The 72,089-nt window shown below is 35.5% G+C and overlaps 2 protein-coding genes and 1 pseudogene across 2 annotated transcripts; 2 read left to right on the plus strand and 1 right to left on the minus strand.

The window, feature by feature from the left end:
* LOC148205134 (uncharacterized) overlaps nucleotides 1-3,439 on the plus strand; it is a 3,639-nt pseudogene extending 200 nt beyond the window's left edge.
* Nucleotides 3,440-24,829: 21,390 nt separating this feature from the next.
* On the plus strand, nucleotides 24,830-25,792 carry LOC148205135 (uncharacterized). The gene is made up of 2 exons (XM_088103264.1): nucleotides 24,830-24,843; nucleotides 24,919-25,792. The coding sequence occupies exons 1-2, from the start codon at nucleotides 24,830-24,832 to the stop codon at nucleotides 25,790-25,792; spliced, it is 888 nt and encodes a 295-aa protein (XP_087959390.1).
* Nucleotides 25,793-33,254: 7,462 nt separating this feature from the next.
* On the minus strand, nucleotides 33,255-55,177 carry LOC124844237 (O-fucosyltransferase family protein). Its single transcript, XM_047321131.2, has 12 exons — nucleotides 54,719-55,177; nucleotides 54,211-54,285; nucleotides 50,424-50,523; nucleotides 36,619-36,686; nucleotides 36,319-36,407; nucleotides 36,042-36,222; nucleotides 35,814-35,942; nucleotides 35,569-35,702; nucleotides 35,265-35,478; nucleotides 34,459-34,643; nucleotides 34,238-34,333; nucleotides 33,255-33,831 (listed from the first exon to the last, which is right to left on the minus strand). Exons 1-12 carry the CDS (start codon nucleotides 54,866-54,868, stop codon nucleotides 33,675-33,677), a joined length of 1,578 nt encoding a protein of 525 aa, XP_047177087.1. The 5' UTR covers nucleotides 54,869-55,177; the 3' UTR covers nucleotides 33,255-33,674.
* Between the last annotated feature and the right edge of the window lie 16,912 nt (nucleotides 55,178-72,089).

The raw sequence follows: 72,089 nt of genomic DNA on the forward strand, positions 1-72,089 counted from the left end.
TGGTCCTGTCAAGAAGCATCAAGAAGCTAGAACCGTGGACCAATACCTTCCCTTGCCAAAGTTGAACTTGTCGCCCTTCAAAGGAGAAGAAGATCCTTCAATTTTTTTAGATTGGATACCTAAAGTAGAGCAAGTTTTTGATTTGTATAGTGTAGATGATTTGTTGCGTGTGAAATTAGCTACATTAGCTTTATAGGGATACGCCATGCAATGGCTAACTAGGATGAACCTTACCACAATGGGCTCACACGCGAGCTCTTGGGAACATTTGAGGAACATTTTGTTCCAACGTTTCATACCTCCACATTACCATAGGGACCTCTTGGTTAAGCTCCAACGACCTACTCAAGGTAGATGAAGTGTTAAGGAGTATGCTCGTGAGCTTGAAGTGCTCCTCTATCGTACTAACACAATTGAGTGCGATCACACAAAGATAGCTAGATTTATAAGTGGTCTTAATAGAAACATCCAAGATGTTGTAGAACTCCATGATAATGAGATTTTAGATGTTGTGGTACATAAGGCTATGAAAATAGAAAAACAAATTTTAACAAAAGAGTCCTACCGCAACAAGTTTTCAAGCTCTTCAAAAGAAACTTTTTACAAAAGCTCGTCATCAAGGGAGAAACCTAAAGATGTTTCTAGGGAGACCACTCATAAATCTCGCCCTTCTTCTACTAACCTCGCGCCTTCTTCTAAGCCTAAGTCACCTACTGATAAGCTGTCGTTGAAGCTATCAAATTAATACTACTTTTCAAGGCAACTTCAGTATTGCCAAGTAGTATTCAAGAAAGTAGATAGGGTTAAAGTAACCCTGAATCGTCTCCCGACGAATACGGAATTGCCTTTTAATATTTGAATCTTATGAATGCAATGCAATGTTCAATAATAAAAATGATGTTTGGAGAAGGTTTAAAGAACAAATAAGAAAATTAAAAACGATTATAATGAAGTAGGCTAATTCCACTGCTTTTCCAAGATAGATTCATCATCGGTTATTCACAGATAATTGTTCAATTGATTATTATTTAAGTTTCAAATTAATTAAAGTACATTCTTAATTAATTTGAGGGCGATCATGCACTTAACCAAATTAAATTCTCAATCAAATGCAAAACCTTTCTAGATTATTCACAATGAATTCAACCAAAGTACATTCTCAATCAAATCCTATTGTGTTTAATCATGTCTATTCTTAAATCGCCTAACAAAATTAAAAACTAATCAATCAAAGTAAATTCTCAATTGATTATAGTTGACATTATTACTACCAATCAAAGTACATTCTCAATTGATAGTAAAAACCATTTAATCATATGAAAGTTCCTAAATTAAATCAAAGTAGATTCTCAATTAAACCTAGAAACCGTAGAATTCATATAATCAATATGCATGTAGATTCAAACACATTATGATGCAAAAATATTCGCTTTTAATTTGATAGAGATGAAAGACGTAGAAAGAGAACAACTTAAATCAATAATCAAAATAAACAATTGCATTAACTAAATCTAACCTCAGAATCCATAATGAAATTACATAAGAATAGCCCTAGATGCTTAGCTCTCCATGAATGGAGTTGAATACAAGATTAAATAAGAGAGAGAAGTGGTGAATGAACGAATGAAGTCAAGTCCCCTTTTCTGCCTCCCCTGTGTCTCTTTATATAGGGCTTGATTGGGCTTGGACTCTGAATATTCAGTTGACAGAATCTTTTATCTTATGTCTTCCAAATAACTAAAAGATTTAGATAATTATAACATTATTTGAAAGATATTTTCTGTTGATATTCCCAAATTAAATTAATTCAACAACTGAATTTTATCTTTTAACTTTTTTAACTTTCCAAAATTGCACAAATACCCTGAAATTTTCTCTATTTGCACTTTAGCCCCTTCAGAATTCTCCAAAATTGCACCAGAAGTCGTTGTTTTACCAGACTTTGACCAGAGGAGGCTTGTTGACCAGTTTTTACTCATATGGTCGTGGCCAATGGGAGCTCATGGTACTGCGGTGTGGTTGTTTGTTGCAGGTTGTGTCCTCTACGTTGGTGGTCTAGCGACATGGTGGTTTTGCTGTTGGCGACCAGACTGGTTGCTGTGCGACAGCGGCACTTGTTTGCGCGTGGCGAAAAGGTTGAAGATGGCGCTGGCATCAGGTGGCTAACGGCGAGAATCTGTAGTCGCCTGTAGTGGCGCGGCGACAAGGTGGTTGCTGGTGGCGTCGCATGGTTGCGGCAAGGTGGTGACCGACGGCGGTTGTGCGTGACGGCGTGACGGCTCAATGGCGCGGTGGAAAGGATTTGGATTGGGAATTAGGGTTTCAGTGGGTGGAAGATGATGATGTGGTAGAGGGGGTGATGTGTTAGCATGTGATTGGATAACAGTTAGGATTTTAGATTGCCACATGGCATGATCTGGTGGAGTCTAGTTTAGGAGGGGTAGGAGTAGGAAACTTAGGGAGGTTTAAGGGTAAAGTCTGTTTGTTTTGGCCCTTTTGTATATTATTTTCCAAACAAAATCTGATTTTGGGCCTTAAATTGCCATTTGGACCAGTAAAACTTATATTCTCAGGTGAACAAATAAACGTGAGAATTTCCAAGAATAATTTATGCAACTAAAAATCACTTTTTAAGTCCCTTTTTATTCCCAAACCCAACAATTCCAATCATCACAAATTCACTTAAAATCAACCATTTAAACACAATTATCCCTTCAAAATTTGAATTTTTAAAGCATAAATGTGGGCATAAATATGCACTCATCACCTACGCGATCTTGTCAAATTAAATGGATTTAGTCAAATTAAATGCTTTAGGTTCTTAGGTCATGGTCATATTGCATCTGCATGCCCAAACAAGAGGGCAATGTGTATTCGAGGAGAAGATGTTGTCACCGATGACTCACCTCCTTCTTCACCTTCACACACTTATCACTCTTCTTCTTCCTCTAGTGAAGATGAATACAAGGTTCCATTTGATGGAGACCTACTAGTTATAAGACGTCTATTGGGACAAGTACACAAGGACTTTGATTAAACTCAAAGAGAAAACATTTTTCACACTAGATGTCTTATAGCTAGCAAGGTTTGCTCAATGATTATAGATGTGGGAAGTTGCACCAATGTGGCTAGCACACGTGTAGTAGACAAACTCAAGTTTCCTACTATCACGCATGCCAAGCCCTACAAGCTTCAATTGTTAAGTGAGGAGGGTGAAATCTTGGTCAATAAGCAAGTCCACATTTCCTTTTCTATAGGAAAGTACCAAGATGAGGTTCTTTGTGATGTTGTACCCATGGAAGCAACTCATATCCTATTAGGTAGACCTTGGTAATTTGATAGAAATGTTCAACATGATGGTCTTACCAATAGGATGTCCTTTACTTTCCAAGGGTGTAAGGTTATATTGAAACCTCTAACTCATACTGAAGTCCAATAGAGGTGAAGAAAAGGAGAAGGTTAAGCATAACTGCCTCATTTCTCATAAAGATATAGAAAGAAGGAGAGAGACTAGGAAGAGAAGAAAGAAAGAGAGGAGAGAGCAAAAGAAGAATATAAGAGAAAAACAAGAGAGGGGAGAGCAAAGAGAGAAAAATAAGAACTTGTGAGAGGAAAGGAGAAGACACAAGTTTTAGACAAAGTGCTACTGAAGGCACCTTCCCCTCCATCATTCAAATGGATCCAAGCCATGACAAGGGAGTTTTTCAATCCATCTACTTTTCTCCTTTTACTAAGTTTTCTTTCTCTGTTCCAAAAATATTTTGTACATATCTTTCACCTCCCTCTTTCCTTATTTCCAACTCGTCAATAAACATTTTTGAACCACATCTTGAGTTAGTGTTACCGCTTTAGTTACATTCAACTCAAGACAAAAATATTTTTTTTCTTCTAAAAACGGTCTCCTAGTTTTCACCAATAAATACAATAAAAATATAAGGAGACTTTCTTCTACTATTACTTGTTTATATACATTGATTGGACAACATAAAATCATTCACAAAATGTTTGATGATTCTTGCAGGTTGGCATTTGATCCAGGAGGAGTTCCTTTGGATTATAAAAGAAATAAGTCACTAGTCTCTCTTTTTTTTTAGCTTTTTTAAGATTCCACATCGAATCCTCTCCAACCTGGGGGGATGATGTGATCATAGATAGGACAAAGGATTAAGAGTTTTAAGAGTGACAAAAAGCATAAAAAGAGTATAATAGGTTTCTCGGATTGTATTTTGCCTCTTTTGTTTTCTTTCGCTTATTTTGGTTGTAGAGAAGCTTATAAACTCTTCTTTTCTTTAAAGAACAAGCAATGTGGGACTTCACATAGTTTGGACTCAAAACAAAAGAAGAATAAATAAGACTTCTCATTTTGTTTGTCGTAGCATAAGTTACTCATGCATAGTTTGTAGTTTTGATTTCTACACTTGTTAGGAAGCTTATAAACCCTTAAGAAGTGAAAGAATTAAGAGATGTAGGACTTAATCACCGTTGGCATGCTGCTATCCAGACTTGGAAGCTTTCCAAGTCCCACATCCTTTAATTCTCTTCACTTACTTCATCCTTAAGGCCATATAAGACCCCTAATGGTCTCCTTTTGTACACACCTTTGATTGAATGAATATAAGATTTATTTGCATTCGTTTTCTTATCTTCTTTGAGATAGAACTTTGTCTCATAGTCATCTTTTGAGATCTTATCTTGTGTGGAGCAAGTGGCGATCTCCTTGACCTTATCTTGGATCACCTCAAGTGGCGTGTCTTCACTTCCATAAGTTTTCCTATCTTTTCTCTCTTCAGATTTTAATCTTTTCCATTGCTTAATTGTCTTAGTCTTAGACTTATTATTCTCTAAGCATGCTATTCCATATCACTCATATAGAATTTGCATACAATAGAGTAGTCCACAAGACTACTAATCTTTCTTCGTTTGAGGTTGTCTATGGTTTTAACCCTATCACACCACTTGATCTACTACCTCTTCCAGAATCATCTTCTTTTCTTCACAAAGAAGGTTTTTCTAAAGCGGAGTTTATTGCGAAACTGCATGAAAAGGTTAAAATCCATATTGAAAAACAAACTCAAAAATATACTGAGTACAACAACAAAGGGAGAAGAAAAGTAATTCTTAAAGAAGGTGACCTAGTTTGGCTTCATTTGAGAAATGATAGATTTCCCTCTTAACGAAAGTGCAAACTTAGTCCAAGAGGTGATGGTCATTTCAAGGTGGTCAAGAAAATAAATGACAATGCATACATCTTAGACCTTCCTGAAAGTTATGGTGTCAGTGTTAGGGGTCGCACCCATACAAATTTGATGTGCAATTAAAATGTAGTATAGACTAGGAAGTGCCTCCTATGTCGTCTCTAAAGGACCAAATGTGACTGGAGAATTAGGTCAAACACGTAGTTGGGGAGAGGTTTGAAAGTGTTTGGTAAATGCAGAAAGAGTAAACGTGCATAATTCAAAACGCAATGCAGCGGAAACGAAATTTGCAGAAACAAAATGTTGGAACATTGCAGAAAACGTAACAATAGTGAAATTGAAATGCACCAAATGAACTCAAACATAAAACGCAAACCCAAAATCACAAATGAATACGAAAACAGAAGTTGAAAACTGGATTAATAGTAAAAACGCAGCAGCAAAGTGGAAGGAACAGAAATGAAAATGAAGAGTAGATGCAGCAAAGATTTCAATTCTTAAATTGCACTATAAACAAGATTCAATACATGAAAATGAAAAGGAAACAAAACCTAAACCTCCCCAAAGGGGGAGGAGGAAGAAGAAGCTCCCAAGAACAGAAAATGTAAGTGGCGACTGGGAGATCGAAATAAAATCTTCTTTTAGGGTTTTATACAACCCAAAACACCAAAATGCCTTCCTAATGGGTCTATCCTACAAAATGACCTAAAATGCGACCCAAAGTCCTAAGGTTTAACCCAATGACCTTCTAAAACGAAATTAAACTACACTACCGATGTGGGCACCCTCTTAAAGTCCCAGAATGTGCTTCCAACACTGTTGCATCTGATCACTGCATCTGACCATTCGGTCATTTAGGGCTTAGATCGTTCGGTCAAGACGTTCAGTCAAGACGTTCGGTCAAGACTCTCATGTAATAAGGCTTTGTCGTTCGGTAGAGGCTTCGGTAGACTGTTCGGTTCTGTACCCCTCGACCATTCGTAGACCGTTTGGTTAAATCAATGTTCGGCAGGTTCGCTCTCTATGACCGCTCGGTACACGAATTATCACAGATTGTTCGGTTCAGTAGAGCTCAGCTTCCACAGACCGTTCGATTTGCACTGCTCGGCCATTCAGTTCAGTCGTGCTCGGCCAAAGTCCTTTGTTGTTCGGTTGAACAAGTACTCATGCAGGTCAGGAATTAGTGATCGGTGCAGACTTCAACAGATCGTTCGATCATCAGACAATAGTTGATTTTCATTCGGTCAAGCACTTTATCAAACCGTTCGGTAAAGACATTCTCGCACCGTTCGACATTGGCGTTCTACAGACCGTGCGATGCTCAACCATTCAGTGCAGCTTTCACCATTCAGTATGGGCTTTCACAGATCGTTCGATCAATCCTTCATAGACTGTTCGACAAGCTTTCACAAATTGTTCGGTCAAGCTTCGTTGACCGTTCGGTCAAGCCACAAACAGTTCGGTCAAGCCACAAACAGTTCGGTTCTGTGCCATAAGTTCTCTACTTTCAAACAGTGATTGTCCTGCAAAATAATAATTGAAAGAATTAAGACCAAATAATTCAAATTAATTAAAATACGAATTAGTCTTGAAATTAAGCCCAAAAAATGAAGCACAATTCGCTAACAAAATATGGTGCGGAAAGCTAAGTGTATAATGAAAAATGGTGATGATGGAATCCTACTTGACTTAGTCTTCCTTTTGTATTTTTATCTTTTATAGTTTAGCTCTTAAGGAGCATGGGTTACTATAAATACCCAGCTCCTCTATTGTATTGGGACTTTTGAGATTAATGAGAATTAAGTTTTCTGAAATAGAAACAATTCTCTCTTGAAAGTCAGGTTAGAGAGTCCAAAGACTTCCTCTAGCCACCTTCCAAGCACCTTCTTCATTCTCTCATTTTTTCCACCTTAACCATTGTGCTTCTCACTCCTCCACGCTGCATCCTTCACTGCCACCTCTCCTCCAATCCGCGTCAGTGGCGTCAGCACACGCGTCCTCTTGTCCCTCGCGCCTCAGACACGCACACCACAGTCTCTTTCTCGTTCCTTCACTCTCGCATCCACATTTCTCTCATTTTCCATTTCGAAGAAACCTCATCTGCTAGGGTTTCTCCCTCTCAAACGCATCATCATCACAGATCCACGTCTCTTCCTCCGTAAGTTTCATTCCTCTTCATGAATATACATCTCCTTCCATATTTGCACCTCATCTTCACCATTTCTTTTGATTTCCACCGATTAAAACCTTGTTTCACATTCGATCCAGACTTTTCACCGATTGTTTTCCTCCAATCTTATGTTTGAACCGATTAATCGGTTCATTTTGAGTTTTCCCTCTTTTCTAGGGTTCGTTCATGATTTTAGGGTTTTCTATTCGAGTTTAACCTTCTGTTTTTGTTCTTCTTCGAGTTTTTGTCCATTTCCGCTGCGTCTTCACTCGTCGGAGAAGCTTCGAGGAGTCCGAATCGAGCTCGCACAGCTTCGGTCGTCAGCTTCTCGGGCGTTTGTCCATCAAGTGGTATTCAGAGCTCAGGTTCGAGCACGCTTCAGAGGTAAGTTGTCTCGCGTTCTCTGTTTTCCCGTTGTTTTCTCTTGATTCCAAGTTTAGTTGTTTTCTTGATTCAGTCTTGTCCGAGTCATGTTTCGTTCATTTGATTCTGAGTCGTGTTTAATTTTGTTCATTCTCTGCGTTGTTTTATGATTCCTTTAATGTCTTGTGTTGTTTCGCTATTATGAGTTTCCTTCACTTATGCGTTGTTCATTACATCTCTCTATTGTCTTGTCTTGTTTGTGTTTCGTGTTTTGAATCTCTTCATATCTGTTTCGGTTTCCAAGTTGCATTTCCTGTGCCTTGAGTCAATGTTTTTATCATTTTATTCGGTGAATCCAATTTGTTTGAGTCCTTTATTTTCTAAATCCATTTCTGTCATGTTTTAGTCTTGTGCTTTGCTTATTTTGTCATTTTAAATCTGTGTTTAATTGGTTTAGTATTCAATTTCGTGAGTACCTGAAGTTAACCTTGGTGTAATTTCTGTCAAGCCTCAAAAGCTATGACTCATTCGAATGAATAAGCTGGCTGACAGATTTCCATTGGCAATTTTGAATGATTGCATTGTCATATCTGATTTGAGTTTGGCTGTTACTCACAAATGCACACCATATGAGCTATGAAAAGTTTAACTAAGAGCTCGGGTGTTTGTACTTGGCAGTAGCTAAAATTGACTTTTGATTTGCAAGTTTCCTTTGAATTCATTGTTATCTGTGAACTAAGTTTGGTTCTATAAGTTGAACTGCTTGCCAGTAACAAGTACACATCTCATAAGCAATGAAATACATGGCATAGCTTGGTGGTACTTTGTGAAAACACAGCATTCTCTTGTTTCAATTACACCGAGATTGAATCTGTCTTAGTGTCTTGTGTGTGTGGTTGTATTCTATACTTAGTATTAGATCATTACTAAGTTCTAACATCAGTACATCCTAGAGTCATTGTGTTTGAGTGCTTTAATTTCTTTTCTGCAGAATTAAATTTGATTTGACTTGTGTTACTGCACATTTGTGTCAAAGTTGTTCTGGCTTAAAATTTGTAAGTGGTTGATGATTAAGTCCACAAAAATCTGCATCACATCAGCAGTACTTGTAATCTTGTACAAAACAACCACTAAATCTGTGATTTGAATTTGAACATAGCAGTAACACTTGTAATTGGAGTTGATTCTACTGATTTCATTGTGAAACAGTGCATAAGGCTGAAATTAACAATGTTAGATGCTGCACTAAAATTCTGAAATAAAGTGAATCAGTTTGAACCTTTGTTTACAAAAATTCTGCAATTTGTTCTTGATCTTTTTATTGCTTTTGAAATCTACTCTAGAACTGATCTTAGGATCCTGTTTGAGTGCTTACTTTGATCAAAAGCTTTGTTTCTTGATTGTCATTGTTGAATGTTCTGGTTTTGTCTCAATGCAAGTGTAAATTCTGATCTGCTTTTCATAATTGAGCTTTTGTTGCTTTCATAATCTGATCTTGAGTCAGTTCTCTGTTGTGCTGTTAGTTTCATTATCTGGTGCTTACATTGTTGGTGGCTGTCCTGTTTTGTCCATTACTTTGCCTTAGCATAGCCTTGTCTAAAATTGAGAAGTTTTTACACTTTGGTTTCTAGAGTTTGAAAGAGGTTGGTGTGCTTGGTAGCATCTTAGGTGGTGGTGGTCTAAAAGACTCTCCAGCTGTGTACTGCCAAGGGGGAATCTCCCTTCCAAACCTTTCCATTTTGAGTGCTTTAAGCTTTTAAAAAGAAGCCTGAGTGTTGTGAGTTTTGTAAGGCTGACTTGGCCTAATTCCTTGGCACTTTGAAATAGAGAATTCATTGTTAATCTAACTGTTTTGTGATTGTTCATTGTGCAAGAAAAGAAATTGGATCAAGTAGATTGCAGCAGTTGTGATTTGCTTAAACTGACATTGCATTCATTTTGGCTTATAAACTGTATGCTGAAATCATTGAGATATTATATGTCTGAATGTGATTACTGATTTCATGGTTTGCTTACAATTGTTGAAATCTGTTGAGTTCTTATTAGCACCATCATTCTTTCTTTGTTGAGATCATTTTTCCAAATGCATATAGAAAATATTTTTCTGGTATTAATCACATGCAAATTTCAGTTTTGTTCAGATTGATTGAATTACATCCATTGCATCTGGTTAATGTCCATTCCTATTTGTATTTGCTGGATTGGGATTTGATTTTGTATGCAGAAATGAACCAGTGCAGGGTGTCCAATAGGAGTTGATATTAGTTTAGAATGAGCAACCAGAAGCAGAAGCAATTCACGTGGGAGTGTTGAACTGAAGGGAGTTTCTTTCACCTTAAATTGCTTTTGTTTTGGTTGAAATATTCTTGATATAATGTTGAATCTGGTATGACAGTTTTTGTACACTAGGATTAGCCCATCTGAATTCTGAATTGGAATTGTTCTGCATTGCATTGGATTAATCTGATTTTGATTAGACTGGAACTAATTTGTTGATAGTTTAGCTTGAGCAGGAAATTACTGAGAAAACAGCAACCTAAGCACTTCATGTGAAAGCTATCTGAACTAAAGGGAGTTATCTAGTTTAATTGCTTCTGAATGTTTAAACTGTTTTGGATTTAAATTGCTCATTGTGAATTACATCATCTTGCTGAATTGGGTGTGATTTTCTTGCAGTTTATTCCTAGAGAGCAAAAGACAATTTCTTTGTAACTGCATCAAGGGCACAAGACCGAGAAAAGGGAAGTGCTTACTGCCATACACATCACCTTGTGTAATCTGTTTTGGATAAGCAAATTTTGATTGAAGATTCGTGCATTTACTTTGTAGGAAACTGATCAGGAAAGACCAAGAGAATTGATAGCCGAAGCACAAAGTGAAACAACAAAGTTGAGCATGAAGTGGACCAGTACCAAGACCGTAGCAGCCTAGTATAGTTATTTTCTTTTGTAATTGTTTTCCTTTAATTTGTTTGTAATAGGCTTGTGTTAGCCTACTGTTAGTTTCATTTTTGTTGTGTAAAAGGGCCTTTTATAAAGTCCAAGTTCTTTGGAAGAGTCTTTGGTGCTCTTTCAAACTCTTGGCAACTTTATTTGCTTTTATTTTTAGCATAGCTAGACAGGTGAATGTGTCTTGTTAGCCAAAGCTACAAGCCTCACCATAGGGGTAGACTTTAATATTGATTTGAATTGTGTTTATCGTAGGGGTCATTAGAGTCCGCTGGATTCTTAGTGTTTTGTTTATATTGATTTGTTTTGAGTTTTACGTTTAGGGTTGATTTAGGCTAAAAGGGATTAAACTCTAAGCCTTATCACATTAGAGTCCGAGTGTCTAGTCTTTTGATTGTGCTTAATTGTTTGTGATTGTTTGAGTTGTGTACTTTGTTTCTAAAGGTGATTTTAGTTTAAGGGGTAATTAGTTAGTAGCCTAAGACATTTCTGGCAAGGCAAGACTTGGTACTTAAGCAGCTCTTTAGCTCACCTCTCTTACCTGGGACTTGTCTAAGTGAAAGTTTTGAACCCTTTAGATTAAGAAAACTTTTAAAAACAAAGATGTCTTCTTATGGTTCATATAGGTCTTCTAGGTTAGATAAAGTTGATGAAATGTTTAAACAAGCTAGGAATCTTCCATCATTTGGTAAAGACATAGGTGCATTAACATACCTAGCTTGGGAGAAAGAAATTGATAAAATAAATCCTTGGTTTTATGAAGAGAGTGAATCTTATGTCCTTAGCATATATCTCTCTAAGTTAGAAGAAAATGCAAGTGAGTGGTGGGATGAAAGACAATATCATGTTAGGAAAGGTAGGAAGTCTTCCATACGTGATTGGCATGATTTAAAAGCTTGCATGAGAAGAAAGTTTGTGCCTTCAAGCATTAAAAGAAACCTAGAATTAATTAAGGATTGCATTGATGATGGAAAACTTTTTCTTGAGAGTTTAAAGGATCATGGGTTTCTTCGTAGAGAATTAGAATTTGGGGCAAGACTAAAGGAGATCAAGGATAAGAAAAGAGAAAGAGAGATTGAGAGAAAAGAAAAGGAAGAAAGAAAAAAAGAAGAGAAGAGAGAGAGAGAAGAAATAGAGAAAAGAGAAAAGAGAAAAAGAGAGGAATTAAGAAGAGAACAGAGAAAAGAAGAAGAAAAGAAAGAAAGGCAAGAAAAAGAGAAGAAAGAAAAGGAGAAATTGTTACTGATGACAAATCCTATTCTTTCAAAGAATGTGGAACCTAAAAGGGAAGGTTTCCAAATCTTTACTTCTTTTCCAATAACTGATTACTTTTCAAATTTTGACTTCTCTTTCAAACCAATTGTCATGAAAACATTTTCAGAATATGACAATTCAAATCTTGATTTATTCTTATCTTTAAGAAAACAATTAACTCAAGATAAAATTGAATTTGGACTTCTAAAATTTTCAAAGATTATTAATCAAAGTATTAGAAGTTCTTATTCTCTTGTTTTTAAAGAAAAATTCTTTCTTGGATTGATATTAACAGAAGATATATTTGATGTGTATTGCAGATTCGTGTTTGATCCAGGAGGAAGAAAACTAGATCTAAAAGAATAAGGCCACTCGAAGATGGCCATGCTCCCAAAGATTGTGTGGAGCTTATTCATAAGGCGATTGCCAGATTTGAGGACAAATCTTTTCTTAAGAGGGAGGGCATGATGGAATCCTACTTGACTTAGTCTTCCTTTTGTATTTTTATCTTTTATAGTTTAGCTCTTAAGGAGCATGGGTTACTATAAATACCCAGCTCCTCTATTGTATTGGGACTTTTGAGATTAATGAGAATTAAGTTTTCTGAAATAGAAACAATTCTCTCTTGAAAGTCAGGTTAGAGAGTCCAAAGACTTCCTCTAGCCACCTTCCAAGCACCTTCTTCATTCTCTCATTTTTTCCACCTTAACCATTGTGCTTCTCACTCCTCCACGCTGCATCCTTCACTGCCACCTCTCCTCCAATCCGCGTCAGTGGCGTCAGCACACGCGTCCTCTTGTCCCTCGCGCCTCAGACACGCACACCACAGTCTCTTTCTCGTTCCTTCACTCTCGCATCCACATTTCTCTCATTTTCCATTTCGAAGAAACCTCATCTGCTAGGGTTTCTCCCTCTCAAACGCATCATCATCACAGATCCACGTCTCTTCCTCCGTAAGTTTCATTCCTCTTCATGAATATACATCTCCTTCCATATTTGCACCTCATCTTCACCATTTCTTTTGATTTCCACCGATTAAAACCTTGTTTCACATTCGATCCAGACTTTTCACCGATTGTTTTCCTCCAATCTTATGTTTGAACCGATTAATCGGTTCATTTTGAGTTTTCCCTCTTTTCTAGGGTTCGTTCATGATTTTAGGGTTTTCTATTCGAGTTTAACCTTCTGTTTTTGTTCTTCTTCGAGTTTTTGTCCATTTCCGCTGCGTCTTCACTCGTCGGAGAAGCTTCGAGGAGTCCGAATCGAGCTCGCACAGCTTCGGTCGTCAGCTTCTCGGGCGTTTGTCCATCAGGTGACTCATCAGTCAGCCTTACTTTTAACATCTGCGACTTAATTCCTTTCACAAGAAATACTCAACAGGAACAAGCAGATCTGAGGACAAATCCTTTTCAAGAGGGAAGGACTGATGGCGGACCATCTAAGATGCACATAGGCACAAGAGGCATGTCTAGAATAATTCAAGAAGAAAAAGGATCACTCATCACTTTAATCCTATGGAGAATCACTTATTAATCCTTCTTCTCTTTGCTAAAAACATTTATACTATTTGTAGGCCATAAATAAAGGTTGGAGACCATGCCTAATCAACCTAGGAGGCTTGGCAAGCTAAAGGAAGCAAAGAAATCAAAAGATGGTGAGAAAAACATATTTTCCAGATTGGACCACATAGCTTCCGGATTGGAAAACCAAAGCACATTTCCTTCCGGATACTCGCCAACGCTCATGCAAAACCACCATTGGCGGCAGTGGTTGCGGACCAGATTTGTAAAGCAACACATTTTTAATATGGCTTTGGTAGAAACTTGCGCTCCAAGCTCCTTAGCTTCTCCAACACACTTCATTTTTGGTTTTTAGATGCTTTGCAACTCAGAAATAGAGCCCTCTCTTCATCTATAAAAGAGAGGCTCTCTCCTTTGTAAAATCTAACTTGGAAAATATAGTGAAGTGTTGTTGATATTTCTTCAGACCCTATTCTCTGAGTTCAAACTTCTTGTGCTTATCCATAACCTTCTCGTCTAGCTACCTTCCCTATTAGAAGGCCTTATGAGCTTGAGAGACTTCAAACAATCACCAAACACTCACTGAACCTTCCATCGAACACCTGGTGTACACATCTATTTTGATGCTTCCAATCAACCTGCTACATCATTCTTCGAGTTGGAGTTGTTTGAGCATGGAGCTTGGACTTGCTTCCATCAGGAACCCACTTCGCTGTTTGAAATAGCCCACAAAGAATGCAAATGCGCTTTGAAATCACCAAACGCGCTTTTGCTTAAGAAACCCCCCAATTGTGATTTTTCTTTTTTTCATCAATTCACGAACCCTCTATCTCAAATGCCCTAATTTTATTTCCTTCAAAACAAAACCCCTAATTTTATTTCGTAAAAGAAGAAAACCCCTATTAAGATTATAATTTCCCCAATTCTATAACCTATTTCCATATCACCATATATTTGATTTACACGTCAATACCAATATTCCAAGACTTTTGCCACGTTTTAATTGTCTTCTACGACATCATGAAACACTTAACCCCGTTAGTTTGTATTTAATGGAAGGGATTTCACTGTGATAAACCAAGTTTGGACGTAATTAAAACTTTTTTAAAAAGGTAGACGATTTTGACATACTGCACCGAAACCAGGGGACAAAGAAAGCAATTAAACCTATATATATATATATATATATATATATATATATATATATATATATATATATATATATATATTCAAAGTCTCTTTGGTTTTCATTTACAAAATATTTTCCTTCCACCTTTTAATTAAGCTTGTCCAATGAGACAATTCTGAAAGTATATTTGTGTAACAAATATTTGACTATTCAATGACTAAACCTTTAAGTTCTTACTTTTTTCATATAAGAATTTCATTTAGTGAGGGAATTGACTTGATCAAGGAGTAAGTATTAAAAGCTTTCAACAAAAATAATTTTCATAGTGAAACCCAACTTGTCGAAAAACCCGAGCTCTTTGGATTTTATTAAAGTGAATTTCATTCAAGGAGTAATTTACTCTCTACATGCCAAACACTTGTGAGTCTTTCTTAAAGGCTCGTTTAGCATGTAAAGAAAGCTAAGCTCTTTAGATTTTCATAAATTGAGTTTCGCTCAACAAGTAGGTAGGTCGTCCAAAAAAATTACATAATTCTAGAAAGGCTTAATAGCTTATTTTGTCCACACAGTTTTGTTTAAATTTCTCAATTATTAAGCCTTTCTCAAAATAAGCTATTAAGCCTTCTAGAAATATCATAATTTTAGAAAAACTCATAGATATTCAATGTGTATCATACACCATATCATCAAATTATTTTAATTTAGTATTTCTACTCCTTTCACATGAACTAGTTTGATTAAAATGATATATCTTAATCATCAATGTCTGAAATAAAACATAAAGATATCACAATATCAAACCATTTTTCTATACTCAAAAGCCAACAACTTTAACATCCAAAATTCAACAAGCAACTTAAATCAAGTACATTAATCACAACATTTTATAATCAGATTAACTATCACTAGTGGAAAAACAATGTATAACGTCACGCGTTCAACGTCGTAGCACTAAATATGCAACGTTAAAAATGACCGGTGGCATTTTCGTAAATAAATTGATTCGCTCCACATCATTCACTAAAATAGTGCACCGTCTAAAAAGTATTAACGTCAAACAAGGAAGATATCGACGTAATCTAAAATGTATTAACATCAAATAAGGCCAACATCGACGTAAAACAATGACGTTAGAATCACACAACATCAACTTAAGAAACATCTGACCTTCAATTTAAAATAAAAAAATAACGAAATAGTGGTTTGCTTCCAGCAATATTACTCCTACCCACATTTGACGTCAACCATGACAAATATTTGACGTTTTATATGGCAACATGAAGCCAAAGGGTAAATCTTTTTTTATTCTTTATTTCTTTTCTCTTATAAACCAAAGATAACATCCCAAACTTTATGGGGTTGACGTTTAAAACAATATAGAACGTAGAACAAGTTGGGTTGGACGTGATTGTCGTAATCACATAACGTCAGTAAGGAAGCAGTCGACGTCCAATACAAAATAAATAAATACTAAATATTGATTTAATTAATATGAGGTCAACCGTAACAAAAGAAGGACGTTGTATATTTCAGCTAGACGTTATTCTTGTTTTCTATAAATACAGTTTCGGAGCGTTGGATAACCTATAGACATCCATTTATAAATTTTTTGCTATGAACTCCATCTGTTAATTTTTTTTCTTTGTGTTTTCAGTTATCTCCTTCAAGGACACAAAAAAGCTTGAAGGAGTATAGAAAACCAAAGGAAAATGTTGATAGATATGGATTTCGCATCCTTTCAAAATGCTACTCCTCCTTCACTAAACTACAGAAGTTCCGTAAACAAATTCATGTTAACTTTTTTCCGTTGGTTTGCTGTCATTTCCTCTACTAAACGAAGAAATTTCATTGTTAACGATGAAGGCATGGTAACAAACCATCGGAAAATGTTAACACTTATGAATTTAAAACAGACTTTATTCAAAAAAATCCTTCTACATTTTAACAAAGAAAAAGGGTGAAAGATTTTGATTTTGCACCCTTTCAAAACGCTACAACCTCCATTCACAAAAAATCCTTCTACATTTTTGTGCGGATATTTTCGTGGTTTGATTTTCATTTTTTTCGTATGTTTAGTGCTATTATGTTTTTCCTTTGTTTTGTTTCCATTTATAACCTTCGTAATAATGGATTTCTTTTAGAAATCCTTCAAATAATTTTACGTCGAATACTGAAGGACAAATGACATCCCTATGTAATTCCCAAATAACGTGGACGTCCCTTTGGTAACAGCACAAAATTAATGCTCACAATGACTCCAATGCCTTTCACGTCGAACCCCCCTAGAGTTAGACATTCTATAGGAATTTAAAAAGGAAAAAGAATAAAGAATTAAAACAAAAAGACAATTTAGAAGTCTGAAGAAATTGACAACCTCTTCGTTTCTAGCAGCAAACTGCATTTTCCCATATATCATTTACCTAGACTGTCTTTTATTATTGAAGCCCATTTCAGGCCCATTTCAGGCCCATATCAGGCCTTTCCCAAAAGTAATTATTTATGTAGACATCCATTTATAAAATTTCTTTTAACAACTCCAAGGTTTCTTTGTGTTAACTTGTAAAACCTCCAAGGCCTTTCAAAACGCTACAACATTCATAAAATTCATAAACTCCTTCAAATCATTTCAAAAACAAACCCCATAGAGGACATCCAATATTTTCAAAATAGACGTGTTTTTGGAGGTTAAAAAGGAAAAATAAAAAAAGATAAAAATAAAAAAAAGGAGCGACCAACATCAGGCATATAACGACGTTTTTTTTGCAATTATGTTTTTAATTTTTTCTTTTAAAACATCCGATAAAATGAATTATTCAAAAACGATAAAAGTGTGAAATTGTATAGAGTTAAGCATTATATTTATAGACTCAATTCAAAACCTCTGGTAACAACACAAAATGAATTCTCACTAACCGAAGACATTTCTTTGTTAACAATGAAGGCATGGTAGAAAACCAGAGGAAAATGTTAACACTTATGAATTTAAAAAACAAACTCTATTGCGATGTCCCACTGAATATTAATGACGAACCACTTCCTATTCAACGTTTTATTATGTGCATAAAGTAACTCAATTACACATCATATTCTTCTGAGGCTACGACGTTTTATTGACCAGTCAGAAGCCAAAAGGTTAATCTCTTTTTTATTATTTTTCCTTTTTTCTAATCAGATTCTAGAACGTCTTTCACATTTCTAGGGTTTGTAACTCTTCAGTTTAGAAAACACTGAGTGCGTTTCACAAAAATTCTCCATTGTTTTTCTGGTTTTTTTTATTTAATTCGTGTGTTTTTTTTAATGTAGTTTCTTGTTCAAGTAAAAGATATAGGACGTCGAACAGAAATCGAATTCGACGACAAACTTCAAGGTTTAAAAATGAATACTTCTGCAGGCAAATAAACCGTCATATAGTTTGATTAAATCTATCACGTATCATTGTCAGAAACAAAATTCTTAAACCCTTCCTGTAAATGTCTAAATCTTGTTCTTTGATGGCATCTTCATCTTCACGGCGTGGAAAGAAGGCTGCACACCTTCTAAGAAATGCTAGTCCAAATGGGTGGATCAGTGATGACGAATAACGATAGATGTTATATAAAACTCTTCAAGGTGGTCCCTCACAAGTTCTTGGATGTGGAATTATTCAGAAAGGAGGGGTTTATCTTTCAAGAATGGCTTGTAGATGTTGGTCTTCTAAAATTTGTAGAAATGACCTGTGAAAGGTGTCAATATTAAAATTGGTGATGAGATATGGCTATCTTTTACTGGTCTCAAAGCAGAATGCTTCATGTCTCATGAAAGAAATTATGAACTCAACCAATGGACCAACAAGAAGAAAATTTATAAGGAATATCTGAGAATTCCAACAAGGCTAAAGGTATACAAGCCATATCTACTTGATGGTTTGAAAATGGAAGAAAAAATGTGTGCTTTTGTACTTACTTGGGTAATACTACCTGAAAGATGTTTACGTGATCGTCTAACTACTGCAGATTTATTTGTGGTTCATGCCATAAAAACCCGGATACCAACCAACTTGGTTGTTGTCATGAGTGAGCACATGATTGAAATTGCAAGTAGTCATGGATATATTTTGCCATATGGTGTTTTTATCAACCGTGTATTGAAGCATCATCAAGTTGATCTTATTGGTGAAAATAAAATTTGGTGCACTGAATCAAATGAAATAGGAAAAGCGGCATTGAGACATAATGGTCTAAAGGAAACAAAAGATGGCTGGGTGTTCAAGGATGTTGACGAAACTCCTTCTACCTTCACTCCACAGACTGAATTTGAAAGATTTGTTGTGGATCAATTTCGAATGCTTTCAACAAGAATTTCAAAAGTTGAAAAATCTCTGATCATGATTCACAAGAAATCAGATGAAGACAATGCTCTCATAACTCCCTCAGCAAGTGAATCTGATGATGAAGACGACACAATAGAAGATGAGTCTATGGAGACATCTGACTCAGATTAGGAAGATGAGTCCATTTTAGTTAATTTTTTCTAAAATTAATGTAATATTTTAATATATTTTAGTATATTTTTGTATGTTTGAATTGTTTGAAATTTTAATATATATTTTTCGTGGATATATTTTCATATTTTTCCTTTGTTTAATAATAGGAAAAAATGAATGTTACGTCGCATATTGTAAAAGTCGACGTCAAAGATCAAGTCCATTTTTTTAAATACACTTACGCATCCTTGATCTAGTCCTCCACTTATAAAATTTAGTCGTAACTTGTCACTCTGATATCATATTTTTTATGTTTCCTCATAGCTCTTCTTAAGTCATCACAAAAGTTAAGGTGACGCAGGGAAGAGCTATAAAAAACATAAGAAATAAGTTAACAATTTGGATTTCGTTTGAAGTAGTACAATTTCATTCATATTCATAGTGATTACAATCATATTAGAAGCAAAATAGACACAGAACATAAACACAAAACCGACTCCATACTAAAATTCTAAGCCTCTATTCTAATTCAGAATATTTCCATTGAATCCTCCTCACTAGACTCTTCACTTGAATCTTCAGTTGGAGAATCATTTTTATTCTTTTTCTCATGCAGAGCCTCTATCTTATGTTCGAGTCTCCTGGGATTTTCAACAACAAATCTTTCAAAATTGGTTTCAGGGACAGAGTTTGTGCAGTCTTCATTTAGTGCAGATATGCTTCTAGAACTTTGAACCATCCCTTTGTGGTCTTCACAAGGCCAATGGAAGTCAAGGTGTTTCGATTTATAACATTTGAGCAGTTACAAGAGCATTTCTTTTCACCACTAACATCCACACCTTGAAGGGTCAGGATTTTGCTGATAAACACAACATATGGTAGATGTCGTGCATGTTTGGTTCCTACATCAATCATATGATCTTTTATTACTTCCACCCAATTGGTAGGAACATCATTCTTGATGGCATACAACAAAAGAACATCTTCAGTTGTCATTCTATCTTGTACTTGTACAGGTCTAGTAGGTAAAATCACCCAAGCAAGAATGTGTGTTGTTATCTTTTCTTCTTTATTCAGTCCCTCATGCACGTATAATCTTTCAATTGTGTATCTTCCAGGAAACCTTAACCAGTTACTGTACACGTCCTTTTTCTTCAGCCATCTGTTTGTTTCTGAGTACCGTAACTGAGAGAATAACCCTTCGGCTTTTAAACCAGCAAGTTGAAACCAAACATCATTGTCAATGTGAACATTTACTCCTTTTACTCGAGAATGAAGGACACCATCTATGTTTCTCATATTGTTGTAGAAGATCCTTACTAAGTCAGGGTACCTGATGGAAGACCATCAAGGAATCACATTGGACCTCTTACTAGAGCCATGGATACAATAAAAACAAGAGTCATGGTCAACTAATCAAATTTGGGAAAAGCACTTCAAGCAATCAGCACCAGGGCCGCTCCAGCGCCCTCAGCCAGGGGGGGCTCCAACTCAGATGCACCAAATGGACTTCCTGGCTCACGTGCGCTCCATGCCCCTCAGACAGGGGGGACTCCAGCCCAGTGGAGCAGCCTGAAGCACGTTTTGGCAGCACTGTCCATGTGACCCAACTAACTTGGCCTTCAAGCTCGTTTTGTATTTTGAATTTTGGAGGGAATTTAGCTCAGAATTGAGGCCTTTCTTCACCTATAAATAAGAGGGTCTCCCCTTTGTATTTCCTCACTTTTGAGCTTAGTGAAATGCTGCAGAAATTGTTTTCCAGCCCTATTGCTCTTGAGTCACTCCTTCTCTTCACTTTCTCTACCCTTTCCTCTAGCTTCCTTCCGTAGTAGGAAGGCTTTCTGAGCTGAGAGGTCTCTACACACACTCCTTCCATTAAAAACACACCAAAACACCATTCATCTACTTCCATTCCGCTGCGCTTTCATGGCATCCTGTTTGGAGTTGCAACCTGCGAGTTCCAAGCCTGACAAGCTTCCATTAGTACCAATCACCCTTCATCTGAACAAGTGTAGAGAGACCTTGAGTTTCAATCCATTCCTGGAAGTGAAATCCCTCATTTTCAAATAAGTCGAGGTTTAGATATTTGTGAGGAACAATATGTTTAAACTTCGTCCACCTCACAAACTCTAGATGAGTCTCCTCACCACTGATCCACCTAGAGAGATCAACATTTCTTGCAGCCACAACAGCCTTTCCTCTGTCTGTTGAAGGATATGATGAAGAAGCCATTTGAATTTGGATACCAAATAATTTTCCTCAGTATTAGGGTTTACCAATATAGAAACAACTTAGTGTACATAAGATTTTCAAATTCAGTGTATATAAGGGTGCGCAACGTCACGCGTCAAACGTCAAACAAAATAACAGGCAACGTAAACAATAACCTGTGGCATTGTCGTAAATAAATTCAGTAAAAAAGTAAAAAAATCTCTGGTGCTTCTGACGAAAAAAATGTCGAAGATCTACAAAGCTTGGACGTTAAAGTGAGAGTTTAAAAGGAAAAAGAAAAAGTAATAAAAAAAGGAGTGAATTTTGGCTTTTGGATGAAGATTAAAACGTCAAATACCAGTTGAATTTGATGTAACATTCTGTTCACACAATTAATGGTCCCAACCACTCCAATGCCCTTCACGTCGATAAATAAGTAGACCATTTGAAAACCTATCCTACATAACTTCGGTAATCAAATTCATGTTAACTTTTTTCAACTCTTTTAGTTCTTTTCCTTCACTAAACGAAGACATTTCTTTGTTAACCATGAAGGCAAAGGGCTAAAACAGTGGAAAATGTTAACACTTATGAATTTCAAGTAGACCCTTTGAAAACCTATCCTACATAACTTGGTAATCAAATTCATGTTAACTTTTTTCTTGTGTTTTCCTTCTTTTCCTTTACTAAACGAAGACATTTCTTTGTTAACCATGAAGGCATGGGGAAAACACAGAAAAAGTTAACATTTATGAATTTCAATTAGACCCTTTCAAAACCTATCCTACATTACTTCCGTAATCAAATTCATGTTAACTTTTTTCAACTGTTTTAGTTCTTTTCCTTCACTAAACGAAGACATTTCTTTGTTAACCATGAAGGCAAAGGGCTAAAACAGAGGAAAATGTTAACACTTATGAATTTCAAGTAGGCCCTTTGAAAACCTATCCTACATAACTTCGGTAATCAAATTCATGTTAACTTTTTTCTTCTGTTTTCCTTCTTTTCCTTTACTAAACGAAGACATTTCTTTGTTAACCATGAAGGCATGGGGGAAAACACAGAAAAAGTTAACACTTACGATTTTCAAGTACACCATTTCAAAACCTATCCTACATTACTTCCGCAACCAAATTCATGTTAACTTTTTCTTTGGTTTTTTTTTTACTTCCTGGTTTTGGTTATAATGTCTTCCATCATCTTTGGTCTTCGTTTTAGATTAAGTGTTTTGTAAGAGGATATTTCCTTTTGAAATCCTCTAAGAGGATATTTCCTTTTGTAAGAGGATGTCAATGATCCAAAAAAGTAGACGTCAATCACGAGGCCTTTGCGTCAAATGCACCCAATATTCGACGTCAACTTTATAAATTTAACTTGTCTTGAGGTTCTTTCCACCATAGGAAATCAAATAGCTCTGAAATCTAATGGTAGAAGACAACTCCAAGACAATTTAAAAAATGATTCATACATTGTTGAATGATGAAGTTGAACATCTTCTTTATATAATTATTTTAGATCATAAAATTGTTTCAGCATTAAACATATTGTGAACCATTATTCTTTTTCCTAAGAGTTTCCCTTTTAGTAAGATAACTTAATCATTTCTCATCTATAAAAAGCATTTTGTTGACTTGAATTTCAAAGGCCACCTTCATATGAACTGAGACCTGAATGCGGCACTTTGAAATTCAAGTGAGCAGATTGCAATTTGAGGAACATAGTTGCTTCGAAATCTAAGGAAAAGAAAACACAAAGGATATAAAAACCATGAATCCTAATATGTTCAACAGAGAAACAAGATGATAGGGATTACACGAAATTTAAGCTATATTTATAGATGAAATGACGTTGTTCAAACATCATTCAGTGGAAAGTAATACATCTCTTTTTATTCAAATAAGAACTAATTGACCTCCAGGCCCCGACAATAGACGTGAAAAACATCGTTGGAAACATTGTCCCACTACTCCACAGAGTCGGACGTGGTATTGAATGATTAAAAATTAAAAAGAAAAAAATATTAAAAATTAGATGATCCGCTGACGAAAATTAAATCATTACAAAAACTCTACATCGTGTAATTATGATTAAAAACTGCAACATCGTATGAACGTTGAAGCCCCGCACAATTCGACGTTCAAACATCATTCACTGAAAAAGTAAAAAATCTCTTTGGATTCTGATATTGTATGAACGTCGAAGCCCCTCCAAAATTCAACGTTCAAACATCATTCACTGAAAAAGTAAAAAATCTCTTTGGATTCGATATTATCTCCTTACTGACTAATCGAAGACATTCTATGAACAATAATGATATAGGACGTCATTGATCACAAATATTTGACCCAATCTCCAGACCTTTACATCGTTTGCCGTTAATACTCGACGTCAATCCTATAAATTTAATTTATATTTCAGTTGTTTCCACCATAAGAACTAATTGACGTCTAGCCCCCAACAATTGAAGTTAAAAATATCGTTGGAAAATGCACACCATTAATGTCCCACTGCTCCACAGAGTCAGCATTAAACATATTGTGAACCATATTTCTCTTTCCCAAGCACATTCCTTTCAGTAAGATAACTTCATCATTTCTTTACTGTAAAAAGCATTTTGTTCACTTGAATATCAAAGGCCACCTTCATATGAACTGAGACATGAATGAGGCACTTTGACATTCAACCGAGCAAATTGCAATTTAAAGAACATACATGTTTAGATATCTATGGAAAAGAAAATGCAAAGGAAATAAAAAACATGAATCATAATATGTCAAATACGGAAACAGGAGGCAGGGATTATGTGAAATGCAAGCTATATTTATAGATGAACTGATGACGTACATTGTGTAATTATGCTTAGTAACTGCCACACTCCACCTTCTTGTATGAACGTCGAAGCCCCGCCGAATTCGACGTTCAAACATCATTCAGAAAAAAAATCAATAAATTTCGTTTCATTCATTTAAAAACGAAATGACGTCCTGCTCCCTAGAAATTGTCTACTTTTGAATCACCCGCGAAGAAGGTGAGATTTGGAGGGCTTGAAGTTAAAAAGTTTGATGTGCCCCTCTATATTCATATAATTTCACTCTCAATTTTGCTAAGTTAATATAATCGATTCTAAGTAATAAAGAATCGATTCAAAGTGTTATAAATTAAGAAATGCAAATAATGTTATTCATAGTATTTTCCTAATAATGTTATTCATACTATTTTTTTATATCATAATCATTTATACTAAAACTAATTATAATTATTAAATTATTCAAAATAATTTATCTCAATGTGGCAAATAAAAGTTGTTCTGAGAGTTTCGTTTGATATTTGATCGTCGTTGACTTTTTAAATTCGAGTTTTTTTATAAATGCTTATGTGGTAGTCGTGATCACTCTGTTTCAAATGTACAGACCAATAAAATAGTGACATAGTATATTGTCAAAAAAGTTGTTAACATATAGTTGGTTCCTAAAAAAAATTTGTTTTTCCTAGAATTCTGACAAATCTCTTTCATGACCTTGCTCGTTCGTCTCGACTCTTTTAAATTTTACTTATGGTTCATAAGTAAAAAATGAAAATGCCACAGTATAGGTATAAATGTTTTAGGCACCTAATTAAGCAACCCTAGAAGAAATATTTTCCACAAAGATGTTAATCTTTGATAAGAATCAAAGAACCAAGAGGACTTCCAAAGAAAATACATGAGAATAGACGTGAAGGAAAGGGAGTTCGAGGAGTAAGGATTGAAAGTGTTAGTGGAAAAGATGTTAATCAAGCACATTTGTACATTTTAAACAACACAGAGGATGTTATTCCTTACATTTCACAACACATTGATGAAATTAAGTCAGCACATCCACGTATGAGTGAAAAGTGGACACTTAATGAACATAACAAATCCTTTTTAGCTTGGTTTAAGAAAAAGATTTATGCGACTCCGAATGTTTCTAAAAATCTATTGAGACTAGCTCGTGGACCTAACACTGATGTGATCACTTTCGGCGGCTATTACATAAACAATTACTTATTCTATTCAAAGGAGGAAGACGATGAAAGTAGAGTTCAAAATAGTGGAGTTACCCTACAAGGTGAGGTTGTACACTTTTCTAGTTCTAAGGATAAGAATCCAATTGCAGCATCAATCAGTTATTTTGGAATAATACAAGAAATTTGGGAAATTGATTATGTCACTTTTAGAGTTCCAGTTTTCAAGTGTAAATGGGTTGACAGTAATTCTGGTGTGGTGACAGAAGACCTCAGATTCACTTTGGTGGATCTTAACAAAATGAGTTACACGGATGAACCATTTATTATGGCTAGTCAAGCAAGACAAATATTCTATGTCACTGACTCAGTGAATCATAAATGGTCAGTGGTATTGGAAGGCAGAGCCATGCACACAATTGATGATGAAGACTCTCTAGATATACTTGAGACAAGCTCCTTCTCATCAAGAACCATTGAAAATAAGGTCGATGATGTACCCGATGTAATACATGCAACTCGATGTGATCACAACGAAGGCATATGGTATAAATAGGTGTCTTAGCATTGTTTTAATTACTTGTACAATTTATTTATTTTGTTTGTTCTAAATATAATCTACTAACACTTTGTAAACAGGTATGACGAGCTCTGGATCAGGTCCGACGGGAGGAGGGCGTAGATCTGTGACTCGGATGCCTGATGTCACATCCCGTCGGGTTAATGAGAAACCAATGACGGTGGAGTTTGATCCCCGAACATTTGTGCCTATTGGGGCACATGCAGCATCGTTCAAAAGTTACTTGGGCGTGATGGCAAAAGCACATGTCCCTATTGTCGCTACTTGTTGGGATGATGTCCCACAGGTTGACAAAAATCTACTATGGCAGGATATTTTGGTATGTTTAAGATGTTTTACTTCCATCATTGACTTATTTTTGTTGATCATGCTTTAACATTAATTTTGTTTTTAACAAGAAAATTGGAATATCCTTAATGATGAGAGGATAAGGAAGAAGATTTTATCCCACATTGCAGTCCGGTGGAGGGACTTCAAGACGAGAATGACACATCAATATGTCTTTGGCTCTAAATAAAACGACGCTCCTTGTAAAAAATATAAAATAACTGAGGAGGAGTAGGTGCAATTTAAAGAATCTAGTATTACTCCTAAGTGGCAGGTATGTTTTTTAATATTTTGCTCTAGTCACACAAGATGTTAATTTTTGATTTATGCTTAATGATTTTCATTTTTTCATAGGTGAAAAGGATAATCGCCCAGCAGAGGCGGAAGCTTAATGATACACCACACGTACTGTCACGTGGTGGTTATGCGTTATTAGAGAAAAAGATGAGAACACGTCGCACTGAGGAGTTAGGTCTTGAGTCACATGATCTAGCACCTCCACCAGCCAGACATGAATTGTGGAAGGCTGCACGAACAAAGTCCAGTGGCCAGTTTACATCCCAGTTTGCTCAAGAGATATCCCAGAGAATTGTAAGTGGAAACTTTTAACTAATTACCATAGTTCATAAAAAATTATGTAACAAACTTTTTAATGTGTCTAGCTTCATTATGATATGCGGGATGACTTGGTTGACCAACAGAGTCAAGGCACATTTGTGGAACAAGGTAGGGAGGACCTCCTAGTAACAACCATAGGTCGGATAGACTGTCCAGGTCGTGTGCGTGGTGTTGGAGGAGCTGTTGGATTGAGGGACTACTTTGGCCCTAAACCAAGAAGCACAGAAGTCGTGACTCAGGAAATGGTTAGTAGCATCAAGCAACAGGTGCAAGTCGAATTAGAGGAAAGCATGGGTGAACACTTCAGAATGCTCGAAGAAAAACTTGCGATGATCACCCAACAACAGCAACAACAACAACAACAAGAGCAAAACAAACAGTCACAACAGGAGGACGCCCCTACAAATGATCCTACTGCACCTCGTGTGAGCACCAAAGGATCATGCTCTACTGCAGATCGTATTGATTACAATATTCAGTATGAGTTTTTGGTTGATGAGGATCCTCCGCGTGTAGTGGCCGTGGGACGATAGATTGCAGGAGGCCAGACCATTCATGGTGCTCCTTTAATGCCCACTCACGCGCGGGTAATGATTGATGATCCAAGAGACCCCAGGCTCGAGTGTCATTGCCTACATCTGAAATCCAATTCGTGGAGGAGGCCTTAGGCACATTCATAGCTTGGCCTAAGGCTATGATCATGCCATATTTTGGCCCACCAGCGGTATTATATTCTTCTTTTTATTATCTTAAATCTTCAAGTTATAATTAAATGATTCCTAACTTTTGTAAATGTGAGTTGCAGGTTTATCGTCCTGAGAAACAACCAATTGCTCAACTTTTGAACGAGGCTCGTGAGGAAGCAGAAGACCATGATGCTATATCCATATTGACCTTCAGATTAAATAAGTTGAGGAAAGGACCGGTAGAGATGCTATGGGAGTTAAGAACATTTGGCCTCGAGTGCCATGTTCCATTGTATATTAATTTCGATGATGCTTATGAGATCATTGGTGGAGAAAAAATGCTCAACATTTCATGCATACAACTATGGTGCATGTAAGTTTTTTATTTGTTATTTTCCAATTTGTATATTAGTATTATTACTTTTTAATAAATATATTTAACTTTATTCTTACAGGTACATGGACACCATCGTAGTTGAATCAGGTCGGGCATCAGTTTATGGCTTTCTTGAACCTCAGACCATTCAACCATCTAGAAACACATTAGATTCCAGAAAATCATATATTGAAACATGGATGACTGAGTCTAACAAAGAGAGATATATCGCGCCATACATTGATGCGTATGTCTTTCCCAATATTGTCAACTTTTATCAAACTTTAATCAATAAACTAACTCACTAGTTGTTGGTACATGACAGGGGCCATTGGCAACTCATGGTGATCATTCCAAAAAAATAACAAGTTGTATGGTTTTGCTCTCTTCATAGGAAGATTAAAGCGGAGTTGAAATGCTTGATACAAACGTAAGTATTACATTCATTCTTATCAATTCATTATGATATTAATATATTAACTTATGTTTCTAATGTTTAAAATTTATTTAGAGTTGTGACTACGACTAGAGGACAACAACTTGAAATTATATATCCTAAGGTTGGAATTCGTTTATCTTTAACCTTTAATTTTCGTAGTCAAATTTAAACCATTACATTTGACTAAGTTCTTTCACATGTTTAGTGTAATAAGCTTAATAATTCTTGGGCATGTGGCTACTACATCATGTCATGGATGAAGGCAATCATCCGAGTAGAAATCAGAGGGGAATGGACTGAGGTAAAAATTTACATTTGAAAATCTTACAAATATCAATAAACTTTTGACATTAAAATGAATATAATAGTAAAGTTTCCTTGATTATGCAACGGTTCAACACTACCTCTCCATTGTCCACTTCAGTAATAACGACGATAAGAGAGGAATGGGCAGGATATTTGAATAAACATTTTAAATAGCTATAGCTTTAGTTTTTTCCTTTCATGATAGTAGCATTTCCTTACTTATGCAGCTTTTAAACTGTTAATAGATTATTGTGAATAGATGAATACTGTGAATAGATGAATGGAAAACTAGGTTCTTTAAAGTTTTGATGATAGCATTAGCATCTTTTAGTTTTACTATTTAATTGGAATTGATGAATTGATGATAGCATGGTTTAAATTAATTAATTTTGTTAATATATATGAATTGGAAAACTGGTTTCTGTATTTCAGGTTTGGTTGAATGAGCTAAACCGAATCAAATCGAAAAAAAAAACACTGAAGGTAACGTCGAAGTACACATCATTTGACGTTCAAACATCGACAGTAACGTCCCATATAGAAAGTTTCGACGTTAACCTTATGTCATTACCTTATACTTGACGTCAAATATTCCTTTAAATATAAATATTTATTCAAATATTACTCAAAAATTGACGTCAACTTTGAACTTCGACGTGAACATTACGTCCCATATCCTCCACATCGACGTTAAGTTTACGTCCCTTCCCTCGTACATAAGATGACAAATTTTACTATAAATATAAATATTAATTCAAATATTGAATGTCAATCTCTTTACTAACTGACGTAACATCACGTCGTTGCACAATGTCGATGTTAGGTTTACGTCAGATATAGATACAATCAACGTGAAATTATACTATTAACGTCACCTCGTGATATCCGACGTAAAAGTTACGTCACCCGCTATGACGTCGGTCTCTTATTCGTCATTAAAAGCCAAAAATAAACGATGTAATATGTTGTTTTTGCACTAGTGTATCATATAAAACTTAGAATTTAAACTAGTTTCTCTTACTTGAACCAAGTTCTAACTCAACTAAGTTATAAGGACTCCATCTCTCACATGATATTGTATTTACTCATAAAAAAAATCAAATCAATGATCAAAACATATTTTAGCAATTCTAGACAAACATAAATTCATCTTGAATATTTTTGAGTCACATGCTTGAAAAACTTTTAAAACCGCGGAATAAAGATAAACTTACTCAAAAAAGATTATGATCGGCTAAGACTATTCTTTCTAGATTAGGATCCATATGATACCTTATCTTTAAAGTGATAAATAAGGTGATTAGAATTTTTAAATGTCAAAAAAGAAAAAAGAAAATATTTTTATGAAGAGAAAAAATGATGGTATTTATAAAATAAAACTCTACTAATTAATTAATTTATTTATAAAATATTTTGTATTTTAATCATAAAATTTGTAAATTCTATTTATAAATCGTCATTTATACTCTTAATTATAAATGTAATTAAGGCTATAGTTATGCATATATTTACTTTCGTATATGTAAAAGTTAATTAAAATATTATAAATAAATTGAGATTTAACAGGATGTATGATTCATTAGTATATATTTATTGTACAAATTGAATTTTAGTATTGAAATATTCTTATATACGTATACACACGTCACACGAAAAGGGAAAAGAGAGTATCATTACGAATAACAAAGAAAGAGCTTGCAACAACATGATATATATTATTGTAAAATCTTTGTAACTATAGAGTCAAGTTGAATTTTTCCATACTATATGATATTAACAACTACAATGTGAGAGAATCATTCAAAGAAAACATTATTAGTGAGATTCAAGATAGAGTTCGCTAATATAAAATATATTATTTATTTTTACTTTTTATATATTTTTTAGTGTGAATTTTGTATGGTAACTTGAAAATATTATTACAAATAAAATATGAAAGCAATTGTTATACGCTAAATCTTTTTATTATATATGGTTGAAGATAAGATGTGTACTTACACAGTGAAAACTTTAAACTAATACTCTTATGTTTACATTGAAAGAATCAAAGTAAACAAGCCCGCTGGACAGAAAAATCAAATAGAAGTTCTAATAGTTTGTCTCTTTAAATAATAAAGTTAACCTTTATTTAAAGGCTTAAATATGTTTTTAGTTCTTAAATTATCAAGCGATTTTGGGTTTCGTCCTTCTTCGAGAGGTTTGTTCATTTTAGTCTTCTTAGTTTTGAAACTCTTATGTTTAGTCCTTAAAATTGAACGGCGTTAAGTTTTTCTATGAGATTGCTAACGGTGAGCCAGTTGTATGAAACGGTTTTTCTTTTTTTCTAAAATATTTGCTACGTTTTTCCCAAACCCTTCCTTCTTCTCCCCCGATCACTCAAAACATCTGTTTATCTCTTTCACACCCACCACTATTCCTCTCCTTCCATCAAAACAACTTCCCCACAGTGAAGCCACCTTCACTACAAACCACCATGGAATCTGCGAAGCAGAAACCCAAGTCTAAGAATTGTAAAATCTGCAAACTGCAAGCAAACCTACCACCGTGCCTAATGAACCAGCAAACCAAAAAACCACATCCCAAGACCTCCATGAATCCAAATCGCGATCACTATCTTCCTTCCTCCTAATCAGAAACCTAGAAATCTCAATCACCTTAATCGCGAATCTGAAAGAAACGCAAAAAAAAAAAAAACCAATCATGATTCTCATCCTTTACCACGAGACCAATTTGCGAACCTTAACTCGTGCTGCCATGGTCATCCCTAAACCAGAACTAGTTCAAAACCCTTAACCCATCACGACTTTCTCCTCCATCAACCCTCACGCCTAACAACCACCACCATCCATTCCATTCATCTGCGTCACCAACATGCACAAAAACCAAAAATCAAAAACAATCACAAACTCCCCGCGCCTCTACCAACCAGAAATCGTGAGTGTGAGATCGTCATTCTTCTTGTGCACCTCAGTTTCGCAATGCCGCTGTGAAAGGCCACTTGTAAATTAAAACCAGGAAACCCAACTAAAATATAATCAATTGATCAATGCAAAAAATGTCAACATGTATTAAAACTGGTAGAAGATCTATATATCAGTAACAATGGTGGGTGTGAAAGAGATAAGCAAACGTTTTGAGTGATTTGGGGGAGAAGAAGGAAGAGTTTGGAAAAAAACGTGACAAATATTTTAGAAAAAAAGAAAAAATGTGGCACACACCTGGCTCACCGTTAGCCACCTCATACAAAAACTTAACGTCGTTCAATTTTAAGGACTAATAAGAGTTTCAAAACTAAAAGGACTAAAATGAACAAACCTTTCGAAAAGGAACAAAACCCAAAATCGCTTGATAGTTTATGAACTAAAAACATATTTAACTTAAATATGATAGAGAAATGATCAATAGAAGAAAATTACTCGAAGAATATATTTAGGAAAATTACTCTACTTATACTTTCTTACTTATATATACATATGTGTTTAAATAATGTAAATATGCGTATGTGTGTTTTTAATCCCTATAAAAAATTTTAATTTTAATTCACATCATTTTCTAACCATCGCTATTTATCCTTACCTTTAACTGTAGTTAATTTGATACTAAAACTGAAAAATATTGATTAACGTTACTAGCAATAAAGAATATTTTAAATTAAAAATAATTATACTTTTTTAAGCATGTAAAAATGGTTTAGTAATATATTTATTATTTAATTGAAATAAAATAATTATATGAGTGTGTTATTTTTACTCTTTTATTTAAAATTACTCTGTAATTTTACTTAAAGTTTATGATAAATTTTATTTATATTAATTATTATTTTTATAGTACGAAATCATTATAAAATATTTTTTTAATATATCATAAATAGAAATTTTATCATAAAAACAATTCAATACGTTTTCACAATGATTAATTATAATATACCAAAATTATAGTCAGTATAGAATACTGATCATTACCTTTTTATCATTACAAAAATGTAAAACTAATATAAATAATTTGTTTATATATACTTTAAATATCTACAAGTATGATCTTGTCTTATTTAGTCTATATTATTTTTGTCACTTTTAAAATCGACATTTTGTTAAAATTTGTACTTTTTACTAATAACTATAATAAATTTAGAATTAAAAATATAAATATTAATTAAAATAATTAGATTATTTTTAAGTAAATTATTCAATTATATATAAGAAATAACATATAATTTTTTATATTAACATATTATGAATAATAACTTTAATTTACATTTTTAAAATAATAATTTATTTATCTATAAAATACTATTTTCAGATTTATTATGTATAATTTTTGCGTTCTAATTATATACTTATTATTTTATATGTAAAGAACTATTAGTGACCAAATGTATTATTATATTATGAATAAAAAAATTGTAATAGTTTTAAATTGTGCAAAGAAGAAAAAAAATACAAACTATTAATTTTGCATATTACTTATAAAGTTAATACATTATAATTACTATTTATAAAAATTAAAATACATTTTATTATAAATAACCTTACGATCATTCAAAATTAATATATAGAAAATAAATTATAAGCATGTAAATCAATTACAATTACTCTAATAGAAAGCATATTTTAACTTTTTAATTGTATATATTTATTGCCTGTGTTTAGTTTCAAATGTAAGATAAGGTCCAACGTATGCCAGAGATAAAAATAAAGATTTTTGCTTTTTGTTGTCATCAACAAGAACAAATTAAAAAATGTTAAATCATGAGATTAGTGAAGAATAATTACAATAACAGGTTATAGAATCCTTGGCCATGTGTGATCTACCTCCCTTTATAATCAAGTAATGTTCAATGAATCCAGTGATCTAAATTCTTCATCTCACCCTATAAACACTCATCCCAATCTAATTATTTATATCAAAACCCTAATATGGGTTTTCTTTTTCCTTCTTTTTCACCTCCTTTATTCCCAGCCCCCAATTAAAGGATCAGTGTAACAGTAATACCGGTATATACACTCCATGCCTTCAAGATGCACATCAGATCTTTATGCTCAAACTCACATGCCACCCTTTTTCACCAAGGGGTATTTCCATGGAAAAAGTTCAGTATTTCATCAATCAAACAATGTGAGAGGTGTTTAGTGGTGGTGGTGGTGGTTCTGTCCGGCATAAACAATCAGGTAAGGGATTTGCATAAAAGGTTTCTTCTGACCGGAACCTTTCCATGCCCTTTGTCCCAGAAATTGGCCCTTTTCTCTTTCTGGGAGAACCAAGTCTATGCAATACATGCAACAAATCAAAAATCAAATAAGTTCACCCTGTGATCAGTATATTATTGTAACAAGAAATTTAGAAACAGCTTCTCCAATAGGTTAAATGAGAAAGATAATTCTGGGCAAACATCATAATTCCCTACAGAAGAAAACAACATTATTCTTGCCAACCTGCTGTCTGTGTTTGGTTAATACTCTACCTATGAAGGTTAGTTGGGTGATGTTCCATAAAAGCAAAGTACATGACCATTTTTACTAATGATCTATGGAGAGGGATCATGGCAAATAGATTTATTATTTATGGTTATAAAAATGAAAGAACCATTAACATATTATATATGAATATACATACTTTAGCATCCATAAAATTAATTGAAATGAAAAATAAAGATTTTTCCAGTTACATACCGTCTTCTGTGGAGATCAATAATCCTATTTGATAGTTTCTTCCCCTCCGTCATCAGTCCCTGATCCAGTTTATCAAACAGGCGAACGAGGGCTTTCCTAGGTAAATGAGAAGACACAGACGTAAATGAGAAGACACAGACAGAACAACTTTGTAATGGATCATTTTGAAGTGTTTATCAGACAATTTAATAAATAGTCGATCTGCTAAATGACAGCCTTACTTGTCTGGAGATATTGTTCTTCCACGTCCAAGAAAACGACGATGACCCTCAACAGCTTTTGCCATGTTTCCAGAATAAGAAGGTATGAATACATCACTTTCAATAGATACAATATAGTCAAGAGCGGCCATTTGGGATGCATGATTGGAAAAAGGTTCAAGCTCTTCTATAGATGCTAACTTTTCCTGAAAACAGTCACAGGTAGGTTAGGTTAATCAGCATGATACAAATGCTTCTCAGCAGGCTGCTATTGGTCAGAAAAACAGGACCTAGCTTTTCTATTAGGATAGTTGAACAAAACAATATACACTATCTTCCTCTTATTTGACTTTTGAGAAAAAAGTTATTAGACACACAAGAGGAAAAAAGTTTTTCTAATCATCAATAATGGAGAAAACCAGGTTTTTTAATCATCAATTATGACAGCATTTATGAAATTAACAGAGAAATCAGCAGATGAGCTTAACCAAACATTATATGTAACTAATGCAGTATCCATACCCTACTTATGATGTAACACTCCAAAGTCCCCATGTATTTAAACAATCTTCTCCTTCTTTCAGGCTTCCATGTCAAAACATCTTAATCTTTTGACACTGCTTTCTTTTCAACTAAGGGTAAAGGATTATTAAGAGAACATGACCTTATATAACCTTCCCTAAAAGATATCAACCTAAGATACAAGTTGATCTTTGATTAGATGATAGATACAGAAAATACTAATGTTTGACCGAACTTATACTATAAATGATTGAAAAAAGTAGGTTATATACAACATATTGAAACGCAGAATTGCAATTCCTTACCTTGCTCATCAACAATGGATACCGGGAACGCAATTCAGCCATGTGGGACTCGCCCCCATATATCTCTCCAGCAGCAATATATATCGGAGTTGTTGATGGGTATCCAAGAGCAGTAAGAAAAATCCCAACTTCCTTTGGAGTTAAGGGGCAAAGCCCTTTGGACCTCTGTTCTATTGGATCAATCTCCTTTATTTTCCAATAGGAAATGTTCTCCCTATATGTTTGGCACATGACAATTTCCAATAATTATATATGTGAAGACCTGAGATTCAATTGAGCTAGTTGAAGTGTTATAGTTCCATACCTGATCATCCGTAGCTCTTCAGCTTCAACAAGAGATAAATCATGGGTGCAGCCACTAAATGCAAGCATATCCTTCTCGTAACGCAAGTGCAGCGCAATGTAAGGACCAAATGACCTCATCCTCTCCACCAACAACTACAAGGATATAAAAAACATAAAAGAATGATAAAAAAAATTCTAGAGCACAAGCTCAATCAGGAGACTAAAAACAAAGAAACCAACAAGATTTCAGATCTCTTTATATACTTTTCCCAGTTGTTCAATGTGAGGAGAGAAGCGAAGTGCTTCATAACAAGCCCGGCATCGAAGCTTCTGAATGTCTGGAGGTAGATTGTTGTTTGCTAATCGTGAATCAGATTTGGAAGCTCGAATAACCTTAAGGTGTTACAAATAATTAGATGATTGCACAATATTAGAAAAAAAGGAAAATAAATAGAATACAATAGTGTATTAAACAATAGACTTCCAACATACTCGGTATTCTTCCCACAAGCTAGCAATCTCATTCTCGTAGTAATCCATGCCAGACCAGCTTATGAATTGTTTGACCACTTTGGTTTCATTAACCAGATCGTTAGGGAATTTTTTAATGATTTTTACATCATTGGCTAGAGAATTCATAAAATGCTCTTCATCAAAAACATCAGAGAAATTGCTGAAAGAAAATTATAAAATTCAATTAAGTGAAAATCCAATACAGAGAGAGAAGGAACAAAAGAAAAATAATTGTAAATAGCAGAATTGAAAATACCTAGTATCTTGCCAAAATGATCTTTTATCAAGTTCTGGAATTACAAGAGTGGCATTTATTATACGAGCCACTGCTACCATATCACATATCTACAGCAAAGGCAACAAATCTTCAGGTACAAACAACAATGGAAAAGGGCATTCAAAATAAACAATTGCGACATTCTATGGTCCTCATTGATTGCCATCCGTCAGCATATCAATCAATTAAGCAAGGCAAATCTTCAACAACAAATAACTTTGCAATAATACTAATAATATGAATATGGGAGAAACTTAGAGTGAGAGACAGAGGTCTGACCCCAGAACGCATTTGGTTGAGCCCACCATTTGTGTGTACTAAAAGATATCCTCGCGACTCTGTGGGAGCTGAATAAACATTTATTACTTTTAGTACTATAGTGATGGGTAGGATTCTGACTTACTCAAAATAAGACTTTCACGTAAGACTAGATTAGGAATATTATAACATGAATATTAACAAATAAATGAGAATATATCTTTGTTGTATGAATATAGAAAGATTTTATCACAATTAAACAGGACTAAATATCTAATTTGGAACAAATCTGACAAACAACATAACAAATAACAAATTCTAATACAAGTAGGATAAAATAATCATCAAAATAAGGAAATAAATGATAAATGCAAGGCAAAAAATTAGGGATATGGATCTTAATTTTAGCATAAAAATTACAAACCCCAAAAGATATTTGAATATAAAAAGAGCCAACAAGAAAAGACAACACACTGATAGGATATAATATGATAGGTTATAATAGGTAATATGTGCAGGACAGAGGAAACAGTTTAGGAATTAATTGGTGTTGGGTAGTTAGAAGTGGGTTGCCTTTATAAGAAGGCAAGGGGGGTCTGGTAGAGGGGTGTTTTTGATATTTCAATGTATTGACAGGAGGTTGTTCCTGTGGAAGGGAGAGTGCTTCCTTGGGGAAAGATTGTAAACACTTCTTTATTTGATTAAATAAGCAATATACATTCATATTCTTTCTTTTGTGGGTGAGGGGGTACTCTGATGATAAGCCTTTTAAAGTATATGTTAGGAAAAAAGTTAAAAATTAGAAGTTATATAACAGTTGTCAAGGGTTGGACGGTTTATGGGTAGTTAGAGGAGGTTAGAGGGAATGATTTCGTTTAGTATGGTTGTCTTTTAAGGGAGAAACGGTTCCTTCTACAGGGTGTGTGTTTTTTATTGCTGTTTCAGAACAGGTGCTAACCTGTGTGAAGGGAATTCCTCCCTTGGACGCTGTTGAATGTTTTTAGACTTGTAATCCCGTAAATCTATCTATGTAATTGTTGGATGTTTAATTTGAGTGTTACTGCAGTAATAATTCTATAATTTGAATTCTTGATCTCAAGAATTCCTAACATTTGAGGAGTAAAAGATTGGTTTCTTGACAAAAGAAACCTAACAAATTGAAGGTCAGGAGTTCAATCCTGGCCAGCAACACCAACAGTGTCTCCATCACAGTTTTTGTCTTTTGCACTGATATCTCTCTCTTTCCTTCTCAGAAAAAGCAGCTTTTGACCCTCTACTCCCTGATGTGATGGTAACAACATCCCCTTCACAGTATTGGAGAACCCCATCCTTTGCGTTGTTATCCGTTTCTCTTTTCTTCTCCCCATTGGTTGAATTTTCTCCTCCATTAGAAAGTTTCTTGGCTTTCTTGATGTCTAGCAGACTATCTTACACAACATCCCTACCTATTTCTCTCTCTTTCTTTCCTTTCCTGACAGATTTCTTACTTCTTTCTGAGCCCTTTCCGTGATTCTTGGATTTCTGCAGCATTTCTTTTATTTCTTGGAGATTTCTTCTCCATTCTGCTAGCACCCTTTTCTGTTTGCTGGCCCACCTCTCCACAGTATCACACCTTCATTCCAGTGCATTCTGCATTCATTCTTGCTTCCATATCGCTCCTCTCCCAAGGATTCGACACTCCTCTCCTAAGGATATCCGACAGGTCGGACCAATTTGTTAGGTTTCTTTTGTCAAGAAACCAATCTTCCAGGAGTGAAAGAATGGTTTCTTGACAAAATAAACCTAACAAATTGGTCCGACCTGCCGGATCATTGGGAGAGAAACGTGATGGAAGGAAGAATGAAGGCTTTGGAGGGAAGGATGGATGGAAGAATGAATGCCTTGGAGGGAAGGATGGATTCGATGGAGACAACACTAGAGGAATTAAAAGCAGAGACACGGGATATATGCCAAGAACTTAAAGAACTCACACGAGTTCTTTGAGGAAGGGCATGACACCAGGAAAAAGGATTAGAAGGCAGTCCAGCGTCTGTAAATGGAGATCAAGATTCTGTTAATGGAGGAAAAATATGAAGGAGAGAGGAATTTCTTCAAGATTTCTTGAAAGGAAAGAGAAAGAGATATTAGTGCAGAAGACAAAAACTGTGATGGAGACATTATTGGTGTTGCTGCCCAGGAAGTGGCAAAAGTTGTTTTTAGGGGAGATAGTGGGGTAGGTTGTGGTATGTCAAAACAGTGAAGGAGGGTGAAGACAGAGAAAAGAAAGCAAAATATGGTGGGGACATGATGATTATTATGGCTGGAAATAAAGTAGAAGATGCAGTTGTTTTGAGTGGGGAAAAATTCATCCAAGATAACATTCAGAAGACCAATGGCAAGGAAAAATTCATCCAACTCACAAACATATAATACACCAGAAGACCAATGGTAGGGATATTTCTTTGCAAGAGTGCAATATAACATTCAGAGGAAACAGTTTGCTCAACATGATGATGATAAAAACATTGGATGGTCATATCAACAAGTTCTTTCCTTTTCAGCTTCTAGGATGAACAAATCTAGACAAGGAGAGCTTAGCCAGTGTTGTTGCTATAAAAATACAAAAAATGTTTTGGGGTTGGAAGAAGAGAAAAGAATTCTTGATCATTCATCAGAAAATTGTTAAAATCCAGGCCCATGTAAGTGGTCACCAGGTCAAAAGGCAGTATAGAACAATCATATGGTCCATGGGAATTCTAGAAAAGAAGCAACTCTTAAAGGAGTCAATAGTTCTTTCATATAGACCACCACCCAAGCCTCCAAACCTGAATTGGAGGGCAGTAGCCAGTGGGTTCCCTTCCTATGATGAAGATAAGCCATGGGAACAAGCATTACGGTACCAACCTTGAGGCAAGGTTGTTTTGCAGCAGGGTGTAATGATAGGATATAATACGATAGGTTATAATGGGTAATAGGTGCAGGACAGAGGAAACAGTTTAGGAATTAATTGTTGTTGGGTAGTTAGAAGTAGGTTGCCTTTATAAGAAGGCAAGGGTGGTCTGGTAGAGGGGAGTTTTTGATATTTCAGTGTAGTGACAAGAGGTTGTTCCTATGGAGGGAGAGTGCTCCCTTGGGCAAAGATTGTAAACACTTCATTCTTTGATTACAGAAGCAATATACATTCATATTCTTTCTTTTGTGTGTGAGTGGGTACTATGAGAAGTGAAAGATTGGTTTCTTGACAAAAGAAACCTAACACACACACTAAGTTCTCTAGCAAAGGGAATCATCATCTTTCTTGGGTAGAACGTTTGTGCATCCACCATGGGGCAGGTATAATTATTCATGAACCATAAGATAGTAAGAAGATGAGGGGAATAAAGAGAATAGTGGCATAGGAGGGAGAGCCAGAAAACCAAGCAATACAAAATCTCATGATTGTTGGGATATTTCCAAGGGGGTTTCATTAGGGAGAGATTATGCATATACATCATCAGTCTAATCCACATAAGTGATTGATACCACTTTTAACCCAAAACCTAAAAGCTTAAGGTTTATGGGTCTTTTTTCTTATATGATGTTTAACTTTATCATATCTACCCAATGTGGGACTTAGATTCACACTTGGATTATTCCCAACAATCTCCCCTCAAGGGTAAGTCCAAATCATATAGTTATATTTGCCCTCAAGGGTGAGTCCATTTCATTGGTCACCATGACAACCCACATAAGGGATTGACACCACTTTTAACCTAAAATTTTGAGACATTGGCTATATGGGTTTTTTTTTTCTTTTATGGTGTTTAACTTTGTTATTTCTACCAAATATGGAACTTAGACTCACACTTGAATTATTCCTAACACTATGGTAGAGGAATTAGAATATCTTCCAAATCATCAATCATAAAATATGCTATGACTCCAAAATCCGATAGAAACTTTTTTTCATAATTGTCAAGAAACAAATGATCTCGTCTTTCACTTCTTATACCTAGCGGATCTTTAGACATATTTCTCTCATTTCACAAAGAAACTTATTCTTGAACTTTGGTTGTGAATTGACTTCTATTTTGTCTAGGAAACTACTGTAGGATCATAGATTTTCTAAATTTCTATTTCATTTACAGTTTTTTCTTTTTATGAATAGAATATTCAAATTAAATACTATAAATCTATTTATAGTAGTCTAGTATTGAATAATATAGAATATTTATTTGTATCTCTATATAGATAAATATCACTTTTTATTAATAGGAACTTACTTTTTTCTTAAAAAAGTAAATCAAAACAGTTGATAGAATGAGGATTTCAATTCAATTATATAGATATATAGAAAAAAGAAACAATATATAATAATAGAAATGGGAATTCATTGAGACAATGGTCGCACGCTAGGCAGCAAGCGGTGGAAATCCAACGAAGCAGAAGTTTCGAAGGATAGGGTAGGAGTCTCGACATTTAGTAGAGGCATCCTTGAAAGAGCAAGAGGAGTTGAGGAGGAGAAATGACGAGCTTCAAAAATTAATTTGAAAACAAGTAGGACAACAATAGGAGTTGGATGAGAAAGAGGATTTTAAGCCTTTTTCAATGGACATACTAGGAGAGCCCATACCTTAGCATTATGTCACACCAAAGGTGAACGTCTTCACATGAACACTCGTAGCTCATGTGAAGGTGTTCAAAGCACAAATGTTGATTAGTGGGGGTATGGATGGGGTAAGGTGTAAGATGTTTGCAAGAATCCTCATTAGAGTAGAGTTGGATTGGTTTAGTAACTTGGCAAAGGAAACAATAACATCTTTTGATGTATTCTCACGTTTGTTTATAGCACATTTTGCAACAACCAATATTAAACATCCAAGAATAGGCTGCCTTTTTTATGTTTGGCAAGAAAAAAGTGAATCTCTAAACATATATTTGGGGCTTCAATGAAGCAATTGTGCAAATACCTTAACCGAATGAGAATATGTTCATTGACGCTCTTTTACAATTTTGAGTGAAAAGCCTTTGGGGAATCTTTAATTCAAAGACAACCCCAAGATATGAAGGAGGTTCGGTATCGAGCAACATCCCACATCAAGGCCAAAGAAGTGATGGCATCAAAGCAAAAAGAGGAACGCATAGAAAACCACACGAATAGAAGTTCGGGGAAGGGATCATGGACTGAAAACAACCATCATTCGAGACAAGTGGTTTTAGCCATAAAGCAAGCAACTAACTCAACAAATGCTTGATTTTTAATTCACCAAATTTTCAAAGGAGTTGAAGACAAACAATAATCATTTTGGTAGTAATTAGAAGTCAAGATGTTCAGAGTATAGGACGATCAAGGTAGCTAAATAAACTTTCTTTTCCAGGATACATTTATTAAGTTGAGCATAGAGAAGATTGGGAGAGAATATCCCTTGTGTGTGTTGTATACACATAGGGTAATTTATTTATATTGTAAGATATGGGCCAATGCCCTTAATACATAATAGACTAAGCCCAAATAACAGAAACACACATCTTAACATCTAACACTCCCCCTCAAGCTGGAGCATATAAATCATATGTTCCAAGCTTGTTACAAAGATAATCAATTCTAGGTCCTCGTAAGGACTTAGTGAATATGTCTGCCAACTGGTTGCTTGAGTTAACAAACTCAGTCTTGATATCTCCGGATATGATTTTTTCTCGAATGAAATGACAATCAACTTCAATGTGTTTGGTTCTCTCATGGAAGACAGGGTTAGAGCTAATATGGAGAGCAGCTTGATTATCACATATAAGTATCATGTGAGTGACATCTCCAAATTTCAATTCACTAAGCAATTGTTTAAGCCACACAAGCTCGCAAGTAGCTGATGCCATAGCTCTATATTCTGCTTCTGCACTAGACCTTGCCACAACACTTTGCTTCTTACTTTTCCAAGATATCAGGTTGCTACCAATAGAGACACAATATCCAGAAGTAGACCTCCTATCAGAAGGGGAACCAGCCCAATCAGCATCTGAATAACAAACAATTTTTGTATCGTTGTTAGGGCCATATAGCAAACCTTTTCCAGGTGATCTTTTAATATACTTCAGTATGCGAACAACTGCATCCCAATGGTCTTCACATGGGGAGTTTAGAAATTGACTCACCACACTAACTGCGAAAGAAATGTCAGGACGCGTAACAGTAAGATAGTTTAATTTACCAACTAGTCTTCTGTACTGTTCAGGATCTGAGAAAGGCTCCCCCTGATTTGGTAGGAGTTTGATGTTAGGGTCCATAGGTGTCTCAACAGATTTACAGTTCATTAACCCTGTTTCCTCCAAGATGTCTAACGCATACTTCCTCTGAGATATGACAATACCATCATTGGATTGTGCTACTTCAATACCCAAAAAGTACCGGAGTTTGCCAAGATCTTTGGTTTGAAAATGATGACAAAGGTGTTGTTTCATCTGAGAGATGCCAAGATAGTCGCTTCCTGTGAGAACAATATCATCGACATACACTATTAAGTAGATACATCCAGCACTCGAGTGGCGATAGAACACTGAATGATCCGCTTCACTGCGAGACATACCAAATTGTTGAACAACACAACTGAATTTACCAAACCAAGCCCGAGGAGACTGTTTTAGGCCATATAAGGATTTGCGAAGACGACATACCAATCCAGATGACTCCCCCTGAGCAACAAAGCCAGGCGGTTGCTCCATATAAATTTCTTCATGCAAATCACCATTGAGGAAAGCATTTTTGACATCAAGTTGGTAAAGAGGCCATTGGCGAAGAGCGGCCATGGCAATGAAGAGGCGAACAGAGGTCATTTTTGCCACTGGAGAAAAAGTATCACCATAATCCAAACCAAAAATCTGTGTGTAGCCTTTGGCAACCAGTCGAGCTTTCAGACGATCAATCGTGCCATCAGGACCAACCTTGATAGCATACACCCACCTGCAACCAACAACAGACTTTCCAGATGGTAATTGGACCAGCTCCCAAGTTCCACTTTCCTGTAAAGCACTTAATTCATCCATCATAGCTTGACGCCAACCAGGATGAGTTAAGGCATCACTCACAGATTTGGGAATTGACACAGAAGAAATGGATGAGAGACAAGTATAAAAAGATGGAGATAATCTGTTGTAATTAAGAACAGTATAATGGGGTGAAGGGTTACGGGTAGAGCGTATACCTTTACGGAGGGCAATAGGCAAGTCAGACTCAGTTGCTGGAGCCGGAGGAGACACATGAGGCGGCACCGGAAGTGAGTCATGAGGGAGACGATTACGGCGACTATAAACCTGAAGGGGTGGAGGTGAAGGATGATCCTGTGGTGAAGGAGAGTCTAAAGAAGGAGAAGACAAAATGGGTGGAGCATCACCAGGAGGATCACATATAAGAGGAATATCAACAGTAACAGGGAGAGGTACAGAACTAGAAGATAGATGTGAAAAGTAAAAAGAAGACTCATCAAAAGTGACATCAGCAGAGATAAAATGACGATTGAGGGAAGGGGAAAAACACTTATAGCCCTTTTGTGACCGTGGAAATCCTAAGAAGACACATTTGTGAGACCTAGGAGATAACTTATCAAGACCAGGACTAAAATCATGAACAAAACATGTAGACCCAAAAACTCGAAGAGGTAATGGATGCAGAGGGTCTTGAGGAAATAAGATAGAATGAGGGATTTTGTTATCTAGGACGGAAGATGGCATGCGGTTGATAAGATAACATGCTGTGAGAACTGCATCACCCCAAAAACGGGAGGGTACTTGACCATGAATAAGAAGTGTACGAGTTGTTTCAATAAGGTGTCTATTCTTGCGCTCAGCCACCCCATTTTGTTGAGGGGTATAAGCACATGAGGTTTGGTGAAGAATGCCATGAGAAGCCATAAACTGTTTAAGCGGTTGAGAAAGGTATTCACGGCCATTATCACTACGTAAATTTCGAATAGAAACCCCAAATTGTGTTTTTATTTCATTGAAAAAAGATTGAAAAATAGAAAACAACTCAGAACGATTCTTCATTAAAAACAACCAAGTACATCTGGAATAGTCATCAATAAAGGTAACAAAATACTGAAAACCTAAAATGGACTTAACACGACTAGGTCCCCAAATGTCAGAATGAACCAATGAAAAAGGAGACGACGCCCGTTGTGAGACACTACGAGGAAAGGAACTACGAATATGCTTCCCTAACTGACAAGACTCACACGACAAACTTGATAAAGTGGACAACCTCGGGACAAGTTGTTGTAGTTTGGCAAGACTGGGATGACCGAACTGAGCATGAAGAAGGGATGGTGACTCCATGACAACGCCAACATGTGGAGAAGGGCGGAGATGATAAAGGCCATGAGACTCACATCCTGTGCCAATCATGTGTTTCGAACTCCGGTCCTGCAACCAAACAGAATCTTTAGTAAATGAAATAACACAATTAAGAGTACGAGTTAAACGACTAATGGACAATAAGTTGAAGGGAGACCCAGGGACATAAAGTACATGATCAATGGATATGGATGGAAAAATATTAACAGTACCAATACCATGAGATGAGACTCTAGACCCATCAGCCATTGTTACTGAGGGTAAATTATTTGGACATGACAAGGAAGAAAACAAGGACTTGTTACCAGTGATATGATCGGTGGCGCCTGAGTCAAGGACCCAAGGTCCAAGGGAGTGAGTTAGACCAACAAAAGGTGTACCTGTACGTGCAACAGATGCAGATGTAGTGGAACCAGAGTGCTGATGATCCTCATACCATTTGAGAAATTCGTTAAAGATTGCAGGTTTGTCTACGATATTAGATGAAGTAGGATGGTCTGCAGACGGTGATCGGGGAGGTGGATCAGAATTTGCCATTGCTACAGGTCGAGGAGGACGTCCATGGAGAGCATAACATCTATCAATTTTGTGGCCTAACTTGCCACAATGGTCACATTTTGGACGTCCTTTACTTGGCTTGCGAGACCGACTTCGATCATCACGTTGAGCAGCCATAACAGAGGAATCATCAGTATGAGGGGATGTCTCAGTGACTGGTTTGCTCGGTATACGCAAAAGAGCAGAACAAGTAGAAGTAAAGTTGGGTATGACAGGAGAACCCAAAATCTGATCACGGACATGAGAAACATCATCAGAGAGTCCGTATAATGCCAACAACATGAAGAACTTTGATCGCTGTTCCAATTCTTCAGCAGGAGTGGAAGCAGGAGGTAATATATCATTAAAGTCATGAAGAAGGGCATGAATTTTACCCAAATATTCTGCCATAGGACCAGGATTGCGCGGACCAATAACAGTTAATAGGTCCTGACAAACACCATAAAGACGCTGAGTGTCATTGGTGTATAACAACTTCGCTTGTGCCCATACTTCTGAACATGTTTCATAGGATCGAAACATTTGTTTCAGTGAGGAGTGAATGGTGGACTTTATAACAATGCACAACTGAGCATCAATTTTCATCCAGCGGGAAGTGTCATCTATGGGAGCAGTAGTCACATTTTGAGTAAGATGATCTAAGTACCCTTGACTCTTCAACCAAAGTTTGATGTCGGACGCCCATGTTGCATAATTTGTGCCATCTAACTTGTCAATGGACAAGTGTACATTCACATAATTGGTATATATTGAAGGATCAGAAGATGAGCCACCAATAGAGGTGTTTGTAGACGAGGAAGACGCCATAGGGAAGGAGAAACCCTAAAAATTCAAAGTGCTCCGATTGACGCAACGACCACAGATCCAGAAAGAGGGCGAGGAGGCGATCACGGCGGTGCTGATCGGCGGCGGAAAGCTCCGGCGACGCGCCGGCACGCGCGGCGGCAGCGGCGGCAGCGGCGACTCTTGCGGCGGCGCGTGGAGGCGCGTGGGAGGTCCGTTCGCCGCGATCTTCGTACGACGGTGGTCGCCCGGCCGAGACGATTCCGATGGTGTGGTCGCCGGTCGATTCTGGAACTCCGGCGGCGGCGGCGGCGGCGGCGGCAGCGGCGGCAGCGACAGCGGCAGTGAGGGGTGCCGGAGACCGTGGAGTTGACTGGAACTATTCCTGTGCTCTAGATACCATATGAGAAATAGAGAAGATTGGGAGAGAATATCCCTTGTGTGTGTTGCATACACATAGGGTAATTTATTTATATTGTAAGATATGGGCCAATGCCCTTAATACATAATAGACTAAGCCCAAATAACAGAAACACACATCTTAACATCTAACAGGATTTTTAGAAGAGGTATAGGTGCAAGAATATATAGAGATTTGAACATTTGGTGAAGGGAGGATGCTAAAACTCTTATGGAAAAATATATGGTTGTGATTGGAGCAATAGTTTATACTTTACATTTAAAAATAAAATATCAAACTGACAAAGGATTGATAGGAGTTTTAAAGGTGGACTAAGGTGTTGCATGAAAATGCTATGAGGGAAGTACAAGGAATCAGAGAAGTTTGCTAGTCCTTGATGGTAGTAAAAATGTAACTTGATCTGGATCCATTGATAGCACACAAAGACCATAGGCCACGACCAATAGAGGAGTTGAAAGAGGTGTGTTTACCGAATGGTGAATGCATGAAAATCAATCATCAAGTGAAGGATGAGGAAGAAAAACAAACATTGGAGGTTCTCAAAGAACATATAGTTTTGTTTGCATGGTCAGTGGTCGGTATGCCAGGTATAAACCTTGACTTATTTATCATAAGTTATTTATTGATCCTAGGACAAAACCAATGGTATAGAGAAGGCGAAAATTAAGGGAGGAAAAAAGGAGTGGCCACAATAACAGACATAGAAAAGTTGAAGGAAGCAAGATACATTAGAGAAATCTAATATCCAGCACTGTCCAACGTGTCAATGGTGAAGAATAGTAACAATCTTGAACAAAGCATATCCTAAAGATTCGTATCCATTACCGATGACAATTTGATAGATGATGAGTTGAAGTGCAAAATGTTAAGCTTTATGGATGCAAATTCAAGGTGCAACCAGATTAGGATGCATCCAAACAACAAGGAAAAAACAATATTCATGGACAACACAATATTTTTGCTATCATGTAATATATTTTGGATTGAAAAATGTTGGTGCTACTTAACAAAGGTTGATGGATTAAATTTTTAAAGATATGATTGATCAGAATGTGGCAATGTATGTTGATGGATATGGTTGTAAAAACCGAAAAAGAAAATTGGCACATGGATGATTTAAAGGAGTTCTTACATGCTATTGACAAATATCAACTGAAGTTGAACCAAAATATTTGCACTTTAGGGGTCAAGGTTAGGAAGTTCCTAGGCTTAATGCTGACTTAGAGAGGAATAGAAGTGTTAGATATCTTAGATCATTAGATATCTTATATTTATCTTTTATCTTCAGTTATTTTTCTTTTGTTACTTTGTTATTATTTTTTATTTATATTTTAGGCTTAGCCCATATTTCCTTTATTATAAATAAAGTGTCCTGTGTGTATTTTCTACACAAGGGAGATTAATATCGAACCTATTTTTCACTATGTTCAATAAGAAGTCAACTCAAACAAGTGTACAACTATCATAAATATGAGAAGCCCAACAAGTTTGAAAGAGTTACAACGAGTAATTGGAAGGTTGACACCGTTATCAAGGTTCTTATTAGTAATGGGAGATAAAGATCTCCCTTATTTCAAATGTTTAACAAGGAGTGAGTGGTTTTAGACCAAGTCGAGCTTTGAGGCGATCAATAGTACCATCAGGATCTTTATGGTAACTCAAAGCAATATAATGTAGAGAGGGATTATGAGTAGAACATATACCTTTTTGGAAAGCTATTGAAGGGTTAGACTCAGTTGTTGGAGTCGGGGGAGACAAAATAGTTGGCAATTGAGTCACTTGGTGGTTGTTGGGAATGATGTCTTCAACTACAAACCTAAAGTGGAGGTGGAAAAGGAGAATCTGACGATGGACTAGGCACAATTGGAAGATCACAGACAACAGAAATATTAACTATAGTAGATTGAGACACATCAGAAGAAGGACACTTAAAGTAAAAAGAAGACTCATTAAAGGTGACATCTGCGGAAATAAAATAACGATTAAGAGGACAGAAACACTTATATCCTTTTTGTGATCGAGTAAATCCTAAAAATGCATATTTGTGTGATCTAAGAGATAACTTATCGAAACCAAGACTAAAATTAAGAACAATATATCTATCAAACAATATCAAATATATGTTTCCTTAATTAACATAAAAGGCAGGATATATAATAGATACAAAAAGCAAAAAAGATAGATGGATACAAAAAAAGCAACATAAGTGTTATTTTAGTAAAGGTAAAAACATATTTCAAATGATTAAACATGTTCATGAACAATTTTTCCATCCACAACAATCTTGAAAGGATTCAACAAGGATATATCAGAAGTAGAGTGTAACACTTGCATTTGTTCAATAGCACCATTAAAACCTTCCACAAAAATTTGGGTGATTTCCTCCTAAGCTTCGATAAAAGTGATTTCAAGGGAAACTTTGTCCATCTTGAAAGAAGCCTCGTCGACTGATCATGACTCCTTATCAATCCTATGTTTGTCCCTATATTTCTTCAAATCCTCCAAGGAACACTTAAGCTTGGAAAAATGTTCATCGCATTCTTGAATCGCCTCATCTAGTGATCTACTGAAACATTCAACTTCGTAGTTTTCCAAGGCTAAGCTTTTGGCCTATATAGCTTCTTTGGCATCCTAACTTGATGCTTGATGTTTAGCAGTAGCAAGGAAGATCGAAGCTTGGGATAGGCTCTTTTCTATATCATGACATATGGATGACCATCATTTTCGACCACATGACCTTTGTCAAATTCTGAGTGGTGACTATCAACTTCTCTTTCCTAACTAGCTCTCTCAAGCATGCTTTCTTCGGAACCCACTTTCCATCCTTTTAGTATCTTTGGTCTCTTGGAGTGGTCCCTTACCCTTCATGGCCTTTATGCGATGAGCCATTTCCTTATGGATAAGGTAAAAAATGATGATTAAAATTAAAAGAACAAGGGGAAAAATGATGAAGACTTAGAGGTTTAAAGCTCAATATTCTAGTTATAGAAGAGTTGAAGTGTCAAAAACCGTATCCAACCTCTCAAGAAAAAACACATGGAAAGTACCTAGAAAGTGAAAAGACAAATGACATGTAGGTGTAGGTCCCACTTATTAAGACATAAGTCTTATATCTCAGACTTGGGGCTTGTGGAGTTATAGGTAGGATTCCGATCTACCTTAAAATAAGTCTTAATGCTCAAAAAGACTTGGGGATTGTGTAGTGATAGGTAGGATTCCGATCTGCCTAAAAACAAGTCTTATCGCTCAAAGACTTGGGATTGTGTAATGATAGGTAGGATTCCGACCTGCCTAAAAATAAGTCTTATTGCTCATACTTGGAGTTGTGATATTAGGATTTCAACCCTACTCAGAATAAGGCTTTATCACATAAGACTAAATTAGGAATATAATCACAGATATTAACAAATAAATGAGAATATATTTGTTATTCAAATTTAGAATGATTTTATCACAATTATTCAAGAATAAATACATAATTTGAAACAAAGTTGTCAAACAATATCGCAGATTCTAATACAAGTAATCAGGATGAAATAATCACCAAAAGAAGAAAATAAACAATAAATGAAAAGCATAAAATTAGGGATAAGGATCTTAATTTAAGCACAAAAATTACAAACCCCGAAGAATATTCAGCTGTAAAGAGAATTGATAATGACCCAGAAAAGGCAGCATAAAGGGGATCACCATCTCTCTTGGCTAGAACAAGTACCAATACAATTCATAATTACAACCTGATAGGAAAATTTAAGTTTCTTACTAGTGTATTTAGGTGTGGGATTTGTGCAGGGAAAAAACCCACGATTTGATGGAGGCTTCCACAACTTCTGATAATCTAAGTACCCTCTTGTACCACTCAACTGTCAAATCAAGAGGAGTGAACACATGAATGGCACATAACTGCTTTTCATAATTTAAATATATCTTCCTATGAACATGATAAACACCAATCTCTCTAGGCATGTGCTAGAACTAAATCAAACAAGTTTAAAGCCACATAATTACACATCAGATGGAGATGCATAAACATTAACAATGAGCAGAACCAACACTGACAAAAATCATAATGGCCCATAAAAGATCCCCCACCTGGTTAGGGGGTATCAGAGAGGAAATAAATAAAGGGAAAACAAGAATATACACCTAAATTCTCTTCTTTTTGTTTTTCCACCTCTTTTCTGTGAGCGCTAGGTGTTTTGTGAAAAGCAGCAGACAAATGTAGCAGAGTGTGGGTAACACGAGAAGGAGAGAAAAACGAGTTATTTTTCTCATTGCCAAGCAAGGTATAAATGTACAACAAAAGCACTAAAGGATGTACTGTCAATTTGACAATTAATACCGTTAGAGTTTAGTTTTTACATTCCACACACCCCTCTAAAACTAAACTCTATCAAAACTATAGTTGGCTCTAGTGCCATTGCCATATTGCTCTTCATCTTCTGCAAACCTCTGGGATTGACCATTTCTATTGCCACTCTTACTTTCACAGTATGATTGATCAATTCCCTTTTTGAACTTCGACTTGATTTTTTATCTGGTTTCCTTCATCCCTTCTTTCGACGTTTGTCTCTTCTTTTACCATGCCTATGCTTATCTTTCCTAGATCTCCTTTTCTTCTTCCGCCTATCATCACCGACTCTGTAGTGCCATAACCATCCTTCATTCTCAGTGTTAACAGCAGCAAAACACTGAACGTTAGCAGCACTCAGATTCACCTTGAATGTTCGATTTCTGGCAAGAGGAGCCTTGATCACAAGACGTTGTCTTTCATTAGACACTTCTATGTGTCTTTGCTGCATCGACACTGTGTAGCCTTTCTCAAGTAGCTGTCCCAGGCTAAGCAAGTTTCTCTTCATTGACGGTACATACAACACATTATTCACGTACACGGATCTTCCATCCTTACGCATAATCAGCACCTTGCCTGAGCCTTCTACCCTAATAACGCTATTATCTGCAAAACGAACAGTGCTCTTTATACTCGTATCTAGATCGATCAACCAATCTTTCTTACCCGTCATGTGATTGGAACACCCCGTGTCCAAATACCAACTCGTTTCATCTTCTGCATGGCTCATCTCACTGGAAAGCAACACGTGGTCTGAAGCTTTTTCACACCTGTCCAGTGCATAGTTCCCATATTCACTTGACAGCAACGACCGTTCGGTTTCTTCATTAACTCTCATTCGGTTGAACGACAACAGCCGTCCGGTTTCCTCATCGACTCCCATTCGGTCTGAAGACAATAGCCGTTCGTTTTCTTCATCAACACCCGTTCGGTCTGAAGACACCAATCGTCCAGTTTCTTCATCAACGCCCGTTCGGTCTGAAGACGACATTCGATTGTAAGCATCCGTTCGGTCTTTAGACAACATCCCATTGTCTTCATCCGTTCGGTCTTTAGACAACATCCCATTGTCTTCATCCGTTCGGTCTTTAAACGACAACCGATTGTCTTCATCGACACCCGTTCGGTTAAAAGGCAAAGGCAACATCTCTTCTTCAACAACCGTTTGGTTTGAAGGCAACACCTCTTCTTCAACAACCGTTCGGTTTGAAGGCAACACCTCTTCTTCAACAACCGTTCGTTTTAAAGGCAACAACTCTTCAACAACCATTCGGTTTGAAAACAACAACCGTCCAGTTTCTTCACCATCTGCTGCATTTGAGTACCGTTCGGTTTCTTCATCATCTGCATTAGAAGACGATATTCGCTCGGTTTCTTCACCAGCTGCACTTGAAGACGACAACCGTTCGGTTTCTTCATCAGCTGCTCTTGAAGGCGACAACCATTCGGTTTCTTCTTCTGCTACATTTGAAGACGACACCCGTTCAGTTTCTTCATCAACAGCATGCCTATCTTCACTTGACAGCAACACATGTTTAACTTCTTCATCCTTTGTTGCATGGTTCATCTTCTCCGAGTACAACACGTGGTATGTACCACAGTGACACGCATCTGCATGGCTTGTTGCTATCGGCTGCAACACATGTTCAGATACACATTCACACCTGTCCCGCACTATGTCTCTGCACAACTCCTCTTCTACTCGTTCTAGAGTACTCATCAGCACAACAAGATCGGACTCCGAATCACATGCCTCCTGAGCAAGATTCGTCGCCTCGTCATTCTTGGTCTTCTTCGCGGCTTCATTGTGCCAGCACTCTGCAGAGTAGTGCCCGTATTTGTTACAAGTGTAGCATTGAACGTTTCTTTTGTCATGTCCTCTTCTTCTCCTGCCTCTAAATTGTCTTCCTCCTCTATTGTTTCCCTCCTTCTGCTCACTTCCATTGTCTTCGCTGATTTGATCAGAGGTATCGCCATTGCGTCCACCACGTGATCTCCCTCTGCCTCTTCCAAATCCACGGCCTTTGAAGCTCTGATTGTTTCTGGCCTGCAACGCTTGATTTGTGCCTTGCACCGCATCCTTTTTTGCATTCTTTCTTTCGATTAAACGATGCTCATGCGCTTCAAGAGAGTTATGCAATTCTTCCACCCGCATGGTCTCAAGATCTTTGCATTCTTCTATGGCTACCAAGATGTGATCATACTGTGGTGTTAAAGTTTGAAGTATCTTCTCAACAATCTTCTTGTCCTTCACAACTTTATCACATGCACTCATAGCATTCACCACGACTTGAATTCTTCCAACGTACTCCACCACCGTTTCTTGCTCTCCCATGCTTAGGAGTTCATACTGCCTTTGTAGAGATTGCAACCTGATCTTCTTGACCTTTCTAGAGTTGTCGTAGCCCTCTTGCAGTATATCCCACACTTCCTTTGCCGTGTCGGACTTCGATATTTTCTGGAAAATTGCCTCAGATACACACTGGTGCAGCAACATCCGTGACTTGCAATCCAGCCTCTTATTTTCTTTGTATAGTTTCTTCACCTCTTCTGAATCACCCTTCGATGGTTCTTTGAAACCTTTCTTGACAATTTCATCCACTTCTTGGAAACCCAGAATAGCGTCCATCTTAACGCACCAATCGTCATAGCCTTTACCATTAAACACCGACCAATTACTGTGAATCATCCCAGCCATTACTACTCCACAAGACTTTCTTCTTGATGCGTCTTCTTGATCGTCACAAGACTTCACCAGGTTTTCGTAACCTGTCGCTCCTGATACCACTGTTAGCGCTAGGTGTTTTGTGAAAAGCAACAGAGAAATGTAGCAGGGTGTGGGTAACACGAGAAGGAGAGAAAAACGAGAGTTATTTTTCTCATTGCCAAGCAAGGTATAAATGTACAACAGAAGCACTAAAGGATGTACTGTCAAAGACAGTTAATACCGTTAGAGTTTAGTTTTTACATTCAACATTTTCTTCCCGTCTCTGTCTATATGTTCCCTCGGATCGTTCCTTTCAATCTCACACACACCATTTGGTGGTGCACTTTTCATCATATATAATAAATAAATAAATAAATAAGTATGCTTCATATGAAGCTATTGTACAAGATTTTGTTTCTCTATCACATTTTCTCAGCTTTCAAACACCAGACCACCAAATAAGTCATGACAGTGTTGAAATGAAGCTCAAACCTTGGGAGTAGAAAGTGGAGCTTTGGACAAATGTGGCGGTGCGAGCTCCCGCGTCCAGCTGTGCAGATCCTGAGCCTGTCAAAATTTGAAAAACAACGACAGATTAGCCAAGAAGTCACTAACATTATTAAGGTATCAATCGATATCACATAAAACAAAAATTCCCGTTATAAAATCCAATTCACTATAAAAAGTACAGAAAGCAATAACCAAATATTTATTTTCAGATTTGATACTCTTAATGCAAGTCTTGAAGTCAACAAAGTACTGAAAAAAAAACAGTGACAACAAAAAAAAAACAGTGACAACAGGAAAACCCTAAAACAATCCTAAATCATACCCACAAATTTACAATTGTTTACTCTGCATCATTGAAAAGGGTCAAGGAACTCCCTAAACAAAATCAAAGTTCCTCGTAATATGACCCTAAACATTTTTTTTTAATTTAACAAGGGAAATGAATAACAACAGAGAAACCAAAACAAAGAAAGAAAAAGACGAAACAAACCGTGGAGATCTTGTCGTTGAACCTTTGATCCTTAGAGGAAGGGACAATGTGTATGCGCACAGAGAAGAGAGCCACAAACGCTATGCAGGCTATGGCTGAAATGAGCAACTTTCTCAGCAGCGCCAACGGAATCCACTTGCGCCTCTGCATTCCACTCCTCTCTCCCTATTGGCTCACCGATTCAACCCAAAGATAAAGCCTTTGTCGATTAGAAAGAAAAACGAAGTAGACGAGTGTCGGCACTCAGTTGGGGAAAGAAGAGATGAAAACATGAAATTGAGATTGAGAAGAAGTATTGTTTGTGTAAATCTATGGGAGTGAAACTTGTTGGGGGTATGAGAGACAGTGAACAGTGTGTGATGGTGAAATGGAAGAGTGTGACAACAAAAGTGAACGGTGTGTTTGGTTGGTTTCTGGTTTTTGGCTTTTCTTAAGGTTGAACAGTGACTGTCTTTTTCCTTCGGATTATGAGATTCGGTGTTCTTTCTTAATATTAAGCACAGAATTTAGCGACCGTAAAATGCGTCACTTTGTTATTTTTAAATTAAATGTTTACTTACTTCGCATTACATTAACTAATTATTTACTTATGTAAGAGATTAAAATAACATCATAAAGACTAACAAATTAAAAAATAATATGTGTCGAAACTTGAAACAAAATGCTTTAAGCTCAAGAATTAAAAAAAGTTGTAGTTACAAATATAAATTCGAAATTAAACTTAAATTAAAATAAAAGCTGTATAACGGTAAATCTCACAATTTAGTTCAACAATCAATAAACAAAAAAGCCAACTGCAATTAATGATGTGAAATAAATAATAGTATTAAAAAGATTAAAAGAACTGCTCGTTTGAACAAATAAGTAATTAAATTAAATTAAAATTACACCTTTATTACGGTAACTGTCGTAAATAATAACCAATTCATAGTATTAGTCAACTTAAATGAAATTTTAATACAATTATAAAATAATATTTAAAGTTTAATTGATCTTTAGAGTATTAATATTATTACTCACTTCCTACTTAATCTCTAAATATAAAGTAACAATATTTTTTTAATATTTTGAAATGGATAATGATACTTTGACAATGACAACATTTTAAGATCATCTACGTATCATTTTGTAATTGGTCCAAAATTATTTCACAATCAATAATAATAATCATAAACACCAACATGAACCAATCACAAAATGACACGTAAAGGATGTTAAAATGTTATCAAAAAAATGTTATCAAAGTATCATTATCCTTTTGAAATATTAATCTCATTAGTCAACTAAATTGTTTCAAACCTCACATTTTATACATGACTAAATATTATTGTCTGTGTAATCTCGATAGTAATTGTGACTTGTTTTTTCTCACTCCAAAATTTCTAACGATTCTTGTTTGAAACTTGGATTAATTGTGTAACAACAAATTTCATATTCTAGTTCTAAATTTGAAATCATTTCATTACAAATTTTATTCTTACAGCTTAAAATTATTTAATAAAATACATTAAAATAATTTATTTTAAGAAGTTATAACTTAGAGGTTATAAATTATTTTGGATCTGTCTAGTAAAACTAGATGATAAAATTATATGGCAATTATATTTAGGGTTAAATATGTTTTTAGTCCCTAAACTATCAAGCGATTTTGTTTTTAGTCCCTCTTTCAAACTAAGGTACTTTTTGGTTCTTCTCCTTTAGGAAACCATAATTTTTCGTCCTCAAAAACCAACGACATTAAAAAAAAGCTGAGCTGGCTAACGGTGGAGTGTCATGTCATTTTTTTCTGACACTAAGTCAATCTGTCCCTCACCGTACAGTAATAACCAAACGGTATTGTTAATGGCGAACGGTTATGATGATTGAATGGTGATGGTGACCGAACGGTATTCGTAATGGTCGAACGGTGTTGGTAATGGCCGAACAGTTATGACGATTGAATGGTGATGGTGACAGAAAGGTGATGGTGACTGAATGATGATGGTGACCGAACGGTGAGGGACAAATTGACTTAGTGTCAGAAAAAAAAATGACGTGGCACTTTACCGTTAGCCAGCTCAGCTTCTATTTAACGTCGTTGATTTTTTAGGACAAAAAATCATGGTTTCCTAAAGGAGAATGACGAAAAAGTACCTTAGTTTGAAAGAGGGATTAAAAACAAAATCGCTTGATAGTTCAGGGACTAAAAACATATTCAACCCTTATATTTAACTAGTTGTTGATAAGTAACGTATTAGTTAACTTATTAATAAAAAAATTTCTTTCTATACAAAACATATTAGTATGCAACTATAATTATATGTTTTTTATTTCTTTACTTAAACTTATTAAATAACAATTGAAATATATATATATATATATATATATATATATATATATATATATATATATATATATATATATATATTGAATAATATCATTATCTTATAATATTTTAAAAAATATTAATGAGTTTGTTATTATTTTCAAGATCAAATAATAATAATCAAAAATAGATTAAAAATAATATAAAAACATAAGGAAAACTGATGGAAAAAAATGAAATAAATTAGAAGTTAACTAAAGTAACTTAGAGGCGATAAATTATTAGTTTTTGAAATAAATTAATTTGATATACTTATAGACATGTTTTTTTCTAACTTATAAGCTAGTCAAACAAGTTATTAGCTTGTATATTGTTCTTACTAAGCACACTCTTTGACTAACTTTCAGTTTATAATAAATAGCGTATAAAATATACAATGAAATGTTAGACACAAACAAATAAATAAAGATTATATGAAAGTTAATAAAACATATCATAAAAAGATTACATGGAGACCAGATGAAGTCAACAAGAAGCATGATAAAAAAAAAGTGAACAATAATAAAGTGAAGTCCAAAAAGCAAACACTAAACATATCATACTCTACTTAAAAAGTAGATGAGGCCTTGTATGAAAGCACAAAACACTAGTACAAACATAAACATGTAGGCAAAATAAGCTAGGATCATAGGACACAAGTTCAGATTAGTAGACAAAGTTAACATGTGAAAATTACAAGACATATTTGTTAATATGAGAATATCTATTTTAGGAGCAAGTACAATCATAATGCTAAAAGATGATCCAGACACAACCAAAATTCTAAGTTTGTATTCTCAATTTGATATACTAACAAAAACAAAAGAAGAAGATGCAAAGAAAATAGATGTCTTACACCATAAACATGGAGTGTTATAGAAAAAGTTCTTAATAAAAAGTATAAAGAAAACACATGTAAGTTTTAGTGATCCTTTTTCTTTTTAAGATGTCTATAGATAGAAGTGAATTCATGCAGAAGAAACTAATGTAATGAAACTTACAAAAAAAAATGTAATTATGTTTTTAAGTCATAAGTGGTAGTGAAAAATACTTAGACAATGTTGATGGATTGGCAAGTGTATCAAATCGCACAAGTAATATAAAATGGTAAGACCAAGTATCGTATCCCAGAAGACTCTCGACACTAAACAATTGTGTGATGACTCGATTAATTAAGACTTAAATAAAATGAGATCATTGGTTTAAGATGCAAAGACGGAAAATTAAATATGAATACAGTTTGATCAATAGCAGAGTAACACAAAGATGAACGGATGTTGTTTATAATGAGATGAGTATGTTGTTGGGGTTAGATTTCACCAAGTTCCCTCTCATGTATATAAGAATTCTTCTTTATGCATTAATGTTAACGTCACTCACTAAATCACCTAAACTCGATCCCTTGGCTAATAAGTCTGCCCTTAACCACCATTTCAAGCAATTTCTAGCATTCCTAGTAATTAAATGTGAAGAGCAAGAGCTTAAGACGACCAAGACTCATACCCTCATCCTTGAGAAATATTACTCTTGGGAGAATTCAACAAGAACCTAAATTGTAAGGAACCTCCCGACACTCATGCAATTCATAAATCATGCGATGAATGAGTTAAACAAAGCATGTAATAAGCACAGATGAATTACTGTAACAATTAATGAAAAAACATATGGAATTAAGAATCAATTCAAATACATGAGAGTTCACAAGGTTACATCATCCCCCAACAACAAATAGAGTTTAGTTCCCCATAGACATGGAGAAACTAGATGAATAATTGAAAAGCATGAGATAGCAAAACCCTAAAAGTAGAGGAGGGACAATTTCACATCCAAATCCGCCTTCAGAGAGTGGAAGAATGTGCTGTTGTGCTACTCCAGCCAAAGATACAAAACCTAGGATGCCTAGGTCCTTTAAATAGAGCGAAGACAGAATAGAAACAAAGTACAGCCTATGTCGTTGGCGCTCAAGCGCCCTAAGTGGGGCGCCCGGGCGTCGAACGACACCTTCTGGCACTCAAGCGCCCTTGAGGGGCGCCTGGGCGCGGCTTCTGGCGCTCAAGCGCCCCTAGAAGGGCGCCTGGGCGGTGTGCGACACCTTTTGGCGCTCAAGCCCCCACTGAGGGGTGCCCAAGCCTCGCAGAATTTTTCAGCACTGCGTTTTTTTCACTTTTTCTATAGTTCTGCTCGCTCCTTGAGTTCTGACTCCTTCATACTTTGACTTCTCGTCCAAATTACTTCATGAACTTACTAAAACAAGGGAATTTAATCATAAAATCATTAAGTTCAACCTCAACTCTCTTATTCACAAAACTAAAGCAAAAACATTATTCCAAGCAAGTTTCTAAGCAGAAAATGGTGCATTTAGTGTCAAAATTACATCATAGATAACAGTATTTTCAACCGTTATCACAACCCCAAACTTAGAACGTTGCTTGTCCTCAAGCAAAACAGAATGTAACTCAGTTTTTCAAAACAATCACTATAATGACTCAACATTTTTCAAAAACTTTTTCTTCCAAACAAGAAATCACTTTTATCAACTCAGCATAAAGATGTCAGTCAAGATGTGCAGATGCCTTAATCCAATCAAAATCAATGTGATGCTCAGCAGATGTATCCTTAAGAATGATAAATCAACCAAGCAAAGATGTAATCAGAAATTCAAAAACAACTCCTCACTAAGGAAAGTGTTTCACTCAAGCACTCAAAAGTGTATCACTCAAGCACTCAAAAGCATATCACTCAACTAAAAGGTGTATAATGAGGTGTCGGTGTCTCTTTCACTCTACTATCACAATATCACACAAATTAAATATTCCTTTCATTTAGCCACAATCAAACATACTTACAAGCAAGTAGTCATCACAAGGGCTTTTCATGTCTTGTAACTTGGCTGGGCTAAGAAGGAAATTGGTTTTTCTGGTCAGCAAAATCCTTGAGTTAAGAGAGACATTTATGATTTCATCATTCAAGCACAACTCTCTTTCTTTTTCCCAGCTTTCCCTTGCATTGAGCTTTTCTTTTCTTTTCATTTTTTATTTTTCTTTTGCTTTTGCTTTTTCTTTTCAAGTATTCACTACTTAGCTCAATGCTTTTTCTTTTCACTTTTCCTAGTAACCCCAAACTTGAACCTTTGTCAATACCTCATCAAATGTTCTCAACTCAACTCAAGGTAAAAAATTTCAAAACAAAAAGGTTTTTCAAACATACATAAGGCTCAAGGTTCAAAGGTTAGAACAATTTATTCTCTTTTCAGTTGGCAAAAATTCATGTGAAGGCTAAAAGAATAAGGGACAACAAAAGATGGCCTTGATCCTATGAAACCTGCAAGCAAGTAGTTCAATCACAGAAAAATTTGGGCAAAATCATTCATGCTTCCAAAGTAATAGCAATTATTCATAAAAAAACTCTGAAGCCCAAATCTCACACAGGTAAACTCACAAGTCCCAGAATTCAGAAAAACACCATGCTCAGTATCTCAATCAAGTTTTACCTCAAGCACCTGTTTCATACACTATGAGCCATCACCTGTATATCAGCACATCGTGCATCATCTCAACATTAATCAATACACTAGAATATCACAAAGCAATACTCATCGCAAAACACAACATAGTTGAATCAAAGCAGTGTGGTTCATTCAAGCAAAGTACAATAACAAAACAAATTGATTAAAAAGAAAGGTTTAGAAAGTTGGGTTGCCTTCCAGTAAGCGCTTCTTTAACGTCACTAGCTTGACACCATCTTCATCATCATAGCATCCATTAGTAGATGTCTAATCACACAACATCCATCAGTAGATGCTAGTCACCGTCCTCTTCCATAACAACATCCATCAGTAGATGTTGTCATTCATCATCCTCATCATAGCAACATCCATCAGTAGATGTTGTAGAAGCATCCATCAGTAGATGCTATCATTACTGCCATCAGAAGTAGCATTTAACCTAAAAAAAAACTCAAACACACAAAGAAAAAAAATCAATCAAAACCACACATTTAAATCAACTAAAAAGAAAAGTTCAGAAAAAAAAGGGCTATCATTCATTGTAGCAGCATCCATCAATAGATGTTGTTATTTAAATCCTCTTAACATCCCTCAGTAGATGTTGTCCAGCATCCATCAGTAGATGCTGTCATTACTGCAAAACAAAATCAAATCCACACACAGAACTAAATAATAAAAATAAATCAGAAACTGGGTTGTCTCCCAGCAAGCGCTTCTTTAATGTCACTAGCTTGACCCACTGCAATTGTCCTGTGCCTCAATTGTTCCCTTTTTTGGATATTTTTTTTTGTTGAATTTTTTCAAGAATTTAATATAACTAGGAACCTGTTGCAGTGTCCCAATCATAGGAATTTTAATCTCCAATTTCTTGAAGATTTCCATGAAACTCTAAAACTGTTTTTCCTTCTCCTTCGAATGATACTTCTTTGGGTGAGGAAGGGGTTTTTCATATGATTCTTTCTTTCTTCTCTCATCCTCCTTCTCTCTCTTTTCCTTTTTTTTTCTCTCTCTTTTCCTTTTTTTTCCTCTCTTTTTCCTTTTTTTCCCCTCTCTTTTTCCTTTTCTTCCCTCTCTTTTTCCTCCTTGGAACACTCCTTAGAGTACAAAAGATTTTTCTCAATTTTTTTCCTTTCTCTCTTACCCTGTTCTATTTCTTTTCTCTCTTCTTCCACATTCTTCCCCTTTTCTTTTCTCTCAACCTCACTTTTTCTCTCTTCTTTTTCTTCCTCTTCCTTTACATCTTTCTCTTTTTCACTCAACCTTTCTTCTTTTCTCTCTATTTTTCTCTCATCTAAAACTTTGTCACTTCTAGTGATAATAGCTTGACATTCCTCTCTAGGGTTAGCCTTCATGTTACTCCTAAGATCATCCAGCTTTTGAATTTTGTGACCAAGCTGGCTCCCTATCCTTCTGAATGCTGCTTGATTACTTTTAATGATGAGAATCAGACATCTGCATTAATTATTGAAGTGTGTCATCCATCTTACCCATTCTTTCTGAAAGAAAGGGTTGTTGCTGCCATTGTTGTTGTGGCAGCCTATCAAATTGTTCGGCAACTTGCCCAAATTGACTTTGACCCATGTTTAAGTGAGGTTTCCACCCGTGGTTGAAATTACCTTGGTAGAATTGAATGTCCATATAGTTAACTTCTTGTCCGAATTGCATCCTACAAGTACTATACACAAAACCCTAGAAAACACTGCTAGCACAAAAATAAAAACAAACGACACAAAACATAAATTAAAAATAAAATTAAAATAAAATTAAAAATAAAAATAAAAATAAGAAAAATAAAAATAAAATCAAAATTAATCAAGAATCACATAAATAAAATAGTTTAAACCGTGAGTCCCCGACAATGACGCCAAAACTTGTTGATGGATTGACAAGTGTACCAAATCGTACAAGTAATATTATATGGTAAGACCAAGTATCGTATCCCAGAAGACTCTCGGCACTAAACAATTGTGTGATGACTCGATTAATTTTGACTATATGGATCTCTCCCAAAGAAGAAGAAAAGTTGGTAGAAATACTGAAAGCCAACAAAGGAGCTATTGGATGGTCAATTTCAAATCTCAAAGGCATAAGTCCAACATACTGCATGCACAAAATATTCATGGAAGATGACTACAAGCTAGTTGCTCAACCATAGAGAAGGTTAAATCCAGTGATGAAGGAGGAGGTGAGAAAGGAAGTGCTAAAGTTACTTGAGGCTGGCATTATTTACCCTATTTCTGATAATGAATGGGTAAACCCAATACAGGTGGTACCAAAGAAAGGTGGGATGATAGTTATTTCTAATGAAAAAAAATGAGCTCATACCCACAAGGACTGTTACTGGATGGAGGATGTGTATCGACTATAGAAAGTTGAACAATGCTACTAGGAAGGATCACTTTCCCCTTCCTTTCATGGATCAGATGTTGGAGAGATTAGCAGGTCAGGCTTTCTATTGTTTTCTGGATGGATATTCTGGATATAATCAAATCGAGGTGGATCCAAAAGACTAAGAAAAGACGGCTTTTACTTGCCCATTTGGAGTATTTGCTTATAGAAAAATGTCGTTTGGGTTATGTAATGCTCCAGCTATTTTTCAGATATGTATGCAGGCAATATTTGCAGACTTAATAGAAAAATGCATTGAAGTCTTTATGGATGATTTTTCAGTGTTTGATAGTTCCTTCCATGAGTGTTTGGCTAGTCTGGATGTTGTACTTAAAAGATGCACCCAATCCAATCTTGTTCTTAATTGGGAAAAATGTCACTTTAGGGTAAAGGAAGGCATTGTCTTGGGTCACAAAATTTCTTCCAAGGGAATTGAGGTTGATAGAGCCAAAGTGGAGGTTATTGAAAAACTTCCACCACCAACCAATGTGAAGGGAATCAGAAGCTTTTTGGGTCATGCTGGTTTTTACAGAAGATTCATCTAAGACTTTTCAAAGATTGAAAAACCACTGAGCAACCTTCTTGTTAAAGATGCACCATTTGTGATGGATGATGAGTGCCTTAAGGCATTTGATGTGTTGAAGAAAAAGTTGATTTCTGCCTCAGTAATTGTAGCTCCTGATTGGAACCAAGATTTTGAGCTGATGTGTCATGCCAACAATTATGCTATAGAAGTTGTTCTTAGCCAGAGAAGAGAGAAGGTATTTCACACTATTAATTATGCAAGCAAAGTTTTGAATGACGCCTAGTTGAATTATGCCACCATAAAAAAAGAATTTCTTGCTATTGTGTATGCCTTGGAGAAATTTAGACCTTTACCACGGACCGTTCGTTATCCAAGTTTTTCGACTGACCGTTCGACATTATTTTATTTTTATTTTGGTACCCCCATTTTTTATTATTATTTAATTATTCATTTGCCTTTTTATTTATCTTATTTCATTTCATTTTTATTTTATTACTTTATTTTATTTATTTCTTTTAAATATCCAATTATTTCAAAATATATATATATATAATAATTTTACTTATATACACATATAAAATAGAAAATTACAAAAATTTGTTTTAAAGGTTAAGCACACGTGTGACCGCTCGCGTCGTCCTTGTGTTAAAAACCTTTTCTTCTTTCTTATAAAAATTATTACAAAAATATTTAAAGGTTTAAGCGCACGTGTGACCACTCGCGTCGTCCTTGTGCTAAAAACCTTTTCTTCTTCTTTAAATAAATTTACAAAAGAAATACGTTTTGAAGGTTAAGCACACGTGTGACCGCTCGCGTCGACCTTGTGCTAAAAACCTTTTCTTTTCTTAAATAAAATTTCAAAAAATACGTTTAAAGGTTGAACACTCGTGTGATCGTTCGCATCGTCCTAGTGTTCAATACTTTTCTCTCTTATTTATGTAATATTAAACGAGGGTATGAGTGCTCGTGCGATCGTCCGCATCAGCCTAGCACTCAATACTCTCAAGTCTTCCTAAATAAGTAAATAACGGTATGAGTGCTCGTGTGATCGTCTGCATCGTCCTAGTGCTTAATATCGTTATTTCTTTTTTTAAAAAAATAATTAAACATATTTAAATATCGTTTTAAAGGTATGAGTACTCGTGCGACCGTTCGCGTTGGCCTAGTACTCATTACCTTCTTTTTCTCGAAAATACTAAAAACATAAAATCTCCAAAAATTAAAAACATCTGCTTTTCCAAACAACAAACAATCTCTTAACTAGAACTACGTAACCCTGATTTCTCATTTTGAATGAGAATACGTAGGAGCAAGGTCAATCCTTGTCGGGCCCAGAAAACTAAAAAATATGTTTTGTTTATTTAGAATTTTATTTTAGGGGATAATTAAACATTTTGAAAACCACATCATATTCGTGCATTTAGTTAAAGGTATTGCCTTAGGGCAGGCGTTGTGGGGTGCTAACACCTTCCCCACGCGTAACCGACTCCCGAACCCAATCTTTGGTTTTCGTGGACCGTGCTTTATCGTTTTGAGGTTTTTCCGTAGTTTTCCATAATAAACTATGGTGGCGACTCCAAATCTCTTTTTAAAACCCGTTTCTTATTTGGATCGTCGTCCCGTCGCGATTCCGGTTGCGACAATTCTCAATTATTGGAAAAAACTCATTCAATCACATGAAAGTTTCTAACTTTAATCAAAGAAAATTCTCAATTAAAATTAAAAACCCTTGGACTCATATGATTGATATGTTATGTAGATTTAACACCATGCGTACTTGCTATAATGTAAAAATCATTACTTTTACTTGATTAAAAAGCAAAAAGCATAGATAAAAATTAATCACAACAAGAATCAAAGAACAAACAAAATTATTCATCTAACCTAAGAATCTAGTTAAGAAATTACATCAGAATCAACCTCAGAGTCTTAGCATTCCATTGTGTTGAGATTGTTGATAGGGGAGCACTGGTTTAGCTGAACTTACACTCTCAGAGCTTCTGGTTTTTGATGATGATAACATAATTAATAATATAAGTAATAATAATTGGTAAGACCAAGTATCGTTTCCCTAGAGACTCACGACCTAAACATTCATATGGTTTCTTGATTAATTAGGACTTGTAAACGAAATCATTGTGTTTATATTACGGAAAATAAATATGAATGCAAGTGTTGATCAATTGGATTGAAAGATGCAGAGGTGATTGATATAAAATATGGAATGATTATGTTGTTGGGGTTTCCGACTTATCCTATCCACTCTCATGTATTTATGAATTCATCTTCTTCATTAATGTTAATGTCACTTTCTAATTTACCTTAAACTCGATGTCTCGGTGAAGAAAGCCTACTCCTAATTACTACTTCACAATGTCTTGTATCCCTAGCAAATAATCATGCATTACATTCGTACAGAAGCTTAAAGGCGACCAACCCTCCTATCCCTATGTCTAGGTAATATTGCTTTTGGGAGAATTTCCCCAGTTCTAGATTTTCTCATATGTGTCCATAGTGACAAAATCAATAATCATGCAATTGAATGAGTTAAACAAAGCATGCATAGAGTATAGAGGAAAAACCCTAACAATTAATGAAGTAAAGCATTTTATAATAAGAATCAATGTAATACATGAGAGTTTCAAAGAATTATATCGTTTCCTCAACAACAATGGAGGTTTAGTTCACCATAGACATGGTGAAACTAGATGAAAATAATGAAAAGAATGAAAGATAAAACCCTAAAAGTTGAAGATCGGAGCTTCCGCATCAAAAATCCACCTCTGAGGGGTGAAAGGAGTGTATTTTCGCCTCTTTCTGTCCAAAGATATTAACCCTAAATCGTCCAAAACCTTAAATAGTTCATTAAAAATACAGAAAAATAGCCTAAGCCCACGTCGTCAGCCCTCAGCGCCCCAAAAGGGCGCTCAACGGTAGTTGCAACACTCTTTTGACCCTCAGGGGTGGCGCCCAAGTGTGAAACATTGCTTGCAAAACCAAACTGGCGCTCAACGGTGGCACCCAAGCGTGAAATAGTGCTTTTAGAACTAAGGTGGCGCTCAGCGGTGGCGCCCAGGCGTGAAACACTGGTTGCACTTACAAAAGGAGAGAAAGTGCTCCAAGAAACAAGAAGTGACCGTGGTGATCATCTCCTTGTGGATTCTTGAAGAGCAAGTTAACTACACTTAGAAAGGCTGATCAAATCTGCACATTGGGTGTAACTGAGAGATCAGAGGCTACAATCTTGTGAAGATTGGATTGAGGTTCCCTGTTGTGATTACAAGAAGAAGAGCGTGTCGTGTTCTTGACTTTGAGGGTGACTCAAAGGGTGTAGACTACAGGAGAGGGGATTCTTGTTGCTAGTCTATTTTGCATATGCCTATATTTTGATTAGAGGGTTAAAGAGGTGCTTTATATTTTTGACGTGAGGTCGCTATAAAAACCTTGTTGTAAAAACCTTGATCATTATAGTGCATTGGCGTCCTATGGTTGGAAGGACACTGGATGTAGGCTTGGCCGAACTAGTATAAAAACTCAGCGTTTGATCTTTCTATCCCTGCACTCTTTTATTTAGTCGACTTCTTACTGTACTTAATCGATTATATTTCTGCTGCATAAACAAATCTTTTTCCTTGCGTTTCAAGAAAGCTTTTAAAGGCATCCACTTTGAGAAAAAGATTTAAAGAAAACATTATTTTTATACTTCACCAATTCACCCCCCTTGGTGTGAGAAATTAAGCCATTCTATTTTCAACATATTGAATGTTGAAATAACATGAAAATAGAAGAAGAGAGGGTGGAGAACATGAGAGAAGAGAAAGAGGACGAAATTTGAACCCCCAAAAGGTTCATCCCCTCTCCTAATGTGTTTCCCTAAGTCTCTTTATATAGAAATTGGATTGAGTTTTGTTTCAGGCTTTTTTGTTGTTGTAATCTTCTTAATGATAATGTAATCTCTTCCAATTATCTTCTAAATAATCCAATATGTTTAAGATATATTTGATTTTTGTGGAGATCTAAAAATATTTGAGAAGATATTTGCTACATTAAAAACGATTTGACAAATATTATCTTTTGATATTTATTGATATAGTTCAATAAGGTAATAATCTAATAGGCTTAATACCCTATTTTGTCCCCAGTTTCACTCGAAAATGTCAAATTAGTTCCTCCTTTAAAAAATGCGTCAATTACGTCCTCACTTAATAAAATTTGCATCAATGAAATCCCTTCCGTTAAATCCGTACAAACGGAGTTAATTATTTTTCTCTCTTATTAAGTAACGCCGTTTGTACGGATTTAACGGAAGGGATTTCATTGATGCAGATTTTATTAAGTGAGGACGTAATTGACGCATTTTTTAAAGGATGAACTAATTTGACATTTTCGAGCGAAACTGGGGACAAAATAGAGTATTAAGCCTAATCTAATAATATCAAATCAAATATCTTAAGATATATTTTCCCCAAATTATATTTAATCATACAAATTTATCAATTATCAAAGCCCTTTAGTAGAAAAAATAGAGAAAACCGCAAAATCCAATTTTTGATGGTTGTTCCCTATTCTTAGCTTAGCCAAATTTCTTCACTTTTTTCATGTTATGCTTGGATTAACTTCTTGTGGTCTTGATTATTTTCTATTCTTGGATTTATGTTTAAGGTGTCATGAAACTTTAACCAATTTATGTATGAGCTCAACTTAGTTGTAGCTGCACTAACACACATCAAAATATCAAAAAAACATTTATGCAACTAAAAAACTATTTTTAACATGTTTTTATATCTCATGCTAAATAAACCCAGTTATATGAAATATTAATTAAAATATTCTATTATAATACAAGTACCAATTAAGAATCCAATATTAAAGGCTAAACGACAGCATAAATATTCTCTCATCACTTGCTCATTAGTAACCAATGCAAATTTGTATAAATTGTTAAATGCTTATTGATGGATTAGCAATTGTACAAAATCGCACAAGTAATATAAAATGGTAAAACCAAGTATCGTATCCCAGAAGACTGTCGGCACTAGACAGTTGTGTGATAACTCGATTAATTAAGACTTAAATAAAACGAGATCATTGGTTTAAGATGCAAAGACAGAAAATTAAATATGAATGCAGTTTGATCAAAAGAAAAAGAGCACAGTGATAAATGGATGTTGTTTAATATGAGATGAGTATGTTGTTGGGGTTAGATTCCACCAAGTTCCCTCTCATGTATGTAAGAATTCTTCTTTATGCATTAATGTTAACGTCACTCACTAAATCACCTAAACCCGATCCCTCGTCGAATAAGCCTGTCCTTAGTCACTAGTTCATGCAATTCCTAGCATTCCTAGTAATTAAATATGAAGATCAAGAGCATAAAGATGACCAAGACTCATACCCTCGGCGAATATGAATTCAACAAGAACCTGAATTGTAAAGAATCTCCCGACACTCATGCAATTCATAAATCATGCGATGAATGAGTTAAACAAAGCAGGTAATAAACACAGATGAATTACTCTAACAATTAATGAAAAAACATGTGTTATTAAGAATCAATTCAAATACATGAGAGTTCACAAGGTTACATCATCCCCCAACAACAAATAGAGTTTAGTTCACCATAGATATGATTAAACTAGATGAATAATGGAAAAGCATGAGATAGCAAAACCCTAAAAGTAGAGGATGGAAGCTTTTGCATCCAAATCCGCCTGTAGAGAGTGGAAGAGTGTGATGTTGTACTACTCTAGCCAGAGATACAGAACCTAGAACGTTTGGGTCCTTTAAATAGAGCGACAGTAGAACAGAAACAAAGCTCAGGCCCGAGTCAGTGGCGCTCAAGCGCCCCACTTAGGACACCCGGGCGGCGAGCGGTGGTCTTCCACGCTCAAGCCTTGCAAAAGACGCCCAAGCTTCGAGCTTTCGGCGCTCAAGCGCCCTAAAAGCGGCGCCCAAGCGGTGAGCGGTGAGCGGTGGTCTTCTGCGCCCAAGCCTCAGAAATGACGCCCAACCTTTGTGCATCCGACGCTTAAGCGCCCAAAAAGGGGCGCCCAGGCGGTGAGCAGCACTCTTCTACGCTCAAGCCTCTGAAAAGGGCGCCCAAGCTTCGAGCACTCCTCCCTTCTGGTGCTTTTCCAGGCCTTTCTGAGCTCCATCTCCATGGCACTTCATCCCTACTTTCCATATTATCTCATTTTCTATCAAAACAAGGGGAATTAGTCATAAAATCATTAAATTCAACCTCAACTCTCTTATTCACACAACTTAACAAAAAAACATGATTTCAAGCAAGTTTTAAGCAGGAAAAGGAGTATTTAGTATCAAAATTACATCACAGATAACGGTATTTTCAACCGTTATCAATGCTCGACTTGAAAATTTTGTTTAAACTATTAGTTCTTCAAACAAATATTTTTCAATCATTTAATCAAGTTTGTTACAACGTTTTTATAAAGTTAGATCTTAATAAAAAGACGTTTGGTGACAAGAGCTTTTGTAGGGTTAAAGTAATGCACAAATGCAAGATTTGTAAAAGAAACATTTAGTAAGAATAAAACAATAAACATAGTTATTTTTATACTGGTTCACTCCATTGTGCTTCGTCCAGTCTCCTCTAGGACCTCTTAGAGGATTCAACTATAATCTTCAACATAGTATTCTCACCACTCATAATATTACCTAGTCACTCTAAGTAACCCTTGTTACTCTAACTAGAACTAAGTTTCACTCGCTCCTGGTTGTGAAGTATTTTTTCCCACTCGTGGTATCCTTAGATACTCTGGGAATCTTCTTGATACATTGTTTAGTTGAGTTTTAGCCAGTCCTAGTTTCCACTAGACAAACTTGTCTAGCTATCGTTTAACTCCATCGAATTAAGCGTTAAGTGTTTGAATTCTCTTCAGAATTTACAATCAACAGATTGATTACAAGTCCTTAAACAATAAATCTCGCAAAGAGTTGTGTATACAATACAATTCAATCTAAAAGACTCACAAAGTTTTCTCTCTTCTTATAATAGCAAGCTTATGATTTTTTTAAGCTTAAGAGTATTTTTTTATAGTTTCTATTTTTCTTCACAAATATTTTCTTTTGTGTTCGTGTGCTTATTCTCTTGCTATTTTCTTCGATATTCTTCAATATATAGACTCCAACAAAATGTCTATTAGATAATACTTTGCTTTTGATTTTCGGACCTTCTTAGACAAGTTGTAGTAGCAGTCGTTGCTTAAAGTCAACTTGTCAAAGTAAGTGTGCTTTTTCAATTCTTTATCAAAAATAGTTTGTACGTACTCTTTGGCGTGACTTTTGATAGAGAGAACATTCTGTGAATGTCTTCTTTGTCTCTAACGTCCACTTTTGATTTGTATTTCATAGAGCAGGTGGATGCTTGACATAGGTAATCTACACAAAGTAGAGTAGATATGCATGCAAACAAATATGTCCTTTTTCTTATCACTTTTGTTGTTTTAAACGTTGAGTATTTAGTGACGTTTAATGCTTGTTCAGAACAACAAAGTGTTTTTCATATTTTCTACCGTTCAGGAAGGATTTGATTGTTTAAGTATTTGATCAAGATACCATGTACTTTATGAAGTTTTCATCGTTGGAGGAAAGGAATCATTTGGCACAATGTATTGTCTAGCCTATTTAAGGCTTTTACTGAAAATGCTTCTTCAAGTTATCTGTGTTTTGTTTGACAACGCGTTTAGTAGGGTGTCTTTCAACATAAAATTTTGGATCACCGTTTACAATTTGTAGCATACCTTCCAAAAGCATCTTTTGTCATTTTATCCATCAAGATATATTGAGAGCTTGTTTGAGCCTTGGTTAGCAATGTATAACATAAGTGTATTCAGTAAGATTCTTGTTGACGCATTAAATAGGAAAACCATTTAATAATGTGTCTGCTCAAGTATTGATGTGTTTACCAAAGGTTTTCTCAAGGTTTCTAGGTTTCGCAAAACTTTTTCATAAACCACTTTTATTTTAGCTATATGGCTTTTCCAAAGATGACGCTTTGTCAAATGCTCAGTTCTTTTAATGTTGTTTCTTAAATTTCAAAACGTATGAGGATGTTTAAACAATTTAGTTTTATAGACGATCTTGTCTTAATAATCTCCCTGTTTTTTATGTTTAACAAATACAGATCTAAACGGTATGGTTCTCAATCAGTCAGTATAAAAGTGTATTTATATTTTAAAAACTTTTTTGAAAACTTTTTAATGTGAATTCAAATTGACCATTTTACTAGTTTATTTTCATTTTAAGATTTTTTTTTCATATGCATCCTTTGAAAAGAACATATATCAAATAATATAAACATATATAAACAAGAAATAAATAAGTATCCAAACACATGAAACATATTAACTTCATTACTATGAATGTGTATATGAAGACTTATAACAAATATATAAATTATTTAAAACTACTTTTGTAACAAATATACAAATTATTTAGAAGTACTCTTACTTATAAGAAATATACAAATTATTTAGCAATTACTCTTACTTATAATAAATATACAAATTATTTAACAATCATATCACAATTGGTCGTGGTTTGTTAAAATTGTAAAAAAGAATATTTTATTAATTTAGAGTTGTTC

This window comes from Vigna umbellata, chromosome 1 (assembly GCF_029865625.1).
Source record: "Vigna umbellata cultivar VRB3 chromosome 1, Vumbellata_1.0, whole genome shotgun sequence".
In the NCBI taxonomy this organism is placed as follows: Eukaryota; Viridiplantae; Streptophyta; class Magnoliopsida; order Fabales; family Fabaceae; genus Vigna; species Vigna umbellata.

Excerpts from the sequence above, each read along its gene's own strand:
- LOC124844237 (XM_047321131.2), bottom strand. The coding sequence starts at position 54,868 with ATGCAGAGGCGCAAGTGGATTCCGTTGGCGCTGCTGAGAAAGTTGCTC. Across the intron at positions 36,687-50,423 it reads TCCCACACCTAAATACACTA|CTCCCACAGAGTCGCGAGGA; the intron begins GTAAGAAACTTA and ends ATGTTTATTCAG. Across the intron at positions 35,943-36,041 it reads GCTTGTGGGAAGAATACCGA|GTTATTCGAGCTTCCAAATC; the intron begins GTATGTTGGAAG and ends TAACACCTTAAG.